Raw genomic sequence first — 72,089 nt, 5'->3', positions numbered from 1 at the left:
TGAAACAGATTTATAGCAATGTTATTCTAAACGCTAAACGGTAAACTGTCGGTCACCTGACGTTTAAATGGTCAAAACAACCGATTAAATAGAAACGAAGTGTTTAAACCCTATGTAAATAGGCTAAACGACCGTTTAGGCAAACAATGATTTATAGTGAGGATTAGCTTTAGAAATGGAAAGTCCAAAACAAGTTCAACAACCTTACAAAGTAAGTGTCGTTGTTTTGAGTTACCACTGACGAGTAAATTTCTAATATTACGCGTCTGGCTCGGATGGTGTGCTTAGAGGGCACGAGATTTATACTGGTTCAGGCAGAATGTCCCTACGTCCAGTTTATCGTTGCTGCTCGTGTTGCTAGCACCGAAAGTTTGTAGGAGGGGTTACAAACGGGCGAGAGAGGGATAGGTCCCAAGTCTCTAGTGAAAGGAGTGAAAGGGTGCTGAGAGCTCGGTTGCTGCTCTTGTGTGTGTCTGGATCTGATCGGTTTGGGGTCGGATTGGTCCTCGATGGGTCGATCCCTCCTATGAGACGTCTTGCTTTCTCTTTTATAGGTCAAGGGAAAGCACAGGTTACAACGGAGGAAAAGAGAAGAATAAGAGGGAGAGAGAAAGTCCTTCAGGATCGCCGGGTCCTTCTTATCCTTCATGCTGGTCCCGCCGACCCCGTATATGTCAACAGGGACAACTCCACGTCGTGGCCCTGCCCGCCACTAGCGCCATGCGCAGGCGTCGTCTGCCAATCATAGCGTTCCATTCCATCACAGCGGACATCGCGGTGAGCTGACGCGCCTGTCAGTGTTCGTACGGGGGTTAGGCAGAACATCACCAGTACGCCCGACGCTGTTCTTGATGTGAATCCTCAGACATGACCTGTCATGGCCATGGGTTACATCGGGGCGTGCCGGTCTTTTTCTTGGTGTCAGAGTTTTGACCCAAGCCCATACGCCTGGACCTGGAGTGGTTGACGGCAGTATGGGACCCCGTCGGGCGAGGCGGAGCCCGTGGCCTCTGAGTCAGGTGAAGCGGAGCCCGCGGCCTCAGGTTCGGGTGAGGCGAAGCCCGCGGACTCGGTGTCGGGTGAGGCGGTGCCCGCCCCCAGAGGTCAGGCAAGGCGGAGCCCGCGGCCTCGAGGTCGGGTGAGGCTGAGCCCGCCCCTAGAGGTCGAGCGAGGCGGAGCCCCCCCCCCCCCAGAGATCGGGCGTGCCGGAGGCTGCGACCTTGGGGTCGGGCGAGGCGGAGCTCGCGGCTTCGGTGTCGGACGAGGCAGAGCCCACCCCCATGAGCTCCCTAGAGGTCGATCGAGGCGGAGCCCGTGCACCTGGGGGCCGGTTGGAGCCGTAGTCGCGCTCTTGACTACTCGGATGAACTAATGTTGCCGACCATTTGCCTCTCCTCTTCGGGTACCCTAGTGTTGGTTTCCGATAGTCGCCCCCGAGCCTGCGGAGGAGTAGAATACTCCTTCGGGGGCTTTTCTGAACGGGAGGACTCTGGGGGCCTTGGCCTTCTTTTGTAGTCCACGGCGTGACCTGGGGACGGTGATTCCTTTTCGTCGAGATTGGACTCCTCGGGGGTATAGCCGTGAGATTTGGTGGGTCGGGAAAAATCTTTGCTGATTTCGACCACTACGGGGGTCTGTCGTTCTGTGGCCGTGCGTTCGACCTTCGTGCGAGTCCAATTTTCCTCGAGCCCCTGCCTGTAGCAGGGGTTCGATCGAGGATCGGCTCGTCTTTGCGATTGTCTTCCTTTAAATAGGTGTTTTTTCCCCTATGTTTAAAATCAGTTTTTTTGCAGCGATTTTAGTGCATAGACAAGTGTATAGGTGTCTTTGCACCAGGAAGAATCCGGAAGCGTGTGTTGCCATCCGAACTAGTAGAAAACTGATATTGTGGATCGACTAGACCGTGCAAGAACGCGCTAGTAGCGATCAATTTATCCTAACAGACTCTTATATTACTTGTTGCCATCAATCATCAATATCGGCTTGCGTCACAAGGCGCACGCCACTGGCAAGCGCCATCCTAATTAACTGACGTACTGCAGGGTCGCGTGGCAATACACGTTTCTATCTAAGTTTTGGAAAAAGGACGGGCAACAAGTAATATAAGAGTCTGTTAGGATAAATTGATCGCTACTAGCGAGTTCTTGCACGGTCTAGTCGATCCACAATATCAGTTTTCTACTAGTTCGGATGGCAACACACGCTTCCGGATTCTTCCTGGTGCAAATACACCTATACACTTGTCTATGCACTAAAATCGCTGCCAAAAAACTGATTTTACACTTGTCTTTGCGATTGTCTTTCAGATAAAAACAGAGGCGCCAAGCCGTCCCATGATTTTTCTCGACGAATTATGGTGCTCGGTGAGCTGTTAATAGGCTAGTCCAAGTGGGGCCCCGGCATCCCGTTCGCGGAGATCCGGCTTGGGTCAGCTTAGTGACCGACTCTAGATTCTTAGCGGTCAATTCATATAGTTCTCGGGTTCGTTTGACCGGTTCCGAAGGCTCTGTGCTTTTCTTCGAGGAAAAACCATGGATCATATCCGGCCGAGACTCGAACATGGGCCAGGATGCCCGCGGCGCTCGTGCGCTCGGGTACTGGCCGCTAATGGCCCATCCCTTTTCACCCCTCACTCTAAAGGTGTCTGGAGCAGTTGTCGAACCTATCGGTGGGCCAACCTTCGAACTCTTGGGCCTAGACGGGCCGTAGGAGCGTTTTTAGCTCCGTATCCCTTTTACCTGTGACGGGTTGTGGCCCATTCGGGAAGGCGAAACATCCGGCAAGTTTTCCGAGGGAACGGACGTAGGTTGTGTGCGCACGTCCCACGGCGAAATGTGGTGGCAGGTCCTAGCAGGCGCGGAAATCTAGGCGGATGGTTGGTTTCCTCGCACCTGTTGCCTCTATAAAACCAAAGGGCTAGCCCTCCGAGTTTCATATGCATGCTTGCATTCTTGCCTCCGTAGCCACGCCGCCATCGCCACTGCTTAGGTTTCCTGCCTCTGCATCTCCGCCGCCGTTAAGATCGCATCCATCCGCTCCCATCTCTAATGGATCCATGGTGCCGTTCAAACATCACCTTCTAGCGCATGGAGGGCCTCGTCCGTCGCAGTCTTCTCCACGCGCGGACCTCAGCTGAGGAGTGGCTGCTGCCCGGCGATGAGGATTTGCCATTGCCGCCCGACGGCTATGTGGTGTTGTTCGCCCACTTCTACGAGCGTGGGCTCGTGACCCCCGCCGACAAATTTCTTCGGGGGTTGCTGCACTACTACATGATCGAGTTGCGCTGTGCGACAGATTCCTAGGGATCAGCCGCCACTTCGACTTGTGGAGGCACTTCTTTGCCGTCAACCTCCAGAAGAAGAGGGAGAAAAGCGGCAGGCAGGAGCTGCACATGCCGATGGGGTGCGCCGGCATCCAACTTCGAAACAATTAGGTCGGTGAGTACCCGTCTATGTGGCTTTCGACATCTAATAAGGGGTGGCATTCGCAGTGGTTCTACCTTAAGAACGACACCGTTGACCCTCTGCCGGAGTTCACCGGGCGCCTGATCGAAGAGGCCCCGAAGTCGTGGAGGAAGTGGGGCGTCCTGGAGAAGGACAAGAAGAAGATCCGAGACCACATCGCCGCCATCCAAATCTTGAAGGACAACAACATGAAGGGGTCAAGCGTCATCGGGGCTTACCACGTAAGGAGGGTGGCGCCGTTGATGATGCGTGCGCTCCCGCTATATGCGATGGTGCCCGAGGCGTCATTCGACGGAACGGCGCTCGCCGATGGGATGCTCCCCAACTCTGAGATCACGCAACGCATCAAGGAGGCGATGGAGCCTTTGCAGGACGACGTGGGTGCCACTCTCGACTTTGTCTACCTGGTGTCGGGTTATCCTCCAATGCGGCCGGAGTTGGGCTACATCATCTTTGTAAGTTCCCCTTTCCTTTGCCTTTCCTTCAACTGATTTCTCGACCCTTGATACTAACCTTGAGAGGGGTGGGACTAGCCAAGGGATCTCATCCTCACAGATCACCCGACGCCATTGCCGAGGGATTCGACCATGAGGACGGCAAATCATGCCGAGGGCGAGCGGCTACGGAAGGCGAAGGAGGACAAGAAGAGGAAGAAGCAGCAGAAGCTGTAGGTGTGGGAACAAGGGGAGGATACTAACAGTGATGATGATGATGATGGAGACGACGATGAGGTAGCCAACAATATTGAGTGGGACAACTTGGAGAGCGAGGATGCGCTGATAGGTATTGGTTCATCCTTGCAAGCATCGGGGCCCTTCCCGTTCCACGGAGGGGAGGGTACGTCCGGGGAGCCAGCGGAGGCGGGCCGTACCGTTGGCCTACCCTAGGAGCCAACAGGGGCGGGCAAATCTGCAGTCGCGCCTGAGGTGCCAGCGGAGGTGGGTGGCTCCGCCATCGCGCCCCAAGAACCAAGGGGAGCGAGCCCATCTGCCTAGGAGCAGGGTGTGGGCTTAAAACGGCCTTGTTCCGACGAGGCAGAGCATAGATCGAGGGGTTCACCCCACAAACGCATCTGCAGCCCGATTTCCGCTGTTTTCCTATTCCAGTCGGATTTCATCGTGACTTATACTTTTTGTCCCTTGCAGCGTCGGCAAGCAGCGTAATCCTTTGGCGCTGGCGTCGAAGAAGAGCGTCGCTCTCCAATTGAGGTGCCAGCCCTCGGTTGGTGCCGCACCCATTTTGGGCAGGAGCGGTGCCAGTGTGACCGCATCACCGGCCGGTCAGGCACTGCCCACGGTGGCGCCCGTGCCCTCCGTAGGACGAGCGGACGCGGGGGCTCAAGGGGCGCCTTTAGAGGTCGCAGAGTAGCTGGTGATGGCCGCGATACCGCTGCCGATTTTGGGATAGATGGAGCTACCAACCGTGCTCATGGTGCTGACCGTGGCAGGCGCGGTGCAGCCAATCGTGACCACGTCGATGCAGGTAGAGGTGGCAGCGGCCACGACAAATGGGTGATAGTCAGGCACAACTGTAGTGGCGCTTGAGGCACTGGCGCGACCCATGCCATCGGTGGCCCAAGCGACAGCGCCTGGCGCAGACCAAACAGAGGGGGATGTGGTCGAGGGGTCCCCGAGAGTCATGGTGTTGGGAGAGGGGTCGACGTCCGCACCGATGACCCCTTCCATCGCCGAAGGGGGCATCCTGGCGGGGACATCATGGTGAGAGGGGTCGGTGGTGCTTGGAGCCGACGAGGAGTCATCCCTAGCCCGGACGTCAGTGGACAGCGGCTCGCCTGTGCGAGGCGAGCCCCTGCTTCGGTGGATGAATCCACAGGATCCAGTGTCGACACTTTTCACCCTTGATGACGCCGTTGAGAGCATGGAGCGAGAGAGCCTCGATGTGGGGATCATGTCCGTGCTCGAGGTCCTGAACCACGCCACGAGCGCATTGCGTGACGTTGTTTTTCCCTTCGGCCGGGTATTATTTCATCCTGCTTCTTGCCTTTATCTCCCTTTTTCTATTTTTTGTATCGTGATCATCATCTTCCTGTAGTCCCTCATTGCTCACAGCCGGGGGAAGTCTCGATTCCTTCGTCAACAGAAGGAGACCTAGGACCGCCTAGTTGAGGAGGTGTGGCTACGCGGGGAGGTGACCGCTCAGCTTGTTGCCGCCTAGCAGAGGGTGGCTAACTTGACTTCCCTCACCACAAAGGCGGACAATCTTCGATCACGAGTGGCCAAGGCCCGTCGGGACACTAATGAGGCCGAGAAAGCATTCAAGGCCCTGTCGGCGAGGTCGTAAAAGGACAACGAGGAAGCCGCTAGGGTCAGGAAGGAGTGGGATGAGTTGCTCTAGAAGGATGCTGAGACCCGCTAGCGGATCCTTAACCTTCTGGCCGAGGTTGAGAAGGAAAGGGATCTGAAGCTGGGGGCCGAGGAGAAGCTCATGGCCCTGGAGAAGAGGGCGAGCCTAGATGCCACGACGGTAGCTCGGCTACACAAGGAGTGAGATGAGCTACTCTAAACCTCGGTGAGGCTCCGCTCGAAACATGGCGTGGCTCACGACGAGCATGACCAGGCTTTCTGAGAGCATGACTAGGACTGCCAAGAGCACGATGACGTGTAGTAGAAGGTCGGCTCCCTCCAGGCCAAGCTCAAAAGCGCAACAACCTAGAAGCTGGAGGCCGAGAGTGTTTCTGCTGGGCTGGCCGTGGATCTCGCCAAGGTGAGGAGGAATCTTTAGGCGGAGAGTGACGAGCTTGGTATCCTGATCGTCGCCCTTAGAGTGGTCTGCGATGACCTTCAGCTGGTGTGGTCGGAGGGTACCAGCTCGCTCACGGCTCATGCCATCAAGATCATGGCTCAACTATGCCAGCTCAAGAGGAGTGCCCTTCGCACTGGGGTCAATCAGTCCCTCATGATTGCTCATTCTCATTATAGGGACAGCATCGATCTAGAGGTGATGAGCCACGGCTACACACCTGGCTATGAAGTCCATGAGCTGGAGGAGATAGAAGCGGTGGTGGCTCCCCTTTCGCAGGACCTGGCGAACAGGATAGAAGACATTGTTCAATCTCAGAGGGGCTAGTTAGTTAGATAGGTCGGACAATCATTTTTGTAATAATCAGACAAGTTCCGACCCCTATGTTTTGTTCGAACAAGTCTGTTCTTTTATTTCGGTGTGAACAAATTTGTTTTTTCTTCCTTTTTATGTGTGATAAGGGGTTAATGCATTCTGACCCTTCCATTTGTTAAGACCATAGAGTTTGAGGTATAGGTGGGAAACTTTGATCACGCTAGTAAGCAAGAGTGCCATAGCCGCTAGAGCATAGGTTTCTTGCAGTCCAACCAACCTTACTCAGTCGTTTGTTTCTGCAAACCTTGCCACTAGGTTTTTTAACGCGAGGAAGGGGTCGGGCACGGTGACTATTTTAGAAAGGGTATATATGTACCCTTATCAGCCCCTGAGTGGGACCTGACCCCTTGCCATTGCTAGGGTCGAATGTCACTAAAGATCGAGGAGAGGATAGCGAAACTAGAAGGAGAAAGCGTCTTTTGTTTTAGAAATGTTATTCTTAGTTTTCGCATGTACCCCCTCCCTAGGATCTGAGCCATCGTTCTGCGATCGCGCATTTGGTCTCCTTATGAGTCCAACTTTCCTCGAGCCCCCACACGTAGCAGGGGTTCAGTCGAGGGTCGGCTCGTCTTTGTGATCGTCGTCCCGTCCGTGGTTTTCGCAATCGGAGGGGTTGAGCTAATGTCACTTGCCTTGATGGATTGAGTGACACGCTTGGTGAGCTCGCTAATGGGCATGTCCGAGTGGAATCCGGGTCCGTTGTTCATGATTGGGTCGACATAGCCCTCATGTGGCATTTCACTGCTCCTTAACCCGCCTCCCGGCGGATGCCCAAGTCATTCCGGAGACCGACTCAGGTGGCCCACTGGCCACCCCTCGATGGAGATTTGGTGGGCTCGGCTCAAGGTTAGGATCGAACAAGAAGGTCGAGATGACCCTGTCCACTTCTAAGTGGGTCGGCTGAAGACCACTAGGGCTCATCTGTGTTTTCTCCCCTAGCACTATTCGACGCGAGGAGGCCTCGAGCCCTTCGCGGGCCAGCCTTCAAACCCCGCTCAGTTGGATTCTCGAGTTAGGGTCGGACGGATCGAGCCCCCAAGCCCCATTGGGCTCGGTAGGGGTCAGCCAAATTTCATGCATCACCCTGTCTGTAGTTTCCACAACTGGAGGGGTTGAGCTAACGACACTTGCCTCAATGGCTCGAGTGTCACGCTCGGCGAGCTCGCTAACGGACATGGTCGAGTGGAATCTAGGTCCGTCGTTCATGACAGGGTCAGCATAGCCCTCATGTGACATTCCACTACTCCTTAACCCGCCTCTCGATAGATGCCCAAGTCATTTTAGAGATCGACTCAAGTGGTCCGCTGGCCTCCCCTCGATGGAGATTCTATGGGCTCGGCTCGAGGTTAGGATCAAACAAGAAGGTTGAGATGACCATGTCCACTTCTAAACGGGGTCAGGCAAGGGCCACTAGGGCTCATCTATGTTTTTCTCCCCTAGCTCCGTTTGATGCGAGGCAGCCTCGAGCCCTTCATGGGCCGGCCTTCGAACCTCGGTCGGTCGCTGCTCATATCGAATGAGATGACTATAGCTTCATGATGCTAAGCATTGTGATGCAACAATTGCATATGCGATGCTTGGATGTATAGGATGAATGTATGGATGCATGCATGTGAATGGATGAATGAATGCTCATGCACTAGAAAAGTAAAATGGGGGTTGGTAAAGTTACCTCGCCGGCTCGAGTGATGGGTTCAGGGAGCTCTTACCGGATATGTTTGAGTGAAATCTGGGTCCATCATTCATGACAAAGTTGGCCTAACCCATGTGGGGTATCCTTCTGCTCCCTACCCATCTCTCGGTAGCGGTCCGAGCTGTATGATCAACTTTGGGTGACCTGCTGGCCTCTCCTCGATGGAGATTCCATAGGTGGCCCCCTCCAAACCATTCCTAGGAAGGCGGAAGCTAAAGCTCGGGGTGTGGGGACAAAAACTCTGATCACGCTGGTGAGCAAAAATGTCGTAGCCGCTGAGGCGTAGGTTTCTTGCGATCAGACCAGTTTTACTCAGAGTTTATTTCCACACACCTTGCCTCTAGGTTTTAGCGTGAGAAAGGGTCGGGCATAGAGAATGTCTACCGAATAGGCACTCTTCCCAGCCCTTGAGTGAGGCCCGACCCCTTGCTGTTGCTGGGGTCAGCGGCTCGATAGTGAAATTAATAAGAGAAAACGTGCGTAAATTAAGGGTGACCCATCTCTCGGCAATGGCCCGAACCATCCGATCAACTTGGGTGACCCACTGGCATGGGACTTACCTCGATGGCACGAGTGATGGGTTTGGGAATCTCTTACCGGATATGTTCAAGTGGAATCTAGGTCCATTGTTCGTGATGGAGTCGACATAACCAGTGTGGGGCATCCTACTACTCCTTACCCACCTCTCGGCAGCGGCGAAGCCATCCCATCGACTTGTGTGACTCGCTGACATAGGACTTACCTGTAGAGATAGAGGATGAGATCATCCCTCCTAAGAAATTAGTTAGGCACATACGCCATGAGTGAACTTGTATTAAGTGGACAAGCTCTTAAATTTCGTTATGGCCTAACATATTTTTAGCCCTTCTCCCCTTTTCGTATAAAAAGGTTAGTGTGTTTTGACCCTTTCCATCCTTAAGGCCGTAAAGCTCAGGGTACGGGTGAACAAACTCTGATCATACTGGTGAGCAAAGGCACCGTAGCCGTTGGGGTGTAGGTTTCTCATAGTCCGACCAGTTTTACTCCACGTTCGTTTCCACAACCCTAGCTTCTAGGTCTCAACATGAGAGAGGGTTAGGCATAGAGAATGTTTGCCAGGTGGACATACTCTTAGACGCGTACCGACTCTTTCCTTAGTTAAGGCTAAAAAGCTCAGGGTACGAGTGAACAAACTATGATCACGCTGGTGAGCAAAGGCGTCGTAGCCGCTAGGGCGTAGGTTTCTCGTAGTTCAACCAGTTTTCCCAAGCCTTCTTTTCCGTGACCCTCGCTTCTGGGTCTTAATGTGAGAAAGGGTTGGGCATACAGACTATCTACTAGATAGATATGCTCTTATTAGCCCCCGAGTGAGGCCCGACCACCTATCGTTGCTGGGTCGGGTGTCACTAAAGATCAGAGAGTTAATAGCAAAACTGATAAGAGAAAGTGTGTGTATATTAAGGGTAAAAGCGATGTAGCTGCTCGATGTTCTAGGCATTGATGAAGACTACGTCGTCAATGGTCTTAAGCTTGTAGACGCCTGGTCGGAGCACCTCCGTGATGATGTACGGTCCCTCCCATAGTGGAGAGAGCTTGTGGCGGTTCTTGTTGTTCTAGACGAGGTGGAGCACCAGGTCCCCGACGTTGAAGGCCCGACCCTACACTCGATGGCTATGGTACTGGTGCAACGCTTGCTGGTATTTGGCCGAGTAGAGGAGGGCAATGTCACGCTCTTCATCTAGCTGGTCCTTGGCATCTTCGAGGGATGCCTCGGCTGCATATTCGTCGTACGCCCTGACCCTTGGCCCTCCATAGTCAAGGTCAGTCGAGAGGATAGCCTCAGAACCATAGACCATGAAGAATGGTGTGTAGCCGGTGGCCCGACTGGGAGTCATCGTCAGGCTCTAGAGCACCGTGGGAAGCTCCGCGACCCATCGTTCGCCAAACTTATTCAAATGGTTGAAGATCCTAGTCTTGAGGCCTTGTAGGACAATGTTGTTTGCATGCTCGACCTACCCATTCGTGTGGGGGTGTGCCACAGCGGCCCAATTGATGCGGATGTGGTATTTATCGTAGAATCAGAGGAACTTCTTTCTGGTGAACTGCGTGCCATTGTCCATGATGATGGAGTTTGGGACCCCAAAGCAATGGATGATGTCAAGGAAGAACAACACGGCTTGCTCGGACTTGATCGCGGAGATCGGTCGAGCCGCTATCCACTTTGTAAACTTGTCTATGGCGACAAGCAAGTGCGCATAGCCACCGGGCGCCCTCTTGAGAGGTATAACCAGATCGAGCCCCCAGACCATGAACGGCCATGTGATGGGGATCGTTTAGAGCACTTGGGCCAACAGGTGGGTTTGCCGAGCATAGTATTCACACCCTTCGCAAGTGCGTACAATCTGTTCGGCATCGGATACTATGGTCGGCTAATAAAAGCCTTGTTGGAATGCGTTTTCGACCAGGGTTCTAGGCATGGCATGGTGACCGCAGACCCCACCATGGATATCGCTTAGCAATCGCTTCCCCTATTTGATGGGGATGCAGCGCTGTAGGATCTCGATGTGGCTTCGCTTGTAGAGTTCGCCCTCAATAAGGACAAAGGACTTGGTGTGACGTGCGAGCTACCGAGCCTCTGTTTTGTCCATCGCTAGCACCTCACAGAGGAGGTAATCGAGGTAAGGCATCCTCCAATCGGCCAGAGGGTCAGGCTCTATCGCTGGATCCTCGTCCAGCTCCATGACCTCGAGGTTGGATGGAGCCGATGGCTAGTTAGCCCTCGAGCCCAGGGCAGGTGACCCATCACCGGCTTGTTCTAGCTCCTCGTAGCAGACCAAGGGCTTATGCTGATCGTTGGCAAAGATGCTCATTGGCACCGGCTCTCGGTCGGGCACTGCTTTCGCTAGTGCGTCGGCCACCACATTGAGATGCCTTGGTATGTGATTGAGCTTGAAACCATCGAACTTGTCCTCCAGCTGGCGGACTTCTTGGCAATACGCAACCATCTTGGCATTGTGGCAGCTTGATTCCTTCATGACTTGGTCAATGACCAGCTAGGAGTCACTCGGGATGTCAAGCCGTCGGATACCCAACTCGATGGCGATGCGTAAGCTGTTGATGAGTGCCTCATACTCGGCCACATTGTTGGAGGAGGGGAAATGGAGGCGAACCATGTACCTCATGCGTACCTTGAGGGGCAAAACAAAGACCAGTCCTGCGTCAGCGCCTTTCTTCATTAGCGATCCATGAAAGTGCATCGCCCAGTACTCTTTGTCGATGATCGCTAGTGGCATTTGGACCTCGGTCCACTTTGTAATGAAATCAGCCAGCACTTGGGACATGATGGCCGTCTAGGAGGCATACGAAATGCCTTGACCCATCAGCTCGAGTGCCCACTTCGTGATTCTTCCTATGACATCCTGGTTTTGGACGACCTCACCGAGGGGGAAGGATGTCACAACCATCACCGGATGTGACTCGATGTAGTGGTGCAGCTTCCTTTTGGCGATAAGGACGGCGTACAGGAGCTTCTGGATTTGGGGGTAGCGTGTCTTGGAATGGGATAGGACCTCGTTAATGAAGTACATGGGACGTTGCACTTTGAGGGCGTGTCCCTCTTCTTCTCGCTCTCCTTCTCGTGTCTTTATCTTTCTCCAACTACAAGAGAACAAGTTTAGGTTTACTATATCACAACATATGTGAACTTTTCATACTACGAGCGAAGAGGTTCAAACTTACCAGATTGGGGTTTCTATTGTAGCCACTGATGGTACTCATCATAATACATGTGTAGTATCCACAATGTAGACTCCCAGGCTTCTGCTTGGGGCACTGTGTGTTTTGCATATGGAGATGTTAAGTAATGCTATTGACAGACATATAATATATGGAGTACCAAAGTAAATAACACTTACCGCACATAGAGTTTTGACATACAACTTTTCCTTCCTATTTGGATGATGCCTCCCCTTATGTTCCTGGACATAGTGCCTGAATGCCCTGTTCCAATGGTTTTAGCAAATGCAACTTGTTAGTATCCCACATTGAACCTTACAAGTATGTATACAAACATAGTAGCTAAAATAAGGATTGTCGATATGTATACGTCTTGACAATCGCTATGAAGTCTTTGTATGTCTCGACTGGGAAATCCGCTGAATCAAAGACCCATGCCATGCTATGTGAGAGCCTACGCCTATGCAAATCTAGTGATCGATGCATGAATTTAGTCATAGAAGGAACACATAAGCTCTTTTGCATTGAACAAAGTATATTGAACAAAGCTAAGTATACAGTCGAACTTACTTGAAGTGGTATGGTATCCATATATTATCGTGTTGTTGGAGATTTTTAAAACATAGGGCAATATATGCCGCAACCTTGAGGGACTCTTCCAATATTTTCTTGTTCCTGATGTCCTCTTTCTCCTTAAGTGTCTTTCCACCTCCTAGTTCTTTGCAATCTAGTTTCCACTCTTTAGGGTAATTAAAATTTGTTGATGCTATAGGTGAAGGGTCTATATACCCGTGTTTCAAAGCTGACCTCTTTCTCACAAAGTCCGCTTGTGTTCTACAAATCACGGCACGGGTTAGTTACAACAAAATTAAAAGATTACATTCATATCATATCGAGAGGGCAAGGACTTATAGGCACCACATGCGAATTAGATTCATTTCCTTTCGTCCAAGGTGGAAGCATGCCTGGATATCCTTAAACTCAACATCAATTTGCCCACCTGGGGCTCCAAATGTGCCGACAGGGATCCATGCTTGTAAGATTTCTAGTTCTATTATCTGAGCATGCAAGTACCAATCGTGGAACTTTCTCATTCCACGTGACAAGCACTGTATGACTCAGTCTGGTAGGAAGTTCTTGCCTTTTTCATATTTATCCGGGCAATCATTTGACCATTTGAGGTTATCAACAGCTAGATACTTGTTAAACCCCTTGTGTAGTTTGCTAGTGGTGCCCTCCTCAGAAGCTGGTGCTCTGAATTATTTTACTTGGTTCTTAGGCTTGAACTGGTCATGGGCCATCCACTTGTGCACCGATGAGACGTCATTAATGCCCACATATGATGGCCTTATCTTGATTGGGATTTTGTTTCGAGCTTCCCATTCAGGCACGTCCTTGTCAACTTGTGCATCACCTACTCTAGGGGCCACTTGTTCTTCACGTATCGGCTGTTCACGAGGCAATTGATGTTCATGAGACACTTGTTGTTCATGTATCGGCTGCGCTTGTTGAGAAGGATGTTGCATCTCATCATGCCTTTGCTCGGTACGAGCTGGAGAAGGACGTGGCATGTCATCATGCCCATGCTCGGTATGAGGTGGAGAAGGATGTGGCATGTCATCATGCCCTTGCTCGGTACGCGGTGGAGAAGTCTCTAGCGTGTGGTGGTCATGGTCATGGGCCGGTGAGTATACCTCCCCGTCCTCGATAGGTCGCTCCAGAGGATGAACTTCAGTCGGAGTTGGCGAAGACTCGGTCAATACAATGTCCCGTCTATGCCAGAGGATGAACTGGTTCATGACGTCTCCGAGTAACACGAGCCCCTCGGGAGTAGGGTGTTCTATCTTCCAAGTCATGAACTCGGGCTTCACGGTATGCACCTCGACCCGAGTGTAGTCCTACAGGATGTCCCTATTGTGCCACGTGCCGCCTGGAGGATGTGCCACGCCCGTTGCCACCTCAATGATCACATTTTGCCTGCCCATTGGAACCACCAATTTGCAACTGGTTGGCGCCCGTATGCGATCGACGGGGGTTCCGGTTGCATTGGAACTTTGACTGCTGGGAACATCCGGAGGGCTGCCAACTACCGCCAATTCTCCGGGCGGCCCCATTAGTGTCTGTGGCTCCATCGTAGATAGTCCTTTCTCCACCAACATCTTTTCAACTAGAGCCTTCACTTGGCGCTCAAGATTAGACTCTCGGTCTCTACCATATTTCTTGTACATGTGCCTCTCCTCTACGAATCCGTGCTTCCATGATATCCTCTTCTCTAGCCCCCTGGTGCATCCTGTGTGCTTGGGGTTTCCCAAGGCAATGGTAAGCTCATTCCTCTCTCTAGAAGGGTTGAATGCACCCTTCTCCTTGTCTTCAGCAAGTTTCAGTATCTTTGATACTACCTCTCCGGTCTCTGGCTTAGCAAACTTGAGGCTACTACCGGATGAATCCACACTCCTCGCGTATATCCACTGTTTGAGGCATGGCTTCAACTTCAGCACTTCCATATTCCCGGCAGCTTTGGCCTCTACGTCCATCTTCCTAAAGACCTCTTGCTTGCCAGCGTAGCCACTGGGGCCTAGACGAGGGTAGTGTTGGTTCTTCTTCGCCTGCTCGCTGTTACGGGCATTGAGGGCCAATGATGCCTCTGAAGTCTTCTCAGCCACGAGCTCCTCCCATTAACTAGGAGTTATGTTGCCATACTCGTGGAAAGGAGTTAACTTCTGTTGGATAAAGTTCTTGTTTAGATCCGACCGCCAACGTTGGAAGCTCTGCCCCATTATCTTAAAAGCATTTTCTTGTACCAACTCGTGTGTTCCCTCCGGAAACCTGAAGTTCTGCTTCAGCTTCTCCCATAGGTCTACCTTTTGGCTCATAGGTACAAGATTCTAGCCATGGATAGCTGGGTTCAACTTTTCTCTAACTACAAACCCGATGTGATTATGGAATTTCGCCCTATATGTATATGGCTCAAGGATCTGCCCGTCTGGCCCGACCTCTGTTATCACATAGCATGCCTTGTCATGATATTGGTTTGGCTTTCTAATCCCCCCCCCCTCATTTCCTCTTTGGCTGGGCAGTCTCAGTCGTGGTTGTGTCCTGAGGTTGTGGAGCGGAGGCCTCATTGTGAGTATCTGTGGCTCCTTCCTCTGATCTCCTTTGCCCCGCTACGTATTGTCCGGCAAGACGAGCCGGAGGCCGACGTCGTCTTTTCAGAGGTTGAGTAGGGACGACCTGTGTATAGGGCAGGTCAAAAGTGTTAGCAGAGGTAACATATAGCCATAGCATTAGCCAAATTTATAAGCTACTAAGGCTTTATCCGTACCTCGTCGTTCGGATCAAAATCCTTGTCCAACTCGTCCTCCGTTGGCCTCCGTCTGGGTTCTCGTGGGAAAGGATCCTCGGGACTTACATATCCCCCTGATGAAGTGTCGTAATCCTTATCCTCTCCGCCTTCTCTTCCCTGGGCTCCCCCCACTGGATCCTCATCATCGACAAGGTCCTTCTAAGTAAGCATCACTTCTAGACCCTTTTCTAACTCGTTATCGAACTGCTCCTGAGTAAGCTGGTCATCTAGTTCTTGCTCTCCATGGGATGGCTGCTCATCATTCACAGGGCATCGGGATGCACTCTTTGATGTTCATGACATTTCATGCCTTGTTCTAAGAGATGCAAGAAAAAAAGTAGTATAAGTAGTAGTACTAGTGGTAGAAGTAGTTGTACTAGTAGTACAAGCAGTAGTACTAGTACTAGTAATAGTAGTACTTGTAGTAGTACTAGCAGTAGTAGTACTTGTAGTAGTAGTAGTCAAACAAAGAGAAAGCAGGACTAGCCCACTGCATATGCTGTATGACTCAAACAAGATGAACAGAAGAAAAAAAAAACTGCAATGGGATCGGTGAGTAACAGCTAGCACGCAGCAAAATTTGGGTCCACAAGATATCTTCCCAATCACTAAGTCGTCTAAGTGTCAAGAATTGTGAGTTTTCTGGTGATATATGCACTCAGATTTTGGCACCAAATCTATCATCACTTCTACTGGACGTGCGTTTTGGCAGGCTTCCTTACTTTCCAAGTGCAGTGCTGCTAGTGAAAGCATATATCAGACTTGATCAGTACTGTAGGGATCGCTGTTGGCACAGCAACTTTGAACATTGTGCTCATGATACATGTGTTGATTGCTATGGTAATAATGACAGGAGTGCCAAGTGTGTGCTTCTTAGAGGCTTGTCCAATGCTAAAAATTTGGAGCTGGCAGTTCATTCAGTCTACATTCAGAATCGTGCAGTGGTATGTTTGAATATACTTGTACCTTACTCCTAGCTGTTAAGGGTCATTGGCACTTGTATGCAGCATGTTTGTCTTCCATCACATTTTCATAAACCTAAAACTGAGACACATTCAAGTGATGTTGTACTTTATCATATGGCTAGTTTATATGTGTTTGGGCATAGTATTTCAATTTTATGTACTATCTCGATCTCCTAAGTTGAATTCACCTATCTAAACTTTTTTTCTTACACTACCCAGGCCATTTTCAAGCGAGATATGAAATTGTGCCCCATATTTAGCAACTTAAAGACTTTGGTGCTCAATGGGTGGGCTGTGGCCTGTGAACTCGATGCACTAATTTGTTTCCTCCAGCATGCGCCGATCCTAGAGAAGATCACTCTTCAACTTAATGTATAAGCTCACTCTTCAATTTTTTGTGACACGTATGCATCTAATTTTGGTTGATATCTTTCTGAAGCAGTGTTGCATGACTGCTTGATCTAAAATACTACTTTGATCTGCTACAGGGGCTTAACTATAATGTGGAAATGAGAGAAAGTTGTAGTTCAATTGAAAAAATTGCTCTGTCTGAGCACCTTAAATTAGTCGAAGTCAGATGCCAAAAGATTGCTGAAAATGTTCACAAATTTGTGGATATCTTGAATGCCTATGGCATAACTTCTGATATAATCAATATCATGGAGATGGATGGCTGATCCAAATGTAAGTTAGATATTGAAATTTAGAATGCTTATGTATTACTAATTACTATATCTCCTACTTATCTTACAGAAAGCAGTGAAATGATTGTGTAAGTTGAAAATGAGAACGTTGAACTCCCTGCAAATGTTCATGTTGTTTTGATGCTCAAACCAAAAATTTCTACTCTAAACATTTCTCTAAGCTTAAAAATGCATCATAGACTAGACAGTGAAGTGGTAAATGTTCAGCCTCACTCTCATGTTGCCTAGCTATGTAGTTTTTAGTTACTGTCTGCTACGCTCAATCTTTTATATTTGCTCTTCTAGTTCCCATTAACTGCCCGGCTATTGCAATAAGTGGTGTCCTTATTTTAGTGTCCAGTTTAGCATGCACTCTTCTCCCTGCTTGTTGTAACGCTGATTGCATATATTGCCCACTTCTTCTGCTTATCAGTTCCTTCTAGAACTGTGGACTTCTAGGTTCGATTTCTTTTGTGCCATGCTGCTTTTACTCACTAGATGCTTTACACTCTCCATGGTGTTTGTTCTGATTAACTATTTTAGTACTGCTTTGAGGTACTATTGTTTTGTTCATCTGATGGTGGTGATATTTGCCACTAAAAAAATCTTCACCATTCACTAATGCTAGAGATCAGCATATCTTCAGTAGATGCATGGTTTCTGTAAATAGGTTTCCATTAAACAGTAAGTTTGAGACACTTTTGTTTTGGTAGATGTGAATCAGGGGAAATGTACAAATGGTGTGATACCCACACAGGGCTGCTTATGAAACATAAAATTTGTTCATGTTCTAGTTAATTAAAGGAAAGTTGCATGTTGGCCTAGGTGAAAGTGCCATATAGGAATGGTATCTAAATCAAGAGGCCTTCCAGTTAAGCCTAATTCAAGGGCCCTCCAATTAAGAAAAGGACAAATCGGAACCAAAAAAAATTCCTCCAATGGAATAAATGAGAGGTGATGAGGGAAGTAAGAATGGAATCAAGTAAGAATTGAAATAGGGATGTGTACGAATCAAACTTCTAAAATCCACATCCGCGGCGCTCCGATGACAACCAACTCCGGTTCTGAGTTGGGGAGGGATCTTTGGCTTCTAGGGGCCAGTTTGGATGTCAAAATTTTTCGTAAAACGCTACTGTAGCGTTTTCGTTGTTATTTGATAATTAGTGTCTAATCATAGTCTAATTAGGTTTAAAAGATTCATCTCGTGGATTTTGTCTAAACTGTGTAATTAGTTTTATTTTTTATTTATATTTAATGCTTCATGCATGCATCTAAAGAGTCGATGTGACAAAAAATCTTAAAAAAATTGACATTTTGGGGTGCAACTAAGCAGGGCCTAGGTCTAGAGGGATTCCTAGGAGGCACACGGATTGACCGTGGTGGTGGAGTGTGTGTCGAACGCCGGGTGGTGGCTCTTGCGGTGATGGGCTGACGGCACTGCCAAAGTCAGGCCGGAGGTGGTGGCAGCGAGGGCATTGATGATGAGGCTTCACATGCTGTGGTTGCTCGCGGTCGCCAAAACCAATGGGTGGCGGCAGCCATGGGCCGGGGGCACTAGGACATGACAGCGAGCGGGGATGGATGTCGATGCCTCCCGACAAAGAAATAAGGTGCTGGTGCGGGAGCGGGGAGGATATTTTCTTTCTTTTTTACAGTGGTGGGCTCTCGAGCTATCCTTAGCTGGAGAGTGGTTCTGCTGTAGTAGTTTCCTTTAGGAATTATAGCAAAGTTGTTCCTATCAATGATACAAATTTCACTTTGCGAAAAGACATGTATCCTGCAATCATTATTGGCCCAAAAACTTTATCTACTGGTATTCTGCGTGATGTTTGTCTTTTTTTCTTCAATTTAAATGCAAAAACAAAATTGATTGTGTAATCCTATGGCTAGTCCCTGCTCAGAGTCCACACGTTCGATGCGTCCAATGCAAATTCCTTTCTCAAAGAAATTGAATGTTTCTCTTTATATCATATCAAACCTATCAGTATTTATTATGCCTTTTCGTGTTTGTACAAGCATTAGTTTGAAGAGGCTAAAGGGTGATCTTGCTGTTGATGGATCAACCAGTTGTTAACCTCCAGGGAATCGGTGAGATGTGTCTTCTTTGTTGAACTGAAAAATGGCTGCCACAACAGAAAGGGAATAGACTTCCAACTGTATGACTTCAGTGTGACCTGCGTAGCTTGGACAGTGGCAGTGTGGGGTTTTAATTTCTAGGATAATTGGATAAATATTTTGGGTTCCGTGGATGGGATTTCCTGATATAAAGCACTCTTTTGAGTGTCTTTTTTTCAGAAAAATGAGGGACCCAGTTTTTAGAACTCAAAAAACATGGGAGGGAGATGAGAGCTGCTTTGAAGATGAGTTTTAAGTAATATTATTTATAGATGCTCTAATATTGTTGTGCCATAGTAACTGAAGCGAAGCATGGACTCAATTTGTATGACATGTGGATTTTACATTTAATGATTTCACAAAAGCCCATTTTGGCAATAATTGATGTAGATCACAACTCAATTTATCATCTAAAATGAGAGCGGGCGGGCAATAGCATACCACTCGGCGGTGGCGACGTTCTCCGCCTCGACGTCGGTGCAGGCGAACTGCACGGCGGCGACCGCCACCTTCCTCCCCGCAACCACCCTCCTCCCCTATGCTCCACAAGGACGAGTCAGCTGGCCGTGCAGCCGGCCGCGGGCGAGCGCTCCCAAACCCTAGCCGCCGTCGCGGCCTGGGGAACGGCGGTGGATGGGGCGGGGGCGGTGGTTGGGGTCAGGGAGACGGTGGAGGAGGCGGTGGAGGGGTCAGGGAGGGGCAGGCGACGGCGGTGCAGGCGGCGACGGCGTCCACAGCGACAGCACTTAGCGCCCAGCGACGGTCACTATAATATAGAATTGAGCCACTATAGGGGCGGCTGAGGTTATAAGCCGCCCCTACAGTTGAATTTTTTTTTCAAAATTCTAAATCAAAATGAATTATTCACATGTAAATAATAAATAATACAGTACAAAATTTTATAATTATTTTTATAGATATATTTACATATATAATAACTAAAACAACTACAATAGTTTAAAATTGCAAAATTGAACCTTTAAAAATGGGAAAAAATTTAAATTTTAAAAAATTAAAATCAAAACTACTAAAATAATTTTGAGACACCAAATGATTTAAATGAAAATTTGATAAACATCAAAGTTGTAGAGGTCATGAAGATCTACAACTTTTATTTTGGTCATCTTGTCATTTGACAAAATTTGAACCTTTCAAATTTGAAATTTTAAAAAATGACAAGTTCGAACCAAAATTTGAGACCCAAAATGATTTCAACATAAAAAGTGATGAATACCAAAGTTGTTCAACTCATTAATATCTACAACTTTTATTTTAGTCATCTTGTCATTTGACAAAATTTGAACCTTTCAAATTTGAAATTTTGAAAAACGACAAGTTCGAACCAAAATTTGAGACCCAAATTGATTTCAACATAAAAAGTGATGAATACCAAAATTGTTCAACTCATGAATATCTACAACTTTTATTTTGGTCATTGCTTCATTTGACAAATTCTTAGCATACATTGTTCACTAATCTTACACATGTCTCATATAGTTTATAAAACCTTACGAGAGATGTGTCACATTTGTGAGCAATGTCATTACCACTTTGTCATATGAAGAAATGACCAATACAAAAGTTGTAGATCTTGATGAGTTATTCAACTTTGGTATTTATCACTTTTTCTGCTGATATCATTTGGGGTACCACAATCTTGTCTGAAGTTGCATTTTTTTGAAATTCAAAATTTAAATTGCTCAAACTTTTCATATGTATATATTGACAAAACCAACAAAATAAATTGATAGAGAATGATTTTAGAAAATTTTGGGAAAAAATCATCAGATTTGGAGTTAGTATGAGGAAGAAAAACTAGTTACAAAGTTGACCCACAAATTAAAAAAAAATCACACTGTTCACTGTGATCATGTAAGGATCATCTAGAACAGTGTGATTTCTCTTTTTAATCTGTGGGTAAACTTTATAACTAGTTGTTCTCCCTCATACTAACTCCAAATGTGATGGTTTTTTTCCTAAAAATTCTAAAATCATGCTTCAACATTTAAGTTTGATCAAACTTGGATGTGACAATGTTTTACACATTTTAAAATTTGAAATTTGAAATTTGACAAGTTCAAACCAAATTTTCAAACCCTAAATAATTTCAGATGTAAAAGTGATGAATACAAAAGTTGTTCAACTCATAAAGATCTATAACTTTTATTTTGGTTATCTTGGCATTTGACTAAATTTGAATCTTTAAATTTTAAAATTTAAAAAAGACAAGTTGAAACCATAATTTGGACCCCCAAATCATTTCAACTGAAAAAGTAATGAATACCAAAGTTGAATAACTCATGGAGATCTACAACTTTTATTTTAGTAATTTCATAATTTAATAAATTCTTAGTACACATTGTTCACACAAACATACGTGAATGTAGTCTCAAACACACACATAAATATAGTTTCAAACACACATACATAAATGTAGTCTCACACACATACATGAATGTAGTCTCACACACACATACATGAATGTAGTCTCATACACACATACATAAATGTAGTCTCACACACACATATATGAATATAGTCTTACGAACACTGACACACTTACATAAACTAGCTAGCCCACCGTGACAACTTTCCCCTTGACACCTTTTCGTTCCCATGGCAATACATCTTTGGGCAGGTTCTTTTCCATAGCCTCGATCTTCTTACAAAAGTCTGTGAATAGCGGCATCTCATCGCACTTATTGTAAGCTTCAACATCGTCCACGCCATCAACTCCGATGATTGTTGTTTCCCGGAGGCTACCACGTGCTTTGTCTTCTTCTTTGGGGGAGGTTACTTTGCGGGTCGGGCATATAGAAGACTTGCGCGACACGTTCAGTGAGCACCCAAGGGTCATTCTGGTAGCCTACATTCTAGAGGTCAATGACTCTCTGTCCGATCTCATTGAATTGATATTGCTTGATCCAGTGGCATCGAAACAGGGCCACCTTTATATCCCTTCTATAGTCAAGTTCCCATATATCTTCAATTATGCCAAAGTACAGGACCTTTCGCCCCACTCCATCAAGAGCCTCTATTCAGACGTCGCTGTTCTGATTCACAGATTTCCTGTCCTTTGTGTCGGTATAGTATGTGTACCCATTGATGTCATAAGCATTCCAAGACGTCACCTGTTTCGATGGCCCGGCCGCCAACTGACTGATGGTAATAGAATCTATGGTTTCTCTAGGCTGTATGTTCTGGTCCTTCAATCATGATGTCAGGCGTTGCTTATGCTGTTTCATGACCCAATTATCTGAACACCCATTCCTCTCGGCCATAATGATAACCATGTGTTCATCAATGTACGGTTGCCTCACTGCCATACTCTACAAGACACTGTAATGCACCCGACTCACCTCTTTGTAATCATTATCGAGGAACACTTTCCTACCACTTGTACCCTTCCCAGCTAGCCTTCCCTTGTGACGAGAATCAGGAATTACCAATCCCTCTCTGTACTTTTAGCCACTCTTGGCAGCACTCGACGACTTCTTCAGAATTGTAACCCTCTATCATGGAGCCCTCTGGGTGTGTTCGGTTATGCACGTATCGGCTTAGAACCGACATGAACCGCTCGTAGGACCACATTTCATGCAAGAAGCTAGAGGCCCAGCGCCTCGATCTGATGAACCAGGTGAATCATGAGATGTACCATTATATCAAAAAAAGGGGGAGGTAAACACATCTCTAGCTTGGTTCTGGGTCTCCACCATGAATTCATGTAGGTCACTCAGCTCTTGCCTGCGAATTGTCTTCTGTGAGATCTTTGAAAAGAAGTAGCACATGCGGGTGATGGCCATCTTTAGGAACTCTAGCTTTATAGCCCTGATTGCAATTGGTAGGAACACTGTCAGCATCACATGACAATCATGAGCCTTGCAGTATGTTAATGATAGGTCCTTCATCGACACTAGCTTCTTTGGGTTCGCCGAAAACCCAGTCGGCACTCTGACCCCCCTAAGGAAATTGCATATAGCTCTCCTCTCCTCTAGTGTTAGGTTGAAGCTAGCCGCGGGAAGACTGTATTTGCCATTATCCTGCTGTACCGACCAAAGCTCCCACATCACGTTCAGCTACACCATGTCTTTCCGTGATCTGAGACCATCCTTTGACTTGTCTGTGTCCATCAAGGTAGCCATGAGACTCTCAAAGACATTCTTCTGCACGTGCATCGCATCAATGGCATGGGGGATTTCCATGTCTAGCCAATAAGACAGGTACTGAAAGAAGATCGATTGCTTCTTGAATAGTATGCCTTCGATGGGAGGTGTGCTTCTATCTCTGATCGTTCCATCCGAATTCTTCTTTCCATAGACGACGTGTATGTTTTGGACCATTCTGAACACATGTTCTCCATTACGACGTCTCTCTAGAGGGGGTTCATCCTCTAGGATGTTGCCATAGTATCTTAGGTATAATTTGCCATGGTACTTGTGACCTGTCTTTAAGAAACGCATGTTCCTTATGTAAACTATCTTCCTGGATCCATCTAGGAACACCCATTTAGTACCATCCAATCAGACTAAGCATCCAGTCTTGCCTTTGAACTGTCCAGATAGGGCAAACAGTGCGAGGTAATCATTGGTAGTAACAAATATTATTGCTTTGCATATGAAGTCCTCCCGCCGGAACGCATCGTACATCGGCTCCCCATACCTCCATAGCCTCTCCATTTCTTGCATCAGAGGCTCCAAGAACACGTCTATATCAATGCCTAGTTGTTTGGAGCTGGAGATAAGAATGGTGAGGAGAAGGTACTTCCTCTTCTGACACAAATACGTTGGGAGGTTGTACATGGTCAAGATGACTGGCCATGTGCTGTGGTCGGTCATCCTCTCATTGAAGGATTCATTCCATCGGTGCTCAAGCCGAACCGTACATTCCGTGGGTCATCACTGAATTCTGCTTTGTACTTAGCATCGAACGCTTGCCACTGGCTACAATCGGCCGGGTGTGCGATCGTATCATCATCCACCTTGCGCTCATCATCCCACCATGTCATCAGTGTGGCTTCCTTAGGGTTTAGGAACATACGCCTCAAGCGGTCGATCACTGGCAAGTACCACATAACCAGGGCAGGAATTCTTCTCTTATTTGCATCGTTGCCTAATGGAGTTTCCTCTAGGGGCTGAGATTCTTGCACCACCTTCTTCCCACCCGTCTTCCTCTTTCCTCTGGAGGCTTCCACCCCACTTTGAAGGTCATTGTTCTTGTATCGACTAGCCCCACACCTAGGACATGTATCTAAAGTCTTGAACGATGTGCCACGCTGAAAAAGGATACAGTGGTTGGGGCATGCATGGATTTTTTCAACCCCCAATGTGAGTGGACTTATAACCTTCTTCGCTTGGTATGTGTTGGCGGGAACTGTGTTTGGCCGTGGGAGCAACCGTGACATGAGGCACAATAGATCATCGAAACTGCAGTTCGACCAGCCGTACTTAGCCTTTAGGATGAGTAGCTCAAGCACAAAACATAGCAGTGTGAAGTATGTCGGACAGCCCTTCTCAGCATCATACACAGTCTTCTTCTATGCTTTTGTCACCCTCTTAAGATTTTCTAGACCTCTCTTGCTCTTTTCTAATATTTCTGGTCCAAAGGCCCCAAGCATTTCGTCCAAGTTGTCACCGTCATCTGCATCCCCCTCACGTGCTTCGCCATCATTGCTGGCACCACCAGCATCATCACCACCTTGTTCATTGCCAAAGCCACCACCTTGTTCATTGCCATAGTCACGATCCATTTGTTGCTCAAGATCGTCTGTGAATCGGGACAAGTATGCTTGGGTTTTAGCTTCATCAGCTAGATCATCATCGCTGTCATCAACAACCATAGTTTCATCATGATGAATCCACACTATGTAGTCCAAAACAAATCCTCTCCTAATCAGATGTTCTTTGATGGTACTCATATCTCGAAATGCAATAAGGTTCTTGCAATCTTTGCAGGGACAAATAATCATGTCACTATTCTCTTTCAACATCGCTGCATGCTTCTCTGCGGCTTTGATGAATTTGTCCACCTCATCACGGAAAAGAGCATTGTGTCTTAACGAACCATACATCCAAGAGTTCCTGTAGTCCATCTTATAGAAACAAAACAACCAAAGAAAGAATATTACTCAAGAATAATTGTATATACCTGAGACACACACCATGGTAGTAGAGGATAGTTAATTAATTGACTATTAATGCATAAATATTTTAAAATATAAATTAATTGGTTCAAATAAACAATTTCAAAGAAAACAATTAGCAACATTTAATATTTCATCCACTACCTTTCATGCAAACTCCATTCCAATTTCATGGTAGAGGATAATTAATTAATGGCCTATTTATCCATAACTAATTAAAAACACACATTATAGAAAGGAATCAAAATAAATATTAAATGATAATTAGTAGCCATGGTAGAGGATATTTTACACATTAGCAACAATTAAAATCTTACACATTCACCTACATGCAAACCCTAGTCACATAAAGAAAAAATTGAAAAAGAAAAAAAAACAAAATCCTAGATCTAGATCTAGATATAGAGTTTCATGACACATGCACCAAACTTCACTAATACTACACTAAAATCAACAAAGATGTACTAACAAATGGTGCAATCTTACTTCCCTACCTAATTTACCCTAGTATAGTGAAAATTAGGGCTCAATTTCACTCATAACTAGCTCAAGCTCCATGGAAAAGAGAGAAACCCAAAAATCAAATTACTCACTAACCAACGAATTAAACTTCAAATAAAGAGTTGGAGAAGCATTTCCTTACCTTTTAAAGCCTCTCCACCAAAGAATTTGAGATCAAAACCTCTCCTTGAGTAGAGCAATTTTTAGGAGGAGCCTAAGGCCTCCCAACCTTTTTTGTGTAGAAGAGTGTGTCCCAATGTGGAAGAAGGAGATGGCTGCTATTTATTCATGCGCCATCAGTAGGGGCGACTGGTGATTCAGCCGCCCCTACAGTCGAACAGCAGGGGCGGCTGCCACCCTACAGTCGAACAGCAGGGGCGGCTGGTGGCAGCCGCCCCTACAAATGGGCACTGCAGGGGCGGCTGGTGATTAAGCCGCCCCTACAGATCAGCCCCAACTGTAGGGGCGGCTCAGGTTACCAGCCGCTCCTACAGTGCCATCTGTAGGGGCGGCTGGGTTGCTAGGGCCCGAGGACGCCCACTGTAGGGGCGCCCCCAACCCCAGCCGCCCCTACAGTAAAAATGCCTCCGTTCCTAGTGTGAGAATCTGGCGTAGTGATTGGGCGGCGGCACGTCAGGCGGGGTGTCAAAACTGCAGTGCATCAGGCTCGAGCAACAGTGGTTCAAGTCGGGGAGGAGAGATAAACCACTGAAACTAAAAAGTATGGGCCTCCTCCGAGCCCCCCAGGAATAAGGACATGAGTGGAGAATTTGAGGGCTCCTGCTTTTGTGGCCTAAGTAAGGACCCTATTGGATACATAATCCCTTAAATTTAGTTTAGTAGCTTATTTGAGGGCCCTGATAGAGTTACTCTAGTCAGCTCAGTTAGAGACCCTTTTGTATAGTTATGATTAATAATGATTAGAGTCTATATAATTGATGGCAGGAATTTTGTGGTTTTTCATAGGAATTTATAGGATATGGTCGTTTACCTTTCTAGCACGTCTTCTTAACGTAACAATGTTATGATAAATTTTCATAACAATAGAATTTAGATTTGGGTTCTCAATTATTTTATCAGGTTTTGGTAGTTTTAAAAAATATAATAGATCTAATGTTTATTATTGTGGACGAGAATTAGAGTCTATCAAAGTGAATCTTTATGATTTTTTAAGAAAAAAATCATATTTATCTTAGATTTAGGGTGTCACTTATTTCCTCGTGGAGGTTTTACAAAATATGTCTAGCCAGTATCTAAACCAGTAGCAAAGAATCACCACAAAGTTACAGGACAACGAGAAAGTAGCTGGAGAGTGGCTAGCGAACTGATTTTAGTCGGTACTCCCTCCGACGCAAGTTATAAGTTATTTCAACTTTTTTTTTTAGAGTTGAATCATTTTAAGTTTGATCAAAATAGATAGAATTACAAATATTCATGATAACAAATAGGTGTACTATGAAAATATAATTAATGAAGAATCTAATGATATTTTGTTAGTATCATAAATGTTATTACTTCCTTTGTCCTGAAAAGCCTACAATCATAGCTTCCCGAGGCAAACTTAGCTGAGCTAAAAAATGTCCCGTTTATCCCTACTCTAGTACACGTCCTATCACCTGCAGCTAATTTTCATTTGCTCCAAACTAGTACTCTTGGGTGAGCACAGATAGTTGTGTGGACATAAATAAATAGGAGTACAAATGGTACCCACTGTGCAATTACTCTATGAAGCTATAGTTGCATTTTCTACCGGACATGGTATGGAGGCTAGAATTGTATGTTTATGCGGACTCAAAAAAATTAGAATGATTTATAATTTAGGATTGGGAAAGTAGAATTGAAGATATTTTTTTCGATACATGCCTACATCTCCCATACATCGCTTGCAAGTTGTCTCATCAACAGATCGGCGCGGTGACCCAGTCTATGGGGGCTCGATCACCAATTCACCACCACAAAGTCAGGACGAACGAGAAACACGAGCCTTGACGCTTTTGGCCGGTGCTGAATTGATGGGACTAGATATTTTCTTCTTTTTAGGGACTAGATATTTTCTTCTTTTTAGGGACTAGATATTTTCTTCTTTTTAAACACATACCCATCAAATCATATCTATATCCCGTCCTCATCTGGCTTGAGACTGAAGAAACGTAACTATTGACTGTCAGTCAGTCTGTTGATGGGACTAGATATTTTCTTCTTTTTAAACACATACACATGCACACTAATATATATCTCAATAAACATAGAAACGCACATTCTATTTCTATGAATGTCTTCGTGAGGCTACGCTCACGACACTTAATAAGATTGAAAAAAATTACCACAGAGATGTTTCATAATAGGCAGGACTTTAAGATTGAGAAGTCACCCGAGACATTTCATAATCGGCATGCAAATCAGAAAAGTATTTAGCCAAAAATACGAGTACATGTTTCTCAAGATTCGAACCTGAATAGGCATGCAACAACACTAGGGGCATGTTTGGAACAAAGGAATACAAAACGAAGGAAAGGGAAAAAAAAAAGCAGAAACGGGATATAGGTGTTATGGGAAAACAGGGGAATAGAAAAACGCAGGAAGATGTTAATAGAGATGTTTGGAGTGTAGGAATTCGAAATGGTAGAATCAAATAAATTATAGAAATAATAAAACAAGCTTTGTACATAATCAGTGCAAGTTGCAGAGCAGCAGAAATTAGACAGCGACGTGCCCAAGGTAGCCAAAGTTTAGCATTGTGGTTGTCTCGTACTTCGTGAAGGAAGAGAAAACCTGAGCTCAGATTGAAATTTTGTTTTCCTATGAAATGAGAAGCCTGCAACAGTGTTTCATATAAAAGGAACCAGAGAATCCTTTGATCCAAACGCTATGCTCAAAACACTTTCCTTCGTTTTTGTTTCCTCTACTTTTCCTATGAAAATACTTCATTCCAAACAGGGCCTAGGAGTCTAGCCAATTGATGAGATTATAAAAATAGACGAAATCTATATTCTTAATATATACGTCAAACAATTACTGTAGTCAAAGAAACATTTAATACTTACATCAGCTCAAAACATGAGAAGTTGTAGTGGCTACGGCCGGTTCGCTTCTGCTAGAAGTTGTAGTGGTTGTGGCTACAGCATCTCTAGCTGATACTCTAGCTGAAAACCATCATGATATACGCCCCTTTTCACCTTTCACCATCTTGAAAATCAATGTAGCGTGCCCTAGTCGCCATTCACGACTCATCGGATGTTGATGTAAACTCTAGTTAGCGCTAGTTTGACAGGATTTCGGATTTTTCGGAAAAAGTTTTTTATTCTTTTTATGAAGCACCTTGTACAATGAAGCTGAAGCTATTTCGAAAAACGGATCCAGCAGTAGTTTTGCTATAATTTGTACCAAATTTGTGTGAAGTTAGGAGAAGCTATATTTATGTGGCTCAAGATCCTTCAGGCTCATTGGTCATAACATTTTGAGCACCATTTGGTAGGGATATAAGGAAGGAGCCGCAAGGAGGCTCGAAACGTGCCAAACTTGTTCGCCCTGGGTTCCAAAAGTGCACTCAAGTGCATCTGGACTACTGGGCTATTGCGTTAATGTCTTGCACAAATTTAGCAGCCTGCTAGCCTCCTTGAGTCCACGTTCTGGATCCTGACGCTCGCGTTAGTGGGCTTGCTGCTTGTAGGCTTCAATTTTCTTGTCCCTCAATTTTCACGAAAGTCTGTTTTTTCTCTCTAAACTCTAAAACCGGGCAAAACATCTCCATCAATCTTTAAAACTGTTCATCTTACCTCCCTGGCCCGGTTATAAGCCGTTTTTGAAGGCGGTTTTGTATTTTTTTTTTATTTGTTTCGGCTGAATCTTTAAAAAATCATAGTAAATCACAGAAAAATCATAAAATGGAAATGCCAATTTTGTTGGACTCCACATGAGTAGATCTACACAATGAACATAATATGGTATGTTTTAGTACAAAGTTTTTACTATAGCTTTAGATATATGCTTTTCTGTAATTAAATAGAATAATTCATAGCTGCAGTTTCTATGGTTTAATTGTGGTGAAATTTTTATGGTGTGCTAATTATTATATGCTTAAACTGTAATAAAAACTTCATACTCATTGGATCATGTATAATTTAGTTATAGATTTTTATTTAGGTTTATGCTTGTTAAATATAAATAAATCTATAACTAAGTTATACATGATCTAATGAGTATGAAATTTTTACTACTGTTCAATCATACAATAATTAGCTGACCATAAAATTTTCATCACAATTGGACCAAAGAAACTACAGCCATAAATTATTCCAATTAATTACAGAAAAACATAGATCTAAAGTCACAGCAAAAACTTTGTACTAAAGCATACCATATTATATGTTCACTGTGTAGATCTACTCATGTGGATTCGAACAAAAATGAATTTTCTATTTTATGATTTTTTTGTGATTTACTATGATTTTTTAAAGATTTCGCCAAAATAAATAAAAAATAAAAGACAAAACCGCATTCAAACTGCTTATAACAGGGCTAGGGAGGTAAGATGAACGGTTTTAAAAGTTGAGGGAGGTGTTTTGTCCGATTTTAGAGTTCAAGGAGGAAAAACGGACTTTCGCAAAAAATAAGGGAGGTAACTTGGATTTTTTCCTTTCTTGTGTGACTTGACTCGCCTTCCAAGCCTGCTTCAGCTAACGCCTCCGCAGCGCATGCCTGGTCATGACAACTCAGATCTCTGCAGACACCTTGCACAAAACAAAACAAAATAAAAAACATAATAAATAGATAACTGAAGAAACTGAACTGCAAGAAAAGGCTGTTCACTACTTAGCACCGAATCCAGCAACCTACCCGGCCCGTTACCTCCTTGCGAAGCTAATTCGCCATGTGCACTCAAATTGTCTCGTCAACGCTGAAGCATTCACCTGTGCACGCATGCATATATCGAAAGCCACGGACCGGATCTAATTCAATCTGCTCCAGGAGCCATATATTCATGCACGTACGCGGTACGCACCGGAGAACTCTGGCTGTCTGGCGGCTAACGTTCAGTTTCGTCTTCCACGGTCTGGTTGAAGCAACTGGTCTTATCCTTTCCATCACGTCCCCAAGAAGCAGGGCAGTTCCGCGCTTTCTTTCTCTCTCTCTCTCTCACACACACACAGAGAGAGAACCCTCAACTTGCCGAGCAACGACCACCGCGCGGGCGGCACCGGCGCCACGACGACGTGCGCTCATTCTTCCATCGCCTCTTGTACGTCCCTGCATTTCTAGTTCGTTCACGGCCTGCGTGGTTAGTTGAGGGGACTAGACGACTATGGGCTCTGCGGCGGCGGCGGACGTGGTCATCCCGGCGTGCGCGGCGGTCGGCGTCGCCTTCTCGCTGTGGCAATGGTTCCTCGTCTCCAGGGTGAAGGTGTCAGCCTACGCGGCGCCCGGCAACGGCCACAACGGGGGGGCCGTCTTCCGGATGGAGGACGACGAGGAGGACGTCGGCATGGGCGGTGGCGGCGACCGCGACGAGGAGGAGAAGGAGGGCGCCGGCAACGGCACTGTCGCCGTGGCGCGCTGCGCGGAGATCCAGAGCGCCATTTCGGTTGGTGAGTTCAATCTCCCCCGCCCTTTTTTTAACTTTTTGCTACACTTGGTTGATCAACTCTTTTATTTCACCTGTGGTAACTAGTCACCGATCGATCACCATTTTTTATGATTCCATTGTTCCTTACTTCATGATGATTTCCCTTGCTTTATTTTCCGTCATACAGACATGTGATGCAGAACTAAAAATCTTGAAAACACTTCTAGCCTAGTCGCCTAGATTGTTGTTCAAGATACAATGAACACGCTCGAAGCATATTTTTTTCCAACTTGTCTAATGACATATCCATTTCACATCTGGGAAATGGTTTAGTTAAATTTGTTTAATAATCATGCATCTAAGAAGACACTTCATTTTTTTACACTAAAAAGGGGTCCCTATCCCCTGATTGCAATGATTTCACTACAAGCACGGTGTCGTCCAAAATTATTTTTTGCAGTGATTTTATCACCAAATATTGTATTTAATAAGTGCATGTCGTAGCCTCTATTGTTATCTAATTTTCTCTGTCCCAAGATAATTAACGTATCATTTCCATACTGTAAGTCAACCCTGATGTAGCCTAGGACATTGCAATGCAACCTGTATTCGAATTAAGGTGCCGTTTGGCACGGCTCCAGACAGCTCCGGCTCCCTCCTGCCATTTCACTGTTCATTCACTGTAGCAAGAGCCGGTTTTCTCTCTCCTTCTCTCTCCCTCTCACAGACAGTCACAACCAGCGGCTTCACCGGCGAAGCTCGAAATTTTGGCTCCGCTGGCTCCGTGAACAGTACCCGGCTACAGTGAGAGAAGGCAGTAGGAGAGAGGAAACCGGCTCTTTGCTATAGTGAATGAACAGTGAAAATGGTAGGCGGGAGCCGGAGCTGCCTGGAACCGTGCCAAACGGCACCTAATTTGCTTCTAACTTCTACTAGTACATTACGCGCGCCATTGTGCGCGTCGCAAGTTAGGCGGAAATGCATCCATCATATATGTTATATAGGGATGTTGGAACATTAGTTTTTTATGTAGGTTAGAGCACTTGCATGAGAAAATATTTGACAGTGTATTACAAGCAGGATGTGTATGTATTTTATATAATGGGACTACTTAAGTCTAGCGATGTTCTAACCTAATGGCACAGGTAGTACATTATACATTGTACAACGGTGGCAGTGGTCGTCCAGTTGGCAAGCAGACCTTGGGATCCCGCATCTCATCAAAGGATGGATGGACAGAAGCATCAACCTGAAAATATAATCAAATATCTTTGATGAGAGAGTACTGAGTTTCAAAGCTCTCGCACTTCTCCAAACATAGAAAGGCCACCGACTCATGTCCATAACAAAACGAACATGAGGAGATACTGGCATATAACTGGTTCAATCAAGGGAAAATATAAAGCTTAGTATCAATAGCGACACATGTGGCCTAATTTAGATTCGCTAATTGGTCAGTTATAATATCAAATTAGTTCTTACAGCGGTGCAGCGCACATTTGGTGAGTACTGAAGTAGCCTTGATACAGGCTCAACAGCCTCAGGTGGCATGCACTTACCAAAAAGCTAGACGGAAGAACAAACGCAGGTGAGCTGGTCAACTGAATACAGCTGAAATGAAAAATATTATAGAGATTAGAGATACCTAACATTGTGCCATGGAAGGGCTCCTATCTGAGGGAGCCTGAAGTCAGGATATTTTGGATTGATGAACCTGATCTCTTTTCTTGTTGGAGTACCCAAATTCTTGGATAAAAGAGAAAAGGAGAAACATTCATTGTACAAAGTATCAGCGGTGATTTGATGACATAATTCGTTAGCAGATGCAAACCTTTATTATTTGCACTAGATGACCAAGACCGCTTCCACAGGGAAACAAAGGCTGCAATTGGAGGGCTCCAGTGGACATCAACAAAACTGTCAACAGATTAAAAGTATCTCAATTAATAGTGAGCTGATCAAATCCTAATGTTCATGAAATTCAAAAATGCAATTTTGTAGTTTATATAGTAATCTTTGACTCCAAAAAAAGACAAAGATTTTACAATAGTAAAACAAAATTATTTCCCTCTCATAAAATGGTTGGCATAATAATCAGTTCAAAGCGTGGAAGAAAGGTGAAGCTAGGATTCAGATGCTATACCTAACCAATTAGAAGGTTAGCCAATACACAACCAATAGAGCAGATATCAATCGCAGCAGTAATACTCCGTAGCTCCAAATATTAGTTCAGACGCCCTATAATACCGCGAGCAAATGTACGATATGTTAGGCTCGCCATGGAATTGAAATGGATATTTCACTTTATTAAACCCATGAACATATTCAGTAGGAATAAACTAAAAGAGAGAAGTGTACCAATCTGCTAGCAGTCCCAAAATCGCAAATCTTAACCTGATGTGTATGAGAATTGACCAAGAAGGCTAATCAAGATGCAATAAGAAATTTGTTCAGCAGTTACCGTAAAACCGAACGAAAAAAATACCTAATAGATTTAAGCAGACACGTTTTTGGCAAGACGATATGAAACTACCACAGACCTTTTTTTAACATTAAGAGCAACTATAATCGTATATCGAATTTACAAAAAACCGTGAGCCATACCGTATATCAAAAAACCGTGAGCAACTATAATCGTATATGAAATTGAAGATAACCAAAGAAAAAAAAGGAAAAGCACAAAGGTGTCAGGAAGACCGCTTGCATGAGGACTGAGAGCATTGGGAGAGGCAGGTCCGGCAAGGAGAGGTAAGGAGAAAGGGGGAGAGGGAGAGGAAGCGAACCTGCGAGCCGACGAAACGACGATCAGCGGTTTTGCGCGGAGCACCTGCACCAATTCGTGCTGGGGGAGGGGGGACACCAACCTACATATATCAAATGCATGTAAGAGCTATGCTTGTATGTCCTTAGAAAAACATGGCAACCTAAGCTTTACGAACATTGCAATTTGAACATTCCAAGATTTAGGCCCGCTGACCTTAAAATTAGTTAAAATGCATTGAGGCATATGGTTTCTTCTTCTTTGTTCTCTGTGACATGGTCCTCTTGAACCAGGCTAAATAGCAATTGCAGAAGTAGCTAGTAATACCAATGTGAGAACTAAGAACTCATCTAGATTTAAGCATTAGGTAACTACACTTAGTAAAAATGTCTGGATAAAAAATGGTATGCACATCAGGAAACAAAGAAAATGGAGTCCATCAGTGTAGATAGAGATAAAATTGGCATGACATTAAAAATAGAGCATCATTCTTTCTGGAAACTCATTGGTTTCAGTTAAACAGGAATCTTCTGGAAGGAGGACATGGACATATGCACTAACCAATCAGTATCGTAAATCACACAAGGAAAAAATGGCAAAAAAGGTCACTGGCCTTCCTGCTCTTTCAATGAACGGACACAATCCATTACGAGGAGATGACAAATCAACGCACAATAATATATCAAGATTGTACATGTAACCATTTTTACTAACGTAGAGGTATTGTTTTGAACAAACTAGCAGATTTTAATTCAGGTAATAGCAAATAAAATATTAAAGGGAACTAAATCAGCAAAAGCTTTGGAATCTACTGTTCTCAACTGCCATAGAAACTATTGTGAGGATCTACCGCTTCAAAAAAAACGCGAGGGAGAGAGGATCTGGGGGAGGAGCCATGGGACGAAGGAGGAGAAGAAGATGGTGAGTCACCGTCAAATCCAGTCGCCGAGCTTCACCGCCGCCGCCGCCACACAGGCACCTAAGGTTTCATCGAGCAAAGGAGCACAAGCTCCCCAACGGGAGGAGGCATTGAGGCGGCCGCACGGAGGATGGGGGAGAGGGAGGGGGCCGCCGAGCCCCTCCCGCGGCAGCGCATCGCCCGCAGGGGCGCCGTCGCCTGGCACCTGCTGCTGCCTCGCGCCTGCCGTAGCATCGGGAGGGAAGGGGAGAGAGAGGAAGGGGAGGGAGAAACGGAGGTGAGAGGCAGGCGAGGGAGGGCGGAGGAGGATGAGGAAGAGGACGAGGAGGAGGACAGCCGCCGTCGTCGCCGCGCTTGGCTCGCGCCCGTTGCCCCTGCTCGTGTCGGGATGGAGAGGGAGAGACCGACTGGGAGAGAGAGGAGGGAAGAATCTGCAAGGAGAAGCTGGAGCCGAGTATATATTTGTTCCACCGGATTCGCATGACAAGCCGCAGAGCGACGAGGAGCCGTCAGAAGCAGATTCCAACAGAAGCGGCTACAAGCAATCTGAGCCACACGATGGAGGATTGGACGGCTGGAAACCATTCGGGTGACGTGGATGGCCTAAGTATCGGCTAAAATAACCTGCTTTGATATATTAGAATTTCAAACTTGCTCCTAACTTAAGAAATGGTACTCTGGCTGGTCAAAGGGTTCACACAGTATATTGGCACATGGCCGTGTTCGGTGTTCCTACTCAGCTAATCTTGTGCCTGTGCACGTTTCTTCACCGTTTCCTAGGCGAGATCTTTCTCTCTGTTTTCTTAACAAGCAAGTATGATGCCGTTTCTTCTATTTGACCTAAATCAATGCCCTGCATGATCTGCTAGTTTTGAGTTTGGTTGGAAAAATATATGTAAGTGGGTTGAGTCATTGACACGTGGGGCTCATTTGGCAGCCTCTTTCCCCTTCTTCCTCATTTCGCAAGGCCATAGCCTGCTCGCCTGCAGCTTTCGCGGCCGCGTCGCTGCCCGCCCGCTGGTCTGTCAGGCACTCTCCTGATGCATCCCGGCCAAGCCGCCGCTTGCCCTTGCTGCGGCTTCCCTGGCCCCGTCGCGGCCCACCCGCATGCGACTTCCCCAACTGCGCCACCGCCCTCCTGCGGCTTCCCTGGCTGCGCTGCTCGCTTGGGCGCTCCCGCCTACGTTGCTCGCCCGCGCTGCTCCTCCCTCCGATCCGCACGCACGTGCTCATCTAGGTTTAAGCGGTCCAGCTAATTTGGAGGAATCGGTTGAACCCGAATCTAGCAGAGATATTCTTTGGTGGGTTCAACCCACGTTAAATGAACTCCAAACCAAATGGTAGGAGAACTGGGTATAACCTACTCCAACCCTGGTGAACCCGTTATGCAAACACACGGTTACGTATAGCAGTGTTGATCGTTAAAAAGAAAAAAATCTCAGTAGGTGAATTTTTAATGGTACACTAACACTAATACATTAGAACATCTCCACTCGCTCCCCTTTGCCTTTTTTTTCTTCAATTTAGAGCATCTCCACTCTCTCCCCTTACTTTTTTTCCTTAAATTCTCTTATAAGAGATTGAGATAATTGAATTCAAGGTTATATTGAGGGCCTGTCTACTGTGCACCCGTGTGTTTTGGGAACATCCAGCACATGGGTGTTTTTTAGCTTCAAAATACACTAATTGTAATAGAGGAAAAACCATGTGTTTTTTAAAAAGCTAGCGCATGAATTTTGGATTCAACGCCTAATTCTGTTCTGGTTGTTTCTGTGCGCAGCAATGTTAACGGGTCCGTGAATCAAACCCATCAAACCTTACTAGGCCCGCCGAAGCCTAACGAGCGGACAAACCGATAACCGCTAATTGAAGTTTTGCTCATTTCGGCAACTATTGGCTTAGTAAACACACGTACAAGCTTATTGACAAAATAACAACTCTGCCCCAAATCAAAATTAGCTTAGAGCACCTAATTACTATTTCATATGCTGCTAGATTTTGCACAATCTTATATGCAAATTAAGTGTAATGCATTATATTGATGAAATTAACATAACAAAAATATTTCCTCACCCATAGTGAGATGTTCTCGGTGAAAAAAATATACAATGAATATCATCTTAAAATATTACAAAACAGAAATATAAAAATTGCACGTTTCAAATAGTGCAAATAATACATATTGTTATTGCAATTATACTTTATATGTATATAAATACATAATCCACCTTAATAAATCACTAAATAACTTGGACGACATCTACACCACTAATCCAACCTGCTTATCAAAGCAGGCCATGACACTCCTCATATGATATCACAAAAAACATTCACAAATAACTACAGTTCACTCAACAGTCTAACTGCCTGAGAATATATCTACAAGAGAACTAATGTTAGCTATCCTTGAACAGAAACAAGAACCTTGTAATCCAACGAGTGAGCACTCTACATTCTTCACAAATGCCCCACAAGACAAAGACAAGTGGAACAAGGAAGACTAACCTGCAACAGAATCAACACTTCCATTGGGTCATTGTCTTCACAAAGAGTCCTCGAAATGAAACCATAATTGTGAGGGTATACAACTAATGAGTACATGACTCAATCAACCTACCAAATTGTAGCACATGTCAGAAAGAAAGAAAAACAAACTAAACTATTACATTTCATCGTTGCAGGACTCAATCATCCTGTACTAGCAAATTTCTAAAATGTGTCAGGATAAATGTCTAAAAATCTAGCAGATCTATGACAAGCACTGAAGATAAAATGTCTAAAATCTCTAACGGCCTCCTACCAAGAATTAGTTAAATTATTATTAAGGGATGTAGCCTGAAATCTCTGAAACATGGTAGTAAACTGTATGTAAAGCGCAGGTTAGCTTTGCATGAGGCTACAGAGCTTAAAAGACACATCAACAACAATACTGAAGGACACTTCTGCCTCTGCTATCAACTTTCAAGGGCTAGATACTGAGCATTGACGTGCAAGTGCAGCTTCAGTAATGATTTGCCTCTAGCTATTAGAAAAATACTAGCATTATTACTAATTTAACTATGGTGTTGGCCACACAAATTGGAATAAACAAAGGAAAAGTCGTGGCCCAGTAAGACATTACACAATTCTAGAAAATGTGAAAAACCACTCAAGTAAACTACACCATGTACAACCCACTACACACCACCCAAGTAAACAAAGTTGGAAGGATTCTTATGGAAGAATGATTTCCTTACTAATAGTCAACCCTTGAAAGTAGACATATTACATGTCCTTAGCACTAAATTTGCATAACTCAATACTTGCAATTTACAGCATTGCTAATTGCAATTATTAAGTAACCAGCTCAAAAAACTTATGCCTGACTGTTGAAGCAATCTCATATTCACAATTAAGTTCATACTAGTTTACAGCTCACCCAATTTAAGGTCGTGGCCGCTGCTGCCATGGTTCGCGGCGCGCTGGAAGTGGAGTCCCGCCGTCCAAGAGATCGGCCGTCGAGGCGCGTGCTGATAAACATGAAATTGAAGCAAATTTTGTTGAGCATCAGTGCATCACAGCAACAACCTGATATAGTAACACACCTACTACTAACGTCCACAGAAAGACACGACAACCAAAAAAACAAGACACTAGAAATATATAAGGACATAGAACCTTTTTTAGCACACCTAATAAGTGATAATTATTGATAGCCTGACATGATTATGAACTCCATAGAAATAGGCAACTATCAAACATCTTGTGTTAATTAATCTGGATGCATGTGACGTAAACGAAACTTATGAATGGCAAAAAAAAAAATGCAAAAAACCGCTAGCCTTCAGTGGCATGTGTAGCACTTTGGCCTCAGCTGGACATTTAGATGGAGTCATTAAGAATTTTATAACCATTGGTGGTTGTCATGGAATCCATCTGACCATCCATTCCCTGCCAGGCAAAATGAGCGAGAAGAAATGGGGAAAGGAAGAGACCGCTTGGCTCCCCGGAGCGAGACCCGAGATACAAACAGTCCACAAGGTGGTGGGGCCAGCCCATCAGCTTCACATCGAAACCAAGGAGCGGATGCGGCTGAGGGAGTGCACAGATTGAGCGAGAGACAGATCGGACGGCCGTGTTGCAAACAAAGAAAACACACGCGTGTGATATACCAATTCCGAAGGAGTGGAATTAGAAGCTCACAGCCAATAAGCAACTAGGCAGCCACCTCATTAACAATAGTTTGCATCATAGGCCTTTAAATTTTGGATTCAATAACTAGAAAACACAAGAAACAAGTCCCAACTCTTGTTCTACATCCAACATCCTTCATCTAACACAGATTACAAGAGACAATTACAGTAGACAATTTTTTCTATGGAAGGACAATAGATAAAATTTTCTCCCTAGACTAGCACAAGTGCAAGCAAATATGTGGACGAGCAGCACAATAACAAATACAATAGACAATTTTTTTCTATGGAAGGACAATAGACAATATTTTCTCCCCAGACCAGCACAATTACAAGCAAAGATGGGGAGCAACAACACAAAACAGCCAACGCAGGTCTCCATTCTCAGCAAAAGAAAGCGTCAGCGAAGCTCCTATCTCTGAAACCGCCAACGCAGGGAGGTCCTAACCCCCACGACAAGCAGACAAGATAAGATCCAGCCAACGTTGAATTCTGCAGCGCCTGATAAGGTTTCAACCTAAGACTGAGAACACAAACGGGGTCACACTAATCACATTTGCAGAATCAGCATCACCACAAACCCTTACACAGAATGCTAACAAGGCTACAACTATCCTGAGAGCACCTGACTCCACTATCTGTGCTAACATGAGAGCACCTGAATCCACTATCCTGAAGGCTAGTAGGACAAGATCATAAGAGACGACTGTACAACGCTATCTGACATGCGAACTGACTAAAGGTATGCACCTGAAACTAAAGGCTTCGACTCACTAGACTAACAATACAGGTTAACACCATAATACAGATGTCTAACAATAAACAAGGCACAATGAATATGACCATGAAAAATTATAGAACGTATATATGAAAATTACACATTTAAAATAGTGCAATTATACTGTATAATATGTATATATATATATATATATATATAAATATAGAATGCAGCTCATTAATGTTCCTTGAATCATAATACAGATTTACAAACAACACCAACAAGAACGGACAAGCATACCAGTTGAGAATATACACAAAAGTAAGACCCTTAATATAAAATTAGGTAGCAGAAAGCTCAGTAGTGCAACTTACAAAATGTTCTCCTGCAGTCCTATCTCTTGAAACATTCATAGCACTTTCAAATGATTTCTCCCGAACTCCTATGACGCAACATAGAATAGTGTAAGATAATCTTGTATGTGCTAGACTCAGTGTACAGGTCTCAAAAGAAAAATAATTGTTCATTAGTCAACTAAAAACATCACAATATGACCAGAAAGTTAGTTTTGCTCTGCCTAGGTTATGACAACCCTATAATGTCTCTTTAAGTCATTTAATTTCTAATGTCATATTTATTTATGGAAAAGGAATGATCATATACCTATAGGTAGATATGTAGAGGAGACCAGTTCATCGTATACCTAAAAAAATTGCATATACTCTAAACTACAATTGTGGTTCTCCATATTTGCAATTTACATTATTCTTGTTTGCAATTCTTTAGATGACCTATATACATAGTTTACTGCAAATAATCTACAGTAACACAGAGCAACAACATACTGACATAAAATAAATTGCTTCTCTCTGATATATGTACAGGACAAACCTTACTTAGACCTGCAGCTTATTAAACTAGAGCAGTAGTAACATCACAGAAGGCTAAATACGCATTTCAACTAACACCTAAACTACAAGCAGCAACAAACAAGACCGATCTCTTAGCTCTGACAGGCAAGGAAATAATCTTGCCCTACTAATAATAAGACTGTAATATATTAAGTTCAAAAACAATAAGACTGTAATATAAGAGGGTAAATTGAACCCACACAACAAAAGATATACAAAATCAATTATAGCTCTAAATAAAAAATATATGAAATCATTATAAACATATTTAGACTGAAATTTTTAACAAACGAGTGGAAGCAGCAACACAAACATAGGAACAAGCTGAAGTCGATTGGGCTGGGAATCCACGTGATGACAAGAAAGAATCAAATTCTTTGGTGGCTTCCCTAGGAGGGACCGAGTCCCATGCCATGTAGCAATGCTCAAAAAAGAAGTATACAATCCTAAAACTACATAGTACAGGTGCAATTCTAATTTGGATATCATTTGTTCTCTACATTCAGTTAGCACAAACTGGTGAAATACACGGACTAAAAACAACAAAACAAATTGATAGGTCTCCATTCAGTTAGCGCAACTGAGCAGGTTCAAACTAGAAACCCACAACAAATTCAACCAATCGCAAATACAAGGAAGAAATGTGCACATGAATTTTGTGTCCGCTGGATCAAGAATCAACGGCGCTACTGAACCCCATTTAGGAGTTCAGGACACAATTTCTTATCAGCTAGAGAATGACACAATTTATTCCATTAGAACAATTATCTGAAAAGTCTAAAAATACAATGGCACATTCAGTCCAAGTTTGCAGCAACAACTAAGTAACTGATTCTCAAATTCACATGGAACAGACGACACAATTGAAAAAAACAGATCAGCATGAACCTAAAATAAAACATGGAGAGGGAGCAGATCAGAACTGCCATCCTGAACCAAATACAAATTGTCAGAAAACAGGTACTAAAAAATTGAGCATTTCATTTGCTTTAACTTTGCACAATATGTTGAATTCCCTCTGAATCTCAACTTGACAAGGTTAGCAAAAATTCTCTAAAGTACAGAAGTTATAGGTGTTGTAAAATGTCTAGAAGCATCTGATGCAGTAGGCACAGATGGCTGCCCTGATGACCGTGCTCCAGCAGGAACAACTGAAAGGCTCAATTACTAACCATTCAAACATTGATATGAAACTAACCTAATGCTACAAATCCATCAATGGGCGAAGCATCCATGAAACTCAAACTAAAAAAGAGACTAATAGAACCGTTAACCTACATATAAAACACCGAATAATGACTGCATCCAACATGCAGTCAAATCACAATTTCACACTAGCTACATCAATAGATTTCTAGAATTAGATATTTAGAGAACAAGCGACTACTATCACAAAGCAGACTTAATGTTACAAGGAAACTACGATCAGCAGAGACACATATGAACTTAATGTAGGTTAAAATGCAAGCTAGACCAAATTAGAAAAATGCAAGCTCATGCTCAATGCAAATTAGAGCAAATTTCACATTATAATACAAACTAGGACCGGAGATGTTTATTTGACTGCATAATAACTCCTATCTGCTACTAGTAACAGAAGGCAATTTCCTTTCAAAAAAAACATGCAGAGGCTCAAGACTTGGCCTGCAAAAAGGACACTCACCATTCAGAACAAGAGAAAGGCTCCGATCCATCCTGAATTCCTAATAGCATACAACAATTCTAAATGTGCATTGCAGTACCGATAAATAAAACTAAACATGAATATTTAGTTTAGCAACATATTTAGTTCAGTGATACAGGAACATATGAACATTCTGATGACAATGAAGGCTCTCCACTAGCTTTCAACAAGAATAAACAATACTACTTTTCCTTAGGACAGTACACACACATGCTCAGTAATACATGAACAAGTCAAGTTAGATTCACCCAATATGCATTTAGAACAGTAGAAGTAAGAAACAAACAAACTACACCATAGTGCATGCAGGTCCTTGCTCCTAGAAAATTTGCAGCCAAATATGCCAAAAAAACACCTTCACCAAACCAACAACTCAGCATTTCCCCATGCCTCCCAGGTCCCAAATTTGTCGAAAGACCACCCCACCCGACAAAACCAGCATTCAGCTTAGATGGAATGTTGTTTGGTTCAGCATGCAGGTATCAGTGAACCCCATCCACCTCCAGCAGCCGCCACTGTGGCAACCAAATCCACACCCAGAACCCTAGCCGCAACCAAGGCAAATACAACACAAAATGCGAATCCCTCCATGAACTAGGACAAATCCCCCAAATCATGAACGCCGACGACCATCTACCGCGCCACCCATCCCCGAGCAGCCTCCCCTGCCCCCAATCCGGGCGACGCACACGAGCCAGCAATCGTCATGCTGACGAGAACCGCGGACAACCTCCACAACCTCCATCCTTCGCCCCACCGAAAAGCCTGCTCGTGAATCCATTGAAATTCCCACCCAAATCCCCTACCTTATCCCACCTAGATCCCATAAAAATTCCCCACCCAAGTCTCTAGATCCATGAAGAAACGGGATCGAGTACAGAAGTGCAAAGAAGCAACAAGGGGGGAAAACAGCGACCAGAGCACGACCGGGAACCTATAAAATACCTTCGCCATGATTCCGCGACGGGGAAGCGCGAGTTCGCCGGAGCAATCGCCGCAGCGATGACGAAATCGCCTTGGGAGAGCGTAGGGGAGAGCGTCGAGGCTGGGGAAGAAGAGGAAGAGCAAATGAAACGCTTAGAAATGGGGAATGGACAGGCGTTCCCAATTTAAGATAGTACCGACAAAGGGCCCCTCCAAATCAGAGAAAGAAATGGCACGGTGGCAACGAGACACATGATGTCCATCCAACGAACATAAAATTTGTGTGCCAGCAAACAAAGAAACAAACGTGTGTCTTATAGCATTCCTCTATATTGAAGGACTTCTACAGTAGATTGAGAAATTCTAGGTTATAATATAGGTGTACTTTTACAAACGTTTTCGCTCAGAAGTAGCAAAAATAAATTTCCGCTCTTATTGGAAATTAACTGTTTGATTTGAAATTTCTGCGCATTCCAGCGTATGAAATGTGCGTGCCATTGGGCAGTTCATGTCTGAAAATTCTTTTTTTTTTCTCCTATAATAAATCATTTTGTGTGCAGGCGCCAACTCATTCCTTTTCACACAAATACAAGTACCTCGCCGCGTTCACGGCGATCTTCGCCGTGATGATCTTCCTCTTCCTGGGCTCCGTTCACCGGTTCAGCACTGAGAGCCGGCCGTGCCAGTACACCAGCGGTCGCACCTGCAAGCCAGCGCTGGCAAACGCGGTGTTCAGCTCCGTTGCCTTCCACCTCGGCGCCGCCACCTCTGTGGTGTCCGGGTACCTCGGCATGCGGATCGCCACGTACGCGAACGCCAGGACCACCCTGGAAGCTCGGCGTGGCGTCGGCTCGGCCTTCGCCACGGCGTTCTGGTCTGGCGCCGTCATGGGCTTCCTCCTGGCCTCCCTCGGCCTGCTCGTGCTCTACGTCACCGTCAAGGTGTTCGGGCTCTACTACGGCGACGACTGGGAGAGCCTGTATGAGTCGATCACGGGCTACGGCCTCGGCGGCTCGTCGATGGCGCTGTTCGATCGGGCGCGTCGGCGGCGGCATCTACACCAAGGCGGCCGACGTGGGCGCGGACCTCGTCGGGAAGGTGGAGCGCAACATCCCCGAGGACGACCCGAGGAACCCCGCGGTGATCGCGGACAACGTGGGCGACAACGTCGGCGACATCGCCGGGATGGGGTCCGACCTGTTCGGCTCCTACGCCGAGTCCACCTGCGCCGCGCTGTTCGTCGCGTCCATCTCCTCGTTCGGCGCCGACCACGACTTCGAGGCGGTGACCTACCCGCTGCTCATCAGCTCCGCGGGGCTCCTCGTCTGCCTGGTCACCACGCTCTTCGCCACGACCTGTTCAAGGTCAAGACCGTCCGTGGCGTCGCGCCGGCGCTGAAGCTGCAGCTCATCATCTCCACCGTGCTGATGACCGTCGCCGCCCTCGTCGTGTCCTTCGCGGCGCTCCCCGCCAACTTCACCATGTTCGATTTCGGACAAGTGAAGCAAGTGAAGAACTGGTAAGAAAGTGACAGTCCTCGATCGCTAATGGAAACCACCTTACCTGAGAAATGCACGCCATACCGAATTAAGCTATTCGCAATTGGCAATGGCAGGCACCTGTTCTTCTGCGTGGCCATTGGGCTTTGGGCCGGTCTCGCCATCGGCTTCACTACCGAGTACTTCACCAGCAACGCCTACAGGTAATTTTTGGTTGAAACCATGGATTAGCTGCAGAGCAAGTAACCTCCACCAGCTGCCTAGTTAACAGTGGTCTGAAATGCAATGCGCAGCCCGGTCCGGGACGTGGCCGACTCATGCAGGACGGGCGCGGCGACCAACGTCATCTTCGGGCTCGCCCTCGGGTACAAGTCCGTCATCGTGCCCGTCTTCGCCATCGCCGTGTCCATCTACGTCGGCTTCACGCTGTGGCCTACATCTACGGCATCGCGGTCGCCGCGCTCGGGATGCTGAGCATGCACGGTCGCCACGGGGCTGGCCATCGACGCATACGGCCCCATCAGCGACAACGCCGGCGGGATCGCTGAGATGGCCGGCATGAGCCGCAGGATCCGGCAGAGAACCGACGCGCTCGACGCCGCCGGCAACACCAGGGCCGCCATTGGCAAGGTACGTTACGTACATATTCAATCATTATCATTTGAACTCACGCGTCAACATTGCATGATTACATTAAACTTTCTTGCAGGGCTTCTCCATCGGATCGGCCGCGCTGGTGTCGCTGGCGCTGTTCGGCGCGTTCGTGAGCCGCGCGGGGATCGCGGACGTGAACGTGCTCAACCCGAAGGTGTTCGTCGGCCTTCTCGTGGGGGCGATGCTCCCGTACTGGTTCTCGGCGATGACGATGAAGAGCATGGGCAGCGCAGCGCTGAAGATGGTGGAGGAGGTCCGCCGGCAGTTCGTCACCATCCCTGGGCTGATGGAGGGCCGCGCCGCGCCGGATTACGCCCGCTGCGTCAGGATCTCCACGGACGCGTCGCTCAAGGAGATGATGCCGCCCGGAGCGCTGGTGCTGCTCGCGCCGCTGGTCGCCGGCACCTTCTTCGGAGTTAGCACGCTCGCTGGACTGCTCGCCGGCGCACTGGTTTCCGGTGTCCAGGTATATATGGCAACGAATTGGCGTGCCGTGGTGCTTCTGCGTGACGTTTATTTGATCCACGTTGCCTTGTGCAGATTGCCATATCTGCTTCCAACAGTGGTGGAGCATGGGACAATGCCAAGAAATATATAGAGGTGCACACTGGCTTCACTCCCTTGGACTTTTAACATTTATTAGTTTAAAAAATTATTTCTCAATCAGGAGTATTTTTTCAGAAGTACAGTTCGAATGCTCAAACACATACACCATAACCACACCTATTTCTCGCCTAAATGCGTCTAGACAAGTGCTTTTAAACCTATATACAGTAGGTTAGCGTATAGTAGTTTAGAGCCAAAACAATGAGTTAAACTACGCAACTTAAATGGTCAGCGTCGGTGGCAACCCAAGGGACGGGTGGATTGCTGAGTAAGGTGACAACATGTTACCGCCTCTGTCCTAAAAAACGTAAAATTTTGACATTCTAATTTTGTTCTAAATCGAACTATCTTAAATTTGATTAAGTTTACAAAAAATAATGGTATTTGTATATATATTAGCAAATAAGTATTACTATATTTATCATGGAAAATATATATTTCCCGTGTATATATTTGATGTCATAAATGTGACAATCCTTAAATAAACATATGGCCAAATCTAAGATAGTTTGACATATGATAACTAAAATGTTATGTTTTCTTTTGGAGCGGAGATAGTATTTTATATTGATTGTTGATAATATCTAATAAATTTATTTGAGAGCACAATGGAAGACCAAATTCATATTTCATTTTACCGGTATGTTTAAATTTTTCTTAACAAATATAGCATGTAACTAGTAAAAAAATATAGAAGTCTTTGCTAGTGTAAACCGTATAGTCGACCATCTAGACTTTCTAAACACTACTCAAGGTGACCAACCATTTAGCAATAGCGACGGCAAAGTCGGCCCACACAGTGGTGGAACCAGGACTTTTGCGCAATTTAAATGGTCAGCGTCGGTGGCAACCCAAGTGACGGGTGGATTGCTGGGTAAGGTGACAACATGTTACCGCCTTTGTCCTAAAAAACGTAAAATTTTGACATTCTAATTTTGTTCTAAATCGAACTATCTTAAATTTGATTAAGTTTACAAAAAATAATGGTATTTGTATATATATTAGCAAATAAGTATTACTATATTTATCGTGGAGGATATATATTTCCCGTGTATATATTTGATGTCATAAATGTGACAATCTTTATCAAAACACATGGCCAAATCTAAGATAGTTTGGCATATGATAACTAAAATGTTATGTTTTCTTTTGGAGCGGAGATAGTATTTTATATTGATTGTCGATAATATCTAATAAATTTATTTGAGAGCACAATGGAAGACCAAATTCGTATTTCATTTTACCTTTGAAGGGTATGTTTAAATTTTTCTTAACAAATATAGCATGTAACTAGTAAAAAAAATATAGAAGTCTTTGCTAGTGTAAACCGTATAGTCGACCATCTAGACTTTCTAAACACTACTCAAGGTGACCAACCATTTAGCAATAGCGACGGCAAAGTCGGCCCACACAGTGGTGGAACCAGGACTTTTGCGCAATTTAAATGGTCAGCGTCGGTGGCAACCCAAGTCACGGGTGGATTGCTGGGTAAGGTGACAACATGTTACCGCCTCTGTCCTAAAAAACGTAAAATGTTGACATTCTAATTTTGTTCTAAATCGAACTATCTTAAATTTGATTAAGTTTACAAAAAATAATGGTATTTGTATATATAATAGCAAATAAGTATTACTATATTTATCGTGGAGGATATATATTTCCTGTGTATATATTTGATGTCATAAATGTGACAATCTTTATCTAAACACATGGCCAAATCTAAGAAAGTTTGACATATGATAACTAAAATGTTATGTTTTCTTTTGGAGCGGAGATAGTATTTTATATTGATTGTTGATAATATCTAATAAATTTATTTGAGAGCACAATGGAAGACCAAATTCATATTTCATTTTACCTTTGAAGGGTATGTTTAAATTTTTCTTAACAAATATAGCATGTAACTAGTAAAAAAATATAGAAGTCTTTGCTAGTGTAAACCGCATAGTCGACCATCTAGACTTTCTAAACACTACTCATGCGACCAACCATTTAGCAATAGTGACGGCAAAGTCGGCCCACACAGTGGTGGAACCAGGACTTTTGCGCAATTTAAATGGTCAGCGTCGGTGGCAACCAAAGTGACGGGTGGATTGCTGGGTAAGGTGACAACATGTTACCGCCTCTGTCCTAAAAAACGTAAAATGTTGACATTCTAATTTTGTTCTAAATCGAACTATCTTAAATTTGATTAAGTTTACAAAAAATAATGGTATTTGTATATATATTAGCAAATAAGTATTACTATATTTATCGTGGAGGATATATATTTCCCGTGTATATATTTGATGTCATAAATGTGACAATCTTTATCTAAACACATGGCCAAATCTAAGAAAGTTTGACATATGATAACTAAAATGTTATGTTTTCTTTTGGAGCGGAGATGGTATTTTATATTGATTGTTGATAATATCTAATAAATTTATTTGAGAGCACAATGGAAGACCAAATTCATATTTCATTTTACCTTTGAAGGGTATGTTTAAATTTTTCTTAACAAATATAGCATGTAACTAGTAAAAAAATATAGAAGTCTTTGCTAGTGTAAACCGCATAGTCGACCATCTAGACTTTCTAAACACTACTCATGGCGACCCACCATTTAGCAATACTGACGGCAAAGTCGGCCCACACAGTGGTGGAACTAGGACTTTTGCGCAATTTAAATGGTCAGCGTCGGTGGCAACCCAAGTCACGGGTGGATTGCTGGGTAAGGTGACAACATGTTACCGCCTTTGTCCTAAAAAACGTAAAATTTTGACATTCTAATTTTGTTCTAAATCGAACTATCTTAAATTTGATTAAGTTTACAAAAAATAACGGTATTTGTATATATATTAGCAAATAAGTATTACTATATTTATCGTGGAGGATATATATTTCCCGTGTATATATTTGATGTCATAAATGTGACAATCTTTATCAAAACACATGGCCAAATCTAAGATAGTTTGGCATATGATAACTAAAATGTTATGTTTTCTTTTGGAGCGGAGATAGTATTTTATATTGATTGTTGATAATATCTAATAAATTTATTTGAGAGCACAATGGAAGACCAAATTCATATTTCATTTTACCTTTGAAGGGTATGTTTAAATTTTTGTTAACAAATATAGCATGTAACTAGTAAAAAAAATATAGAAGTCTTTGCTAGTGTAAACCGTATAGTCGACCATCTAGACTTTCTAAACACTACTCAAGGTGACCAACCATTTAGCAATAGCGACGGCAAAGTCGGACACATAGTGGTGGAAGCAGGACTTTTGATTATGGGAGGCCGGGCAATACGATATAACATCTCATAAATGTGATAAATATATACATCAAGCGTATGTCTCAATAGCTTTTCCAATGCTTCTACATATGTAGCTTTTCCAATGCTTCTACATATGTATTTAGTATTCATAACAAAAAATACAATATTGCCATAAAAATGGGTGAAATAATAACTTTTTTGCTCTACGGTTGAAATATTTATATGTATTAAAAATGTTCACTGTTTTTTTTGGGGGGGGGGGGGGGGGGGGGGGGGGGACACGGCACCTGCTAGCCCTCCCTGGTTCCGCCACTGGGCCCACACACCCTAAAAGAGTAACTATAGGTGCTAAGGTATTCAAAACTCAAATGGTATGAGTTGAGATGATATGGATATTTTTCTTTGGTATCTAAGTTCAAATCCAGTTGGAGAAATTGAGATCTATATGTATTGAGTCCGGATAATTAGTACCCAACACTACTCGACACTATATCTGTATTTGAACACTCAAATCAGATATATATGATGTCGATATCTATTCATATCTTATCTGGTACAAGTAATATTTATCCGTATCCAAATTTGAGTCCGAGAAATATTATAGCTATCTGTATTCGTATCAGTAGAATCCGTTCATATCTGACGTTTAAAACCTACCAATAGGTCATGTTCCAAAAAAAAACACTGACCCTACCTCTAGCAATACACACCCTTTGTTAATTTATGTTGTTGTACATTGTTTCAAGAGATACATCCGAGGTTATTTTTTTCTCCGACTTGTTCACACAGGCAGGTGCGTCCGACCACGCTAAGTATCTGGGTCCCAAGGGGTCGGACGCTCACAAGGCTGCCGTGATCGGCGACACCATCGGTGACCCTCTAAAGGACACCTCCGGACCGTCCCTCAACATCCTGATCAAGCTCATGGCCGTGGAGTCTAGTATTTGCGCCATTCTTCGCTGCCCATGGAGGCCTCATATTCAAGTAGACAGGGCGGAGGCTCGTTGTACGCCCAGATGAGCATGGATCAAGCTACAGACTCAGGCTTTGCATTAAAGACCCTGTAATGTGCTGCCTTTGCATCGGGGCAGTCCTCAGCATACCCGCGCGCGGCGGCGCGGCACACCGGTGGCAACGGCAACAACACTGGGCAACCTAGACCCGCTGCGACAGGAATAACGGGCCTACCACCATCTACGACCAAATCCGCAAGCATGAGTGGTGGTTAGGGACTTAGCGGCGTACTGTCGAGAGCGGCAGCGGCAAGTGGCTAACCGCGGCAGCGGTGTGCCTGTTCCGACAAACCTACGCGCTCTCGAAAGGGTAGAGGTGGCGGTGGAGCATCAGTAGTTCACCTAGGTGCACGCTCCAACGACGATTGAAACAAGGGAGGGCTGGGGCAGGCTGTCCACGTGCGCCCCCGCACCGCACGGCGGCGCCCCGAGCGCGGCACCGACGTGTCACCTCGCCAACGATGGGAAACTAAACCAACCTATCACGATTCCTTAAGCCGCGCACTGGTGCAAGCAATCGGACCGAGGAGCCGCGAGCTAGCAGAGCCTACCGGCGGCGGCACGGAGCTTTGGCCGCGGTGGTGGCGCGAAAGAGCAGGCGAACAACGCAAGAGGGTTAAGACGACGGCCCCGGCCACTAGCTGCCACCAACATGTGCACCCAGGCGATGCGACGGGCAGGCTTGGCGTGGCGTGCATGACCTGAAGCAGCCAGACCCAAGCGGTGCGCTGATGTCAGCTAGCTGATCAAGGCGGACAGGGAAACGTCGCCATCGCTCCTGCGGTCGTCGACCGTTGCGACACGGCGGCAGGGCTCCAAGGCACAGACAGGCACGGTAGGTAGAACGAGGGGTGGAGCGAGCGCCACGTCGATCCGATGGTGGCCACCAAGGCATTGGCCTGGCCCTACGCACGGCGCAGCGGCACGGCGCGACCAGGACAGCACGCGGGCGTAGAGAGGCGAGGGGCGCGCCACGGCGTTAGTGGGCACACGGCAGCAGCACACGCATTGGCCCGCAGGGAGAAACAGTGGCCGGCAACAGCCTAGCTTGGCGCCCGCCACGTGCGTGCACATGGTGACCATGAACACCGACCAAGTGGCTGCTATCAATGGCGTGCACGAATTTTAAAGCTCCGACCAAAACCAAACTAGCTCGGTTAAGACTAAACCATCTCGACAAGGCTCAAGAAGATATATACGGCTACTAGTAGTAGCAACAAACTCAGACAAAGATGAACTAGAGAGGAAGATAGAGATGTGCCAACTTGGGACTACCCACCAGTGCCCAAGATCAACAACTAGCTGGCCAACAGCACGTTCTAGCTATTTAACGGCATTTAACTGGTGACCAAAACAAGCACTAACCAAACCAACCCCTATACCATTACAAAGCACTCACTTTGATGCAATCAACAATACCAAAACATGCAACTAGTATTTAAATATTTTTGTTAGAAATTAAATGCCAAAATAACATTGTCTACCACCCTTCATACTTAGAAACGTTAAGGTTTTCAATTAGGACTAAGTAACCATTAACTCTTTTGTCGTAATTTTTAATAGATCTAAACCTTGCAAACATCAACCAACAAATACTTCATGCCATAGTCCATACCTTATACTAACCCATAAGAGCAAAATATATAAGCACCATTTAACTAATTCGCTCAATATAATTCACCAAAAATGGTATTTTAAACATAAATTCAAGCGTTTGCCATCTTAACGAAATTTGATCTTTGAGCTCCCAAAGCACTAGTTAACAATATCTATTTCTCAAAAGTTAATGTTACATTTCCATCTACTAAACTTGTACTTCAATTTTATTTAAGTACTAAATACAAGTTGTGTTTTATTTTTGTTTATAGAAATTGCTTTTCGTGCCAAACAATTAAAACCACTTTTCCTATTTTCTTGTTAGGATTTTCATTATCGCATTTAATTAAACTAACTCACTATATTAATAGATCTATTTCTCAGGCCATAATCTCAGTGCTTAGCGAGCTCGTAACACCAGAGGTGTTACAACACTAGCATCTTCATGTGCCTTCTGCTAAATGGGGTAGCTTGCGCCATGTCGATGAGGCTTGGCTTGAGTTCAAACTCAAGGTTGTTGGTTTTGAGTGTTGGTCCAGTGCGAATATTCTAGGTGCTTGGAGCAAAGAATTCACACAGAGTCTTGTCAGCCATAGCTTCAGAAACTGGTGTTGAACTTCCTCTTGATTGGTTTGATTTTGATTGATGGAGATTGTTGGTGAATCACAACCAATCCTGCAATACCCTGTATAAGATATGAACAAAGACAAACAAGTGTAAGCCTGCTAAAGCAGATGTGTTATAATTTCATCAATAAGTATTTATTTGATCAATTCTCTATAGCCATGTGCCCTCCTCGGCAACGACGCTAGAAATACTTGTTGGCATTTCTTAGCATCTCTTTACTAAGTTGTCATCCCTAGCAATGATTCCAGAAATGCGTTGTTGGTAATTATTAAGAACACTTGAATATATATATATATATATATATATATATATATATTAAGTATCCGCAAGCACACAGATAATATACCATTGTAGCATTTCGCATGGGAGTATACCAGGTATCGTTATTTATATTTTATCCACAGGGAGGAGCGATGGGGTTGGCTCAGAGATATTGACAAATATGTATACTTATGATGAGATCACTCTCATGCTATAGCAGGGGTAAGTCAAATGACAAATAAAAGATAAGTGCAAGGTAATTATAGTATTCTAGAGATAGAAATAGATACTCATAAATGTAGTATGGCTAGGCAGGAGCTTAATTAAGAGCGAAAGATTCCTAGGTCATTCGTTATTTACTAAGTCTTTTGTACACCAACGTATATACACTCTCATCTATAGCATAACTAACTTTGTATCTATGCATAGGGAATATTACTAATGAAGGTCAAGAACAGAGCTTAACTCCCTTCGTAATCGGGTTCTTCTTGCTCTACAATCAGAGAGTGGACTACAAAGGACTCAATGGGAGTGTCACATCCGCGATCTATCACATGACCCAGAGTGTAGAATGCATTCGTAGGTAAACAATATTTAAGCACCACGCATACATAATATAGACCACTTAACTCACTCGAGTATTGAGCTAAGCGCTTTGCGAACATATGCATAAATTCATCATCAATCATGACTATATCAAGCATATAACTAGAGCAAACTAGGAACATAATAAATAGCAACATAATATTGAAGTAGCACAAAGTCATAAATAAAGAGGGATACAATGGTATACCGGCCTCCAGATGGTGAATCTATAATCCTGAGCAATAGCCCAAACTCTACTTGAACCTTACTAGCTAGCCTATACTAGAACTTTGAAGAATTGGAGCTCTATTCTCTTCTCTTTGGAAACCCTAATTTCTGATCTGACCTTGACTTATGGCCGATCTGTCTGAGGGATGGGGGTAAGGGCTAAGATATATAGGCCGGAGCGTCAATCCTGGACCTTTGGATCAATCCGACTTGAATAAATGGCATAGATGCAATCTAGGAGGCGGTGGAGAACCGACATAAGAACGGGGGCTGACAGGTGGGCCCTAGGGGCCGGCCGGCCTGCAGGTGGGGCCGACCGATGTATTGACCTCCGCTTTGGTGTGGTGTCCTCTTGAGTCTTCTGGAACCTTCGGGGGTAGTTTTCGCTGTGGATAAGTGCGATTAAATTTATCGATTTGGTCCCCATTGATGGTTTTCTGGATAAACCCTGCTGAAAACACAGATTCACCAAAACTCATGAAAAATATCAGTTTAAACCCCAAAGCCTATGTTGGTGATCATTTTCATGCATGATTTCAAGTTTTATTGATGGTTTATGATGGATGATAACTACCATCAACAACTCCTGATAAAAGACGGATGTTCCTGGTAAACACTAGAGTAGTAACTGATAGCATAGACATGGTGTCTAAGCTATATGTTACTTTCATTTGCCTCATTCCCCATGGTTGAGGGGTAGGCGGAAGATGGTGACAGCCCTGTCCGTCCCTTGTAATCCCCCACGTTCGGGTTCGGTGTAGAGCTGGAAGCCAGAGGTACTTGGCAGACCAAGTATAAGTCAGTGCCCCAAGTAAGTTTATTATGACCAAAGCTATCTTAACTTAGAATCTCTAACCTTAGAAACTCATGTATTTGAATGACTATCCGGTTAGCATAGCTATATAAGATAAGCCAGCTCTAGTTTAGGTATATTCTTTTATTCTTTATTCTTCCTTTTATCTTTATCCCTAAGATTGGCTTGAGTGTGTGTCACACTATCCAATATTTATCCTAACTTACCCCTATTATGGATCATTGAGATTGGCTTGGTCTATTATACAGTCATGTTATCTTGATCATGCTCCTACTAGAGACTTTTACACCATGCCTTCCTTTGGAAAAATATAAATGAATGATACCCAAATACTTTGTAGCGCCCGATTTTAAGAACAAAACCAGATACACACCATATGTGAGCCTAGGAAGTCAAATCTCACATATAGCTACAAATAAGGGTACTATTGAAAGACAATGCTCAATATATAACGTACTTAGTATAAAGGATATAACCTTAGACAGCAAACAGTGGAAAGATAACTCCGATCTTCGGGTGAAGACTCCAATTCCACAGGGACAGCTGACTGGTTGATCACAAGCCTAATTCCTCCAAACTCTAGCAGTCTGGTACCCATCCAGGATTTTTCCAAATATTTAAAAAGTAAAGCAAGCGTAAGTACATATCATACTCAACAAATATAATATGGGGTTCATGAGGCTCAAAAGGCTGACATTGGTTTAACTACGATTAGCTTTTAATGAGTCATCATTTTAACAATTGAGTAGCAACAAGTCTATCCACAAGCCCATAAATACATGATCAGTTAAACATGAATAATGAATAGCATAAACAATTAACCATTAGTGAGCATCTTCATCATCTATATCATTAGTGTTCATCATCTATTCAGTAAGGGTTCCAAGGCCGCTCATGACCGTGAGCACGGCTGATATACCAGTTTTACACTCTACAGAGGTTGTACACTTTCACCATGAGTCATGATATCCATATGCCCGGGTTTGCAACTCCCAAAACACTTCTAAGGTGAGCAGGCAGGGTACACTATGAAGCTTTTCCCCAGTCGTTCTAATAAGGAGCAGCCGCTAAGGATTTCATCTCCCAAGTGTTATGGAGTCATCTCTAGAAGTGGCACTTATACACGCTACATAGTATACACCTTGGGGATGAGGCCCATACCCAGCCTGGTATGCCCCTCTTGCCCTTTCGGTAAACTGCTACAAACTAGAAAGAGTAAGGTACTAGACTAAGACCAAAGCCATGTAGTCCTCATGGTTGTACTTTAAGTCCTAGATGATCACTTATAGATAAGTCCTTAGGGAGAGGAATCTAGAGCACGATAAAAACAGCCCAATGCTATAGCCCCTGATTCCATGTTGCTTACCATTAGTCAAGTTACAAGATCATGGTTGTAGTTGAGCACTAGCATCATACTACCCAATCTAATACCCCATAGGTATTAAGGCACAAAGTCAAAGTACTAGGAAATCCTTAGTGGTAATCAAGGTAGACACAAGCAGCATGAATTAAATGATTAAAGGTGTATAGGACAACAAGAAAGATCCCATGATATACTTGCCTTAAACTCAGATCCTTCTTCTATTGAATTGTAACCTCCAAAGGACTTCTTCTAGATCACCCACTTCTTTTATATCACCAACGCAAAGCTCACCGACTGGACATGATTATAAAGCATCACACAAGCATCCATGCAATTATAAACTAAGCAAACAATAGAACTAAATTGGAACAGTACACCAAACATAATAAACAGTAAGTAAAAAGGGTTTAAAGATGTTCTAGATGTCTCTACGAACACACAGACACGAAAAGCACGCTAATCAGAACAACGGTTGTAAAGAAAACGACTACATGGTTTTATATTATAAAAGAAAAGAGAAGACTATAAGCTCCATTTATGTTAATTAGGAAAAACTATGTGAGTAGCATTAATTTAGATTAAACAAGTCATATTTATACTTAAAAACTGAGTTGAACCTAATCATATTTTAATTATAAATATTTTGATATCATTTATGCCAATTCAACTTTAACTTGCAAATACAAACTGTCATGTGAGAACATCTAATCAAATTTGATATGTGTGTTTAGAATAAACATATTATATTTTAGAAACATATCTATGTTAGCAACTAGTCATGTTGAAACTTATTTGCAAAAGAGCATTGTATATAAATATGTTGCTTTTATTTATAAAAACTAGTTGCATGCATATTAATCAAATTAATATTTAAGCATATATATAAAAGTCACTTGACATGAAAAACGACAACACTAGCATGTAGATCACATCGATACGAATCTAACGCAATTGGAACGACTCGAAACAGACTTAAATGAATATACGACGATGATATTACGAACCGGTGGTAATTTCGTAATTACCTCGTCTTCATCCTCTGGCCTCCCATACAGCCACCACACGGCCATGGCAATAGCAATTGTGTAGGGGTGGGTTTGACTTGTTGCATGAAGGAGAGGATGGTCGGGTTGAGCAGCACGGCGGCGACAGCAACGGTGAGGACGAGAGAAAGAGGAGAAAAATCTAATTTACTACACGAGGGATTTCCCAAACTAGGGGCTCCCCTTACGGTAGTTTTGGTATGCTTTGCCCAAGGGATTGGTACATATTTATAGGTAGAAAAACTCTCCGCATCTACATCAACTAGCAATATGGTACTAATTGATGTTGCACCCTCCATATTTACTAATGGGCCTAAATAATCATTAAAGCCCATTAGTAAATAAATGCATATGCCTTTAGGATTTATTAGGATTATTGCACATGGGCTTTCAGCTTTGGAAAAAATGAGAGATTTATTATTTTCGGAATTAATTAATTTCGTGGATAAAATAATTCTAGAAAAGTCTAGAATTATTATTTAAGCCACGAAAAATACTCCAAAAGCTCTGAAAATTCGGGGAAAATTTTCAGACATTATGGAACATGAGGAACCCAAATAAAGTATTTGGAGCCCATAATAAGATAATTTGGAGCATCTAAAAATTAAATTATGCTCACAGACAAGTAGGAACAAGTTCCAGAAAAAGCTGGAAAATTTCTCGAGAAGTTTATAGAGATTGATTGACGGACGAGGAACTGAAAGGAGTGACTTGCGTTACAAAGAAAAGATTTTAGGAAGCTCCCAATGAAAACTTGAGCTGAGAAACAAAGAATTTGACTGTAGTAAAAGATAAACGTGTGTCGGAGAAGGAAAATCAACCTACTAACGTATTTTAAAGACTTTGCTCACTCTCAACACACAAAGAAACAACAAGCAAATATCACATCATCCAAACGCCCGTTAAAATTAGAAAACCTTGAAAATTTGCGCTAGCTCAAACTAAACTTGGTAAATTTTACCCAAATATTAAAATAATTCATTTTATTTAGTGTTTTCTATGCACAACCCAAAATCAAAAATTTTGGGGTGTGACACACTTTTGAGTGAAATGCTACAATGATATATCCGTACGGTTGTGGAATATTTATGTATGCGTTTAGTAATATTGTCACAACATTTTTGGTGCCATTGCTAGGAACACAAATCCTAGTAGTAATGCTAAGAAATGCCAACAAGCATTTGTAGCACCGTTGCCGGGGAAGGCACTGCTTAAAAGAATCTATTAGGACATGTTCATGATAATATGCATGTGTAATAGCCATTGCTCATAACATGATAACTTTGCTTGTTTTCTCCTGTTGTGGATGAAAACATGATAGTGTAAGACGGTTTCGACTTACCGATGACCTTCACCGAGAATCCGGAGTCATTTCTAAAGAAGACCTGACCTCGTGTCGATCCTCCTTCCACTACTCCACCAGCAATCGAACCCATCACCCCCTCACCATCTGTTCCAAAAACCATGGCCTACAAGATGTTGCACGAGTACTCCGTCCCCACTATTGCCAACGTGCCTGTTGGGCCCGCTGTCAACATGGGCGACACGAACTTTGAGTTGAAGACTAGCCTAATCATGATGGTGCAGGCAAATCCATTCTATGGATTGCCTAGCGAGGATGCCAATGCACATCTCCAACACTTCCTGGAGCTATGCGACACTGTCATCATGAAGGATGTCACACCAGAGATAATCAGGCTCCACTTCTTCCCATTCTCCCTCCTAGGGTGGGCAAAATAGTGGTTCTACAAGGACCAGGAAGTTGTTAACACATGGAACAAGTGTTCCATGGCATTCCTTGCGAAGTTCTTCCCGACAGGCAAAACCAATGCCCTTCATGGAAGAATTTCGTAATTCTAGTAGACAGCATCAGAATCCATCCCAGAAGCATGGGAGAGGCTACAAGAATACATCCTTATCTGCCCACAGCACGGGATGGGAAACTGGTTGATTCTTCAAAATTTCTACAACGGGCTAACTTCCACATCCAGAGCCCACATAGATGCTACTACCGGAGGAGCCTTTTTCTCACTCACAGTTAGCGGAGCTACGACTCTCATTGAGAAGATGGTCCCAACCAGGGTTGGAGTGAAGACAGACTCCAAACCTAAAAAGATGGCATGCATACCGTGGAGGAAACGAATATGCTGGCCACAAAATTGGATCTCTTAATAAAATGCTAGGACAAAAAAAGTGCAACCTATGGTATCGTCCAATCGCTCTACTCGCATATACCATGCGAAGTGTGCAAAAACTTCAAACACTCAGGGAACGACCACCTCAACACCCAAGAAGATGCATGGTACAACAACAACAACGGGTTCTATCCACAAGGAGATCTTGGGTGGAATCAGTCGCACCCACAATATCTGGAAAATGAGTTTGCTTACGATTCAAATTTTGCAAATCAAACTTCCTTGGAAGATGTTGTGTTAGGGCAAGCTCAAATGATTGAAAACTTGACAAAGAAACTTGCCTCTAACAATGAAATTATTGAAAACATTAATTCAAAATTAGAAGGCTTAACCTTTTCCTTCAAAGATCGATTAAGCCTAAATAAAATATTTGAAAATCAACTTGCTCAAAGTGCCACCACACATTCCTTCATATGTTCTTGGAAAGATCCCGGGGCAACTCAAGATTTCATTTAAAAATATCAATGCGGAAATCATGAGGGATGGTAAGTCCACTCATGATCTACCACACTCTAACCATGTAGGAAAAGCCAAAAAGCACACAGGTAAAAACCCAAACCTTAGGCTTTGAGCTAGCTTGGGGGAGGACCTCGACAAGGTAACATGTTCACCAATAAAAGAAAAGAAGAGAAATAAAAAAAAACTTTCTGTTACCTTGCATAAAAAGAAAAGAAGAGAAATAAAAAAAACTTATGGTTCTCCTGTTCACTAATAAATGTTTTCACCACTGTTGGATGATTCTTGTTTATCCTTTCATGCTTCTTCTCTCTATACTGGCATGTTTTGGTTTGGGAGTATTGGTTATACATCTTTTAAATGAAGCATGGTGCTTAGTTTGAAGCTTGGATGTAATGCTCATACTTATACAGGCTTTTTAATTTAAGCATGGTGCTTAGATTAATTAGCCTACCTTGATCAAATGTGACATGGTGTCTAGTTTGATCATTGAATCAAAACTGCTAGTTTAGATTTTGGTTGATCATATGGACTAACCCCTATAGAAACTTATCATCTTCATGAGGGTATGTCTTCAAGATGACAACAGAGATGAAAACTTATTTCGTGAACCTTAATAATAATAATAATAATAATAATAACAATAAAATATATAATAACAATAATAATAATAATAACTAAAATAAAATCAACCCTCAAGTTTGCCTCTGCCCTATAATAAAAGCAGCCGAAGGATAGTAAACTTTGGGCTAGCTTTGGGGAGACCCCCACAGAGGTAACTTGTGTCCTTTACTTTGCATTTATTTTCTTGAATTTATTTATTATTTAGCTTAAAAATGAAATATGATAAAACAACAATAATATTTATTCTACTCCACATATGTGTAATAAAAATGTTTAGTTCATCCTTGTTGAAATGATGAATTGTTGCTCTGTCTTATATTTTGACTGTGCCTAGTATATAACTTAGCTTTCCCCAAGATTTGAGTTTATTGGCTAAAAATGTCTCATCCTAAAAACATGAAACTTGTGGGTTGCAAATGCTTAATCTGCTCTAAGTTGTTGCGGGATAAGATATGGTGCAACAAAAATTTGCTATGACTTTGTTCTAAGAAAGACTTAACATCCAGAGTTTTATTTTCAAAATGCTAAAATTAAAAGTTCCTCAGTGTCAACAGCAAAAAGTGACATCCCACCATTGGCACACACATGCAAGCTGAGAGAAACTACGTGGAGTAGATCCCGAGCTCTCCCTGGACTTAGGAGGACATCAGACCGAATGGTCGTGACCTATGGCATTGATGAGATCCTAACATATGGGTATGTTAAGCCTTGGGTCCAATGGTTCCCGAACAATGAAGACCTCCTGACTGACCGCTCTAGGATCACTCGGGGCTATACCCATTGGGTATGCTTGCGCGCACCCTCTGAGAAGAAACATGGCTGAGCCTGACTCTGCCATGACTACGCTTGGGGCTCGGGGGCTTGCCCAAGCCCAGAGGCTCCTGATCTACGACAACACTTTAGCCCAGCCCTTGGCTCCTGCCCCGCTAATGATGCCAGCCAAGGCCCAAGCGCAAGAAGACACACCCTGAGCTATCGAGGCTCAAAGGCTCCCTAGTGCTGCCCCTTGGGCACGGTATTGTCGACCACTTTCTAGACAAGGTCACGCACGGGGCGTGACACAAGAAGACAAAGCTTCCCCATGGCTTCCAAGAGCTCGGAGGCCCCGGGGCCCACGCGTTAGCCCATGGAGTTGACCTCCTTCACTGCCAAGAAGATTCTAGAAGGTCCACCTAGGGGATGCTAGTCCAAGCCTACATAGCCTTACACATAGAGTGTCAGAATAGAGTGGTTGGATGATGCCCAAGGCTTCTTTGGCTCCATGACACCACCACGGTCCATAGCGCGTCGCTACAAGGCCCTCCTAGACTCCGATGCATGTAGACCATAGACTAGTTTCCCCAAACCACCGTGTACCTAACCTATCTCATTATATAAGGGATAAGATCGGACCTAGAGTGGGGGACTATCATCAAAAGATAGATCATTCCATTCCATTTCATCCCTTGGCCTTCGCTCGGCACCGAGAGCACGACAACCCAGAGAGGGGCATCGAGAGCTCCTCCATCACATCCCATTGTCTTTCTCCTATCTGACGAGGGGAAGACTCCATCAGTGGTAAGGCAACCTTAGGATTAGCACCGAGCTAACCCGCTACCAAATCTCTCTACAACCCTGTTGTAACCCCTTGATTTTGGGTGCTTTTGAGAATAAGGATCATCAGCTGCTGGACATAGGGCATCGGTTGGACCGAACTAGGATAAACCATTGCATCCTCTCTATGATTCTTATGTTCTTGAGTCCACCCGAGCCACCATAGACATGTACTCTAACATCGACTCAAACAACAATGCTTGCCATAGTTCCGACCCCGCAACAGCTAGCACGCTAGGTAGGGGGCAGCGTCAAGTGCGATTCAGGCTCTATGGTGGCCGAAGCCACCCGCCTTGTCGTTGGAGCAAGTGGAACCACCCCAGATGGCAGTGTCTGCTTCCCTAGTGATTTCTCCATCATGGCCGATGCCTTCTAGCCTATGTTGCCTTCCCCGGTAATTGGTCCTCAACTTTGGGAGCCTAGCCTACGTCGCCGACTGCTATGGCGAGCTTCGTTCGCTCGACGGGGCTACACTGGCGAGCAATGAGCCCCCAGCGTCACCCCCTCTGCCAGGGCCCTCGAGAGCAGATCTCAAGCTCCTGGCCTAACAAATCTGGCATGGTTTGGGCCCAAACCACACCGTGTTGTACCACTGCTAGATGTTCTACATGCTGGCCAACATTCATCACTAGACCACACTTTAGCACCTGGTTTTAAGGATAAAACCAGATATACACTATATGTGATCCCAGGAAGTCAAATATCACATATAGCTACAAATGAAGGTAATATTAATAGACAATGCTTAATATATAACATACTTAGTATAAAGGATATAACCTTAGACAGCATACAGCGAAAAGACAACTCTGATCTTTGGGTGAAGACTCCAATTCCACAGGGGCAACTGACTGGTTGATCACAAGCCTAATTCCTCCAAACTCTAGCAATCTAGTACCCATCCAGAATTTTTCCAAAGATTTAAAAAGTAAAGCAAGCGTAAGTACATGTCGTACTCAACAAATATAACATGAGGTTCATGAGGCTCAAAAGGCTGACACTGGTTTACTACGATTAGCTTTTAATGAGTCATGATTTTAGCAATAGGGTGGCAACAAGTTTATCTACAAGCCCACATAAACACAAGATCAGGTAAACATGAAAAATGAATAGCATAAACAGTAATCATTAGTGTGCATCTTCATCATCGGTATCATCCATGTTCATCATCTATTTCGTAAGGGTCCAAGGCCGCTCGTGACCATGAGCATGGCTGATATACCAGTTTTACACTCTATAGAGGTTGTACACTTTCACTGTGAGTCATGATTTACCCTTTTGCCCGAGGCGGACAACCTCTTGACCCACTACCAAGGAAGGTTGGTAGGGTTCACTATGAAGCCTTTCAAAGGTTCGTCTAACAAGTTAGGGTCGCTAGGTTTCCCCATCAATAAGCATGAACTCCCCTCTAAGGAGTGATTAACAAAATACCAAGAAACCAAAGGGCACCCTCTTAGCAGGCCGAGATCATACCTGTCGGAGCCCCTCTTGCGCCATAAAGGTAACCACTAACAAGCTAGAAAATTTCCTCATACTAAGCAAAAGCCAGAGCCATGTAGCTCTCACAATTGTACTATAAGTCTCGAATGTTCACTTACAGATAAGTCCTTAGGAAGAGGAATCTAGAGAACCATAAAATAGCCCAATGCCATAGACACCTTGTTCCATGTTGCTAAAAAGCATCTTTTAATGTTTATTGCATATACCATTAGTCAAGTTACAAGATCATGGCTTTAGTTGAGCACTAGCATCATACTACCCAATGCAATAACCCATAGGAATCAAGGAATCCAGGATATCAAATAGCTAGGAAAATTACTACGGTTGCCAAGGTAGACACATGCATATGATTAAAATGATATTAAGGTGAATAAGGCAACAAGGAAGATCCCATGCTATACTTGCCTTAAATTCAAATCCTTATTCTATTGAATTATAACCTCCAAAGGACTTCTTTTGGATCACCTACTTCTTTTATATCACCAACGCAAAGCTCACCGACTAGACATGATCATAAAGCACCACACAAGCATCCATGCAATCATCCAAGAAGCAAACAATAGATCTAAATTAGAACAATACACCAAACATAAAATCAAGATGAAATGTTTGTAAAATGAATCTACGTCTTGCTACGAACACACAGACATGAAAAGCACTCTAATTGGAGCTATAACGAAAAAATTATGAATTAAACAAGATTTCCTTTAATAAAATAATAGATTAAATCTAACCGTGAATTTCAAAAGTTGAAAATATATTTAACAGTAGGATGAACATGTATATTACTCAATTATGAATCTAATAAAACTTGAATGGATCAAAACGGAGTTAAAACAAAGATTTTATGGCCTAAATAATACTAGTGGCAAAACTGTAAATAGATGAAAGTGTATTTTGGATCTAACCAAAGAAACTACATTTTCAAAAGAAGAAAACATATTTTGAATCTAACAAAGGGATTTTACACTTTCTAAAAGAGAAAACGTATTCTGAATCTACTATAAAGAAACTATGTTTTCAGAATAGGAAAACGTATTCTGGAAGTGCACCATGGACTGCGGGTTATATTACATGAAACTGCAGGGGCTCTTTTATAAATAAACCCGGCGAAGGGGTACGGGCGATCTTGGACCATTGGATTGAATCTGGATGGCCCAGATTAGAAATGAGGGGGAGAGAGAGTCACCGGTCGGAGAAGAAAATCGGCGCGGTGGAGCTCCATTATAGGCGGCGAGAAGCTCCCCGGAGCGCTTGGTTTGGGCCCTAGAGGCCATGGTTTGATGAGATGAGAGCACAGGGAATAAGAGGAGAAGACAGCGAACTCACCTAGGGCCTTCTTATGGTCGACGGTGGGTCTATGGCGTCGGGCAGTTCGGCAGCGACGGCAATGATGACAACAACGGCGAGAGGAGAAAAATCTATTTTACTATACGAGGGATTTCCCAAACTAGGGGCTTCCCTTACGGTAGTTTTGGTGTACTTTGCCTAAGGGGTTGGTACATATTTATAGGGAGAAAAACTCCCCACATCTACATCAACTAGCAATATGGTACTAATTGATGTTGCACCCTCCACATTTACTAATGGACCTAAATAATCATTAAAGCACATTAGTAAATAAATGCATGGGCCTTTGAGACTTATTAGGATTATTGCACATGGGCTTTGAGAGTTGGTTGAAAAATGAGATATATTATTTATTTTTAGAATTAATTAATTTTGTGAATAAAATAATTCTAGAAAAGTCTAGAATTGATATTTAAGCCACGAAAAATACTATGAGACCTCCAAAAATTTGGGGAAAATTCCCAGAGACACTTTGGAATATGATGAACCCAAATAAAGTATTTGGAGCTCATGAAAAGATTGTTGGGAACTTGGAACATAAAGATTAAGGTGAAGGAGGTAGGAATTAAATTCCAGATAGAAGCTAAAAAATTCCTGGAGATAGATATTTCGTCTCCTAAATGTATTTAAAAAACACATTTTGCACATAGGAACACAAGGTGCGACCGGCATGAATGCAACAAACACGTTTCTACCTTAAGATAAATTTTAATCTAATGAAAATTTATTATTTCCCCATGTTTTCATGTGCATAAAAATACAAAATTAAATCATTTTAGCTCTATTTCAAGAGAAGCAAATTTTAGGGTGTTACAACCACCGGCAAGGTGGTCCCGCCGCCAGACCGCTTCTGGTACTGCCTCCCGGATCTCCCCTTTGGGATCCAGAACGTGGCGATATCCTTCTAGATGGAATTGGAGCACCTCATCATCCGCGACACACTGTGGAGACCCATCCTCTTTGGCGCAGCAGGGGCTGACGCCCCCTCGCTATGCACCTTCTTCATGACTCTCCAAGAGGGCGATCTGGGGCATCATTCTGGGGATGCTGAATGCAACGCGGCTCCCCATGAACACCTCCGCACCGATGGCAAGACTCCCACCAGGGAGATGTGCGAGCTCATGCCACCGGACTGGGGGCCTCGTAGCCATGCAAACCACCTCAGGGAGGAGGCTAATTGCCTGCAGTCGTGGCGAGTGGACCTAGAAACCAACAAGGAAGAGTACAGGCTTCGAAGGCGGAAACTTGCACGGTGACACTCCATGCGGCCACCTGCTGGTGATCGCGATGACTATAGCGATTCCTCAGGAGGTTCAAGAGCACGAAGGGGGAAGCCAAGACAGCGGCAACATTCGGTCAGCCAGGCCCTGGGAACGTCACCGATGCATCCAGTGGCGATGGTGGCATGGCAGGTCCCTCCAACTGGGAGCCTAGCCCCTCTAGGGGGGCCAGCCTGGTCAAGGGGAGCTCCAACCTTTCCCCCACAAAGGAAGACCTTCGCCAAGCCAATCACCTAGGGGCCCAATGCCTGACCCGGACCGCATCATCCCCGCCTCTCTCCTTGACCAAGCGTCCAAGGGAGTACACAAAGCTAGGTGCCTTCCCCCTCCTCTCACATTCTATCCCTACACTCTACTGTTGGGTAAAACAATCACACAAACATCAAAGTTGAACACAAGCCAAAGTTGTATTCATTTCTTTCCTATGTTGTACATGTCAGAGGGGGTATTTATAGATGTCGTAGCCTTCGTATCTACATACAAAATGACCATTTTACCCCTCTCTATAATCAATACAACCCCTTTAACCTCAAGGGCAAAGTTGTCTTTTTCACTATTCTGTGCTTCATTCTTCAACTTGTACTTGCCAATCTTTCTGAAGACGTTGTCTTCAGACTTTGCCAATTCTTGCTTTGTCTTCTTCTGACTTCACTTGTCAAGCGAAGTCAAAATCTTATCTTCACTTCTAGCCTGTTCCAATCTTCCCTTTACATGGAGCGAAGTCAAACATCATCTTCGCTTTTTGCTTTCCTGCAGGCAAACTTTGCTACAGAAATTACAGATATAACTCCAAAGTTCTGGGGCTGAGTTTTCCGACGAAGTCAAATCCCCAACACCACTTTTGCTTATTTTGAGCGAAGTCAAAAGTTCTCCTTCGCTCTTCAATCCTGCAAGTGAACTTTGACATAAAATTTTGGTGGTAAATTCCGAAGTTTTGGGGCTGTGTTTTCTGGCGAAGTCAAATCTCAAAATGTGAATCCTAATATTAAGGCTTTTTGTGTGCTGCATGAAATGCATAATCTTCACTTGAGTTGGCAGATGCTTGTGTTTCTATGGATTATAAGGTACTTTACTTTTGATTGAAACGATGTTTTTGGCTTCGCGAAATATTTTTTGTTTTTGTTGTTTTTTGACTTTTGTTTGGAGTGCACTACTGCAAAGAGGAATGCGAAGGTCACTTTAAGCGGATGTGCAAGTCACAGCTCTTTGTGAAAAGAAACTATGTGAAGCGGTTGAGTCTTTAAAATCTCAGCTTGCTAAAAAAAGAGAAGGAAAGAGTTTCTATTGTTGAGACTCTTCAAGTTATGGACTCGAGATGTATCTTTACTGAAGCAAAGCTAAAACAAAAAAAAAAGACTTTGGCAAAGTCACAAAGGAGCTTGATTCGGTTAGAAGAAGGAAATTAGATATCTTGAAAAGAAAATTGCTGAAAAGGATCAATATTTCTTTGATAAATGCAATCGTCTTTGGGTTTTGTGCAAGGATTGCTATAACAAGTTTGGTGTGAGGCAGACTGGGAACTTGGTGAATTTGATCCTTTCTTTGGTTAGTTGTGTCGTCAATATGAGGATTTGCCAATTGTTTTGCAAATAACTGCCGATTTGAGTAGTATGTATTCTATAAGGGCTCTCTTTCAGTTGATGAAAGAGTCTGGGGATCCTTTGTATGATCAGCTGTTGAGCAAAGATTATAAGTTTCCTTTTGTGCAATCGTTGAGTCAAGTTTCATCAAGGACCCAGGTTCTTTGTAAGAAGTATTTCCATGAATACTGTAATTAGGGTGGCAGTGAGCATACTTTCATGAAGGCCAAGCAAAAGATGCAGAAAGTTAGTTGTGTTTCTTGTATATATTTTTGAATTCACCTTCCTTCTGTTTTTTTACTGATGTTTTTTCTTTTACGGCAGCTTGGAAAGGAGATTGCTGCTTCGGAAGTTGAGATTCGAGAAGCTGAGCGGATTGCAGCCGAGAAAGCTAGAGATGATGATGTTCGTGATCATAATGTTTAATAGACTTCGTAGTTTAGTTTTTAGTTTTTAAGTTTAAGTGATGAAGTGGAAATTTTAATTTTTGTAAATGTTAACTTTGATGCATCCTGGGCAGGTTCCTCATGTTGACCTGTGCAAGATGAGGTTGGGGTCATGCCTTTGCTGATGTGTAAAGATGACTTTGCCGTTGAACCTTCGTTGTGGTTAGGATAAGAAGCGTGAATCCCTCGTTTGATCTACTTGTCAAGAAATAACTCCGGAAGCCCCTTGGTGTTGGTTGTTACCATGGAACATTAGATTGCTTTACGGATCTTGTATGTTATAAGTATGTCTCGATACTTTGTGTAATTGAAATTGTTTGCTTTTAAAAGATGTTGCCCCCTGTTTGAGAACAGGTGATATGATTTTGAGTTTTTATTGAGTTGTACTTAAGGTGGCCTCGATTTTTATCGAGTTTTTTTTTTTGCGGTAGCCTTATTCTTTGTGTGATAAATTGTTGGGTTCGTAAATACGGGGTCCCTCGCGGATTGGCTTCCCCGCAAAAGCTCGGCCCAAGCAGACAGCACGCAACTCATAAGCCGGCCCAAATACTTGAGCGATAGGCCGGGGGAGTGATCCAATCTCCGACCGAAAGGTCTGGCCGAGGAGGAACAGCGCCCGGTTTTTGACTCCGGCCCACCTCTCCGACCGGAGCACTCGCTTCGGTCGCCAGCCTGCCTCCGGATGGCCTCTTCGACCAGAAGGCCTAGCCAAAAGCACCGCTTTCGACTCCGACCCCACACTCTCCGACCGGGGATACGCCCAGCCCCTGCTCACCGCTCTTCTTCGACTGGCACGATCAGAGCCGACTGGGACCAACCGATCGGGAATGCCCGCTCGGTAGGGACCAGGAGACGTGCGGAGAAAAGTGAGGCAAGGCGTGCAAGTCAAACCACGATACCAGGGACCGTACCCTGCACACCTATAGGAACAGTACTCTACAACCGCCCTGACACAAACAGTATTGTAGGCACCAACATTTCCCTCTACAGTATTGTGGGCACCATTAACTCCCATACGGTAAGGCCCCACACATGCCTCTGGGCATCGATAGTGTTGTGGGCGCTGGGATTTACCGTACCGGGTGAATCTGGTGAAACTCCCCACGTGCCTCTAGGCATCAATAGTATATGCAGGTACCGACGTCTGCCATACCTAAAGAAGGCAACACCACCTCCCACATGCATCTGACATTCTACGGTGACATCAACAGTGTTGTGGGCACCTACCATTATCTTATACCCATTGGCATGGGCAACAAAGTTCAGTAGCATATGTACCCTTACCCTCTCACTTGTAAAAGCCATCCCCTTTATCTATAAAAGGGGATGCGCTCCCTCCAACATAGGTTAGTCCCTTTAGATTCATTATATCGACCAAGTTCACTAGTCCACAACCGTAGAACCTCCAAGTTCGAACCTCAAGCACACGCTTGAACACTTAGCTCATAGCGGAGCTCCTGTCGCTCTCGGCCCTTCCGACCGGAGTCTGACCAGACCTCTTGTACACCCTATCTTTTTCCTTCTCGTTTGTAACCCCACTATAGACTTCTAGCACATAGGCTCAGGAATAAAGTCACCGACCAACTCAAACTAGACGTAGGGCACATTGCCTGAACTAGTATAAACCCTATGTCATTGAGTGCTAGGCCACCTCCGATCACAACGTACGACAAAACTACAAATATTTACGTGTTGGTCACTTTCTGCACCGACAGTTGGCGCCGTCCGTGGGGAAGATGATGTACGTTCAACACTTTTTGGTCATCGGATGGCCCACTTTTCCACCACCTTCACCATGGCGGGTTCACGCGATACGACTCGTTTCGGCTCGCTGGAGTTTCCCGCACTCCCACCTATTGGGATGTGGGTTCCACCCATCTTCGAGCCATCCTAGGCCTTCCTCCTCGAAAGCCTGGACTTCGTCACCGACCGGCTCGGCGTACTACACCTCTACGAGGAGGCACTCGTTCCGGCACCCATCGGAGGGGCGCCCTCCATCGACTTTGGGACGCACGACTTCGACGACGTGGCGTTCACACTTCATTCTGAGCAAACTCTCTGCTCAAACCTTGCTGTGAGTAATGTATATGCTGTTATTTACTTGCTATTTTCTATCTTCCGCCAATCACCCGGAGGGATGCCGTTGTCCCCGTTGCGGCCGCCATGCGGCCGGTTCCCCTATGGCCTCATGTCTCCCGCGGACGTGGACGCCTGGGGGCTCCAAAGGATGCTAGCGCCGCCCCCTCTCACGTCTAAATTCATGGGGATGGTGAGCTATGCTCCCACCTATTTCCTATGACAATGTTGGGAGTGACGGCTCCAGCATCGGTGACGTGGCACCTAGCCACCGTCCGTCCCAGGAGTGTGCTATGGCGGATGCTCCGGAACAGCCACCGGGGGTAATGGAGTCCTTGCAGATTCATGCCCCTCTGGGCCCTCATGCGGAGACCCCTGAGCTCACGCATGAGCATGGGGAGAAACTACGACAACAGTGGCTGCATCAGCCACCGACTACGCTAGCGCGCTCGGCGCACCACGCTGTGCCCCGTGACCATAGACCGGTGAGCGGCGCTAGGGGTTGCGCCCGTCGGGTCCTACAAAACACCATGGATAGGGGGAACGATCCCCCACAGTTCGCTCGGGCCAATCAGAACATCACCACCGCGGTAATGCTTCTGTGCGGCCTGTCCGAGCCGAACTACCCTCAGGAACAGGCGATCCATCGGAACCTCTAGGCACTAGTGGAGACCGCCGCCGTTCAACAAGCGGAGAGCTTAGTATCACAACGCCGACTCATGGCCTCGCTCCCCACCAGGGGAATGGGGGCGCAGCAGATGGGTCGCTCCTCCCATTCACCGCTACAATCACTGAGCGTGGCATAGGAGGCTGCATTGGCACCTCGTCTTGACTTGACGACCGCTCTGCGTCGACCGCCTATATACGTGTGGCTTGGACCGAACCGAGACACACACGCCAGCGACCAGAGTCCTAGCCCTAATGGCCTGGGACCACGGACCTTTGTCCAACACCTCCAGCAAGCGGTGCTCCCGCTATGCTCCAACGGAGGCCGAGGCAAAGGCAAGGCCAAGCGCTAGGATCAGGATGAGGGCCCCTCCACACAGAGGGGGAAAAAGAACAGAAAGGATCACCGCTGACTGGCCAACTCCGTGTTGGGTGCCATGACTGGCCACGCGGGCACGCAGCCCCAGCAGGACCCTCTAGGCCACTTCCATGAGCTCATGGAGAGCCCGTGCACCAACCACGACTACCCCATCAAAGACCTCTACAAGGACTGCCAACTCCTCAAGCGCCTTCTGCAGCAGGCTGGTGGGCCAAAGGAAGAAAATAGAGAAGAAGCAGAGACCGAGAAAGAGGACATAGCGGGCAAGGATCCGAACGACTGAAGGTTGAAATGATCTGATCGGGCGTCTACCGACTGGAGGACGACAATGGCGATGTGCTCACCAAACGCTTGGAAAAGCTATGTCGTCTTTTCTTCTCCTTAATTTTCAGTCTTACCATTGTTTACTTAGCGTTTGCTCCAATAAGAGCACCCCGACCCGAACACTTTTTTGGCTCAGGTCGCTCGGGGGGCTCCACAAGGGTGCACTACTACGTAGCTATTTTGTTTACTATCATATGGTGAAATTCCTTCCTACCCGATCAAAAGGGTAGTTCATTCCTTTAATTTGCCTTACATAGCTTTGCTTTAAAACATTTCGACCAATTGCACCCCGCCTTTTCCTACGGTTATGAGTAGCTGAGCCTCGCGGGCCACGCCCCGAGCTCCCAAGATTGTAGCCTACGGGACAAATGGGTAGGTACGAGAAAGAAAGAATAAAAAACAAAATTATGCTAAGGGAAAACTAAGTAACAAAAGGAACAAGCTTCCCCGAATGGAGTGACTCCATCATAGAAAACAAAACTGACTGTAGTCATTAAGTACACAGGAATGTTTATACAGGGGCTCCCCCATGAACTTAAACTTTTTACGCTTACTAAACTACTCATACTTTACAAGCTATTGGGCCGGATTGGCGGCATCTGCTATCGGTGCGGCTGGCGAAGGCACAGGCTGCTCACTCCTAGGCGGGACCACATTTGGCTTGG

The 72,089-nt window shown here is 44.6% G+C and overlaps 1 protein-coding gene, 2 long non-coding RNA genes, 1 other non-coding gene and 2 pseudogenes across 5 annotated transcripts; 2 read left to right on the top strand and 4 right to left on the bottom strand.

Moving 5' to 3' along the window:
- Positions 1-12,049: 12,049 nt before the first annotated feature.
- LOC136461465 (uncharacterized) lies at positions 12,050-12,459 on the bottom strand. The gene is made up of 3 exons (XR_010760333.1): positions 12,377-12,459; positions 12,186-12,270; positions 12,050-12,102 (listed from the first exon to the last, which is right to left on the bottom strand). It is a non-coding gene; the product is annotated as an uncharacterized lncRNA (long non-coding RNA).
- Positions 12,460-15,845: 3,386 nt separating this feature from the next.
- On the top strand, positions 15,846-16,991 carry LOC136460572 (uncharacterized). The gene is made up of 4 exons (XM_066460224.1): positions 15,846-15,850; positions 15,924-16,293; positions 16,534-16,686; positions 16,803-16,991. The coding sequence occupies exons 1-4, from the start codon at positions 15,846-15,848 to the stop codon at positions 16,989-16,991; spliced, it is 717 nt and encodes a 238-aa protein (XP_066316321.1).
- A 14,015-nt stretch (positions 16,992-31,006) lies between these two features.
- Positions 31,007-50,413, top strand: LOC136458225 (pyrophosphate-energized vacuolar membrane proton pump-like; annotated as a pseudogene).
- LOC136457273 (shaggy-related protein kinase gamma-like) lies at positions 32,469-36,228 on the bottom strand (annotated as a pseudogene).
- On the bottom strand, positions 37,160-43,549 carry LOC136458224 (uncharacterized). Of its 2 annotated transcripts, none has more exons than XR_010759928.1 (4): positions 43,426-43,549; positions 40,260-40,327; positions 38,414-38,504; positions 37,160-37,608 (listed from the first exon to the last, which is right to left on the bottom strand). It is a non-coding gene; the product is annotated as an uncharacterized lncRNA (long non-coding RNA). The 2 variants fall into 2 exon arrangements; XR_010759929.1 differs by having other exon boundaries at positions 37,160-37,500.
- Positions 50,414-58,785: 8,372 nt separating the features above from the next.
- On the bottom strand, positions 58,786-58,892 carry LOC136462050 (small nucleolar RNA R71). Its single transcript, XR_010760576.1, has one exon. It is a non-coding gene; the product is annotated as a small nucleolar RNA R71 (small nucleolar RNA).
- Between the last annotated feature and the right edge of the window lie 13,197 nt (positions 58,893-72,089).

This window comes from Miscanthus floridulus, chromosome 6, assembly GCF_019320115.1.
Source record: "Miscanthus floridulus cultivar M001 chromosome 6, ASM1932011v1, whole genome shotgun sequence".
In the NCBI taxonomy this organism is placed as follows: Eukaryota; Viridiplantae; Streptophyta; class Magnoliopsida; order Poales; family Poaceae; genus Miscanthus; species Miscanthus floridulus.
Note: the sequence above shows the minus strand (reverse complement) of the source record. Positions and strands in the feature narration are given on the sequence as shown.

Coding starts and splice junctions, on each gene's coding strand:
- LOC136460572 (XM_066460224.1), top strand. Junction 16,294..16,533: donor ACATTCAGAATCGTGCAGTG/GTATGTTTGAAT, acceptor TACACTACCCAG/GCCATTTTCAAGCGAGATAT. Junction 16,687..16,802: donor AGATCACTCTTCAACTTAAT/GTATAAGCTCAC, acceptor GATCTGCTACAG/GGGCTTAACTATAATGTGGA.